This window comes from Triticum aestivum, chromosome 4A (assembly GCF_018294505.1).
Source record: "Triticum aestivum cultivar Chinese Spring chromosome 4A, IWGSC CS RefSeq v2.1, whole genome shotgun sequence".
Lineage (NCBI taxonomy): Eukaryota > Viridiplantae > Streptophyta > Magnoliopsida > Poales > Poaceae > Triticum > Triticum aestivum.
Window position 1 is genome coordinate 615866894 of NC_057803.1, and position 72089 is coordinate 615938982.

Consider the following 72089-nt stretch of genomic DNA (forward strand, 5'->3'; position numbering starts at 1 on the left):
AGGAGTTCATTGAATAATTTGATTAGATGAACTTAATTATCATGAACTTAGTCTAAATATTTTACAATATGTCTTGTAGATCAAATGGCCAACGTAGTCCTCAACTTCAACGCGTTCCTAGAGAAAACCAAGCTGAAAGACGATGGTAGCAACTACACGGACTGGGTCCGGAACCTGAGGATCATCCTCATAGCTGCCAAGAAAGATTATGTCCTACAAGCACCGCTAGGTGACGCACCTGTTCTCCCTGCAAAACAAGACGTTATGAATGCTTGGCAGGCACGTACCGATGACTACTCCCTCGTTCAGTGCGGCATGCTTTACAGCTTAGAGCCAGGGCTCCAAAAGCGTTTTGAGAGACACGGAGCATATGATGTTCGAAGAGCTGAAAATGGTTTTCCAAGCTCATGCCCGGGTCGAGAGATATCAAGTCTCCGACAAGTTCTTCAGCTATAAGATGGAGGAAAACAGTTCTGTCAGTGAGCACATACTCACTATGTCTGGGTTGCATAACCGCTTGATTCAGCTGGGAGTTAATCTCCCGGATAACGCGGTCATTGACAGAATCCTTCAGTCGCTTCCACCGAGCTACAAGAGCTTTGTGATGAACTTCAATATGCGGGGGATGGAAAAGACCATTCCTGAAGTATTTGCAATGCTGAAATCAGCAGAGGTAAAACTCAAAAAGGAACATCAAGTGTTGATGGTGAATAAAACCACTTAGTTCAAGAAGGGTAAGGGTAAGAAAGCCTTCAAGAAGGACGGCAAGGGAGTTGCCGCGCCCGGCAAGCAAGCTGCCGGGAAGAAGCCAAAGAATGGACCCAAGCCCGAGACTGAGTGCTTTTATTGTAAGGGATGTGGTCACTGGAAGCGGAACTGCCCCAAATACTAAGCGGACAAGAAGGCCGGCATCACGAAAGGTATATGTGATATACATGTAATTGATGTGTACCTTACCAGTACTCGTAGTAGCTCCTGAGTATTTGATACCGGTGCGGTTGCTCACATTCGTAACTCAAAACAGGAGCTGTGGAATAAGTGGAGACTGGCGAAGGACGAGGTGACGATGCGCGTCAGGAATGGTTCCAAGGTCAATGTGATCGCCGTCGGCACGCTACCTCTACATTTACCTTCGGAATTAGTTTTAAACCTTAATAATTGTTATTTAGTGCCAGCTTTGAGCATGAACATTGTATCAGGATCTCGTTTAATTCGAGATGGCTACTCATTTAAATCCGAGAATAATGGTTGTTCTATTTATATGAGAGATATATTTTATGGTCATGCTCCGATGGTGAATGGTTTATTCTTAATGAATCTCGAGCGTAATGCTACACATGTTCATAGTGTGAGTACCAAAAGATGTAAAATTGATAATGATAGTCCCACATACTTGTGGCACTGCCGCCTTGGTCACATAGGTGTCAAACGCATAAAGAAGCTCCATGCTGATGGACTTTTAGAGTCTCTTGATTACGAATCGTTTGACACGTGCGAACCATGCCTCATGGGAAAAATGACCAAAACTCCGTTCTCAGGAACAATGGAGCGAGCAACCAACTTATTGGAAATCATACATACTGATGTATGCGGTCCAATGAGTGTTGAGGCTCGCGGTGGCTATCGTTATGTTCTCACCCTCACTGATGACTTAAGTAGATATGGGTATGTCTACTTAATGAAACACAAGTCTGAGACCTTTGAAAAGTTCAAGGAATTTCAGAGTGAGGTTGAAAATCAACATGACAGGAAAATCAAGTTCCTGCGATCAGATCGTGGAGGAGAATACTTGAGTCACGAGTTTGGCACACACATAAGAAATTGTGGAATAGTTTCACAACTCACGCCGCCTGGAACACCCCAGCGTAATGATGTGTCCGAACGTCGTAATCGCACTCTATTAGATATGGTGTGATCTATGATGTCTCTTACCGATTTACCACTATCTTTTTGGGGCTATGCTTTAGAGACTGCCGCATTCACTTTAAATAGGGCTCCGTCGAAATCCATTGAGACGACACCGTATGAATTATGGTTTGGAAAGAAACCTAAGCTGTCGTTTCTAAAAGTTTGGGGATGCGATGCTTATGTCAAGAAACTTCAACCTGAAAAGCTCGAACCCAAGTCGAAAAAATGCGTCTTCATAGGATACCCTAAAGAAACTATTGGGTATACCTTCTACCTCAGATCCGAAGGCAAGATATTTGTTGCTAAGAATGGATCCTTTCTAGAGAAGGAGTTTCTCTCGAAAGAAGTAAGTGGGAGGAAAGTAGAACTTGATGAAGTATTACCTCTTGAACCGGAAAATGGCGCAACTCAAGAAAATGTTCCTGAGGTGCCTGCACCGACTAGAGAGGAAGTCAATGATGATGATCAAGATACTTTTGATCAAGCTCCTACTGAAATTCGAAGGTCCACAAGGACACGTTCCGCACCAGAGTGGTACGGCAACCCTGTCTTGGAAATCATGTTGTTAGACAACGGTGAACCCTCGAACTATGAAGAAGCGATGGCGGGCCCGGATTCCAACAAATGGCTAGAAGCCATGAAATCCGAGATAGGATCAATGTATGAAAACGATGTATGGACTTTGACTGACTTGCCTGTTGAGCGGCGAGCCATAGAAAATAAATGGATCTTTAAGAAGAAGACAGACGCGGATGGTAATGTGACCATCTATAAAGCTCGGCTTGTCGCTAAGGGTTATCGACATGTTCAAGGGGTTGACTACGATGAGACTTTCTCACCGGTAGCGAGGCTGAAGTCCGTCCGAATCATGTTAGCAATTGCCGCATTCTATGATTATGAAATATGGCAAATGGACGTCAAAACAGCATTCCTTAATGGTTTCCTTAAGGAAGAATTGTATATGATGCAGCCGGAAGGTTTTGTCGATCCTAAGTGTGCTGACAAGGTGTGCAAGCTCCAACGCTCGATTTATGGGCTGGTGCAAGCATCTCGGAGTTGGAACATTCGCTTTGATGAGATGATCAAAGCGTTTGGGTTTACGCAGACTTATGGAGAAGCATGTGTTTACAAGAAAGTGAGTGGGAGCTCTGTAGCATTTCTCATATTATATGTAGATGACATACTTTTGATGGGAAATGATATAGAACTCTTGGACAGCATTAAGGCCTACTTGAATAAGAGTTTTTCAATGAAGGACCTTGGAGAAGCTGCATATATATTAGGCATCAAGATCTATAGAGATAGATCAAGACGCCTCATAGGTCTTTCACAAAGCACATACCTTGATAAGATATTGAAGAAATTCAATATGGATCAGTCTAAGAAGGGGTTCTTGCCTGTGTTACAAGGTATGAAATTGAGCTCAGCTCAATGTCCGACCACGACAGAAGATATAGAAGAGATGAGTGTCATCCCCTATGCCTCAACCATAGGTTCTATTATGTATGCCATGCTGTGTACCAGACCTGATGTAAACCTTGCCGTAAGTTTGGTAGGTAGGTACCAAAGTAATCCCGGCAAGGAACACTGGACAGCGGTCAAGAATATCCTGAAGTACCTGAAAAGGACTAAGGAAATGTTTCTCATTTATGGAGGTGACGAAGAGCTCGTCCTAAAGGGTTACGTCGATGCTAGCTTCGACACAGATCTGGATGACTCTAAGTCACAAACCGGATACGTGTATATTTTGAATGGTGGGGCAGTAAGCTGGTGCAGTTGCAAGCAGAGCGTCGTGGCGGGATCTACATGTGAAGCGGAGTACATGGCAGCCTCGGAGGCAGTGCATGAAGCAATTTGGGTGAAGGAGTTCATCACCGACCTAGGAGTCATACCCAATGCGTCGGGGCCGATCAAGCTCTTCTGTGACAACACTGGGGCTATTGCTCTTGCCAAGGAGCCCAGGTTTCACAAGAAAACAAGGCACATCAAGCGTCGCTTCAACTCCATTCGTGAAAATGTTCAAGATGGAGACATAGATATTTGTAAAGTACATACGTATCTGAATGTAGCAGATCCGTTGACTGAACCTCTCCCTAGAGCAAAACATGATTAACACCAGAATTTCATGGGTGTTCGATTCATCACAATGTAACTAGATTATTGACTCTAGTGCAAGTGGGAGACTGTTGGAAATATGCCCTAGAGGCAATAATAAAAGGATTATTATTTTATTTCCTTGTTCATGATAATTGTCTTTTATTCATGCTATAATTGTGTTATTCGGAAATCGTAATACATGTGTGAATACTTAGACACCAACATGTCCCTAGTAAGCCTCTAGTTGACTAGCTCGTTGATCAACAGATAGTCATGGTTTCCTGACTATGGATATTGGATGTCATTGATAACGAGATCACATCATTAGGAGAATGATGTGATGGACAAGACCCAATCCTAAACATAGCACAAGATCATATAGTTCGTTTGCTAGAGTTTTCCAATGTCAAGTATCTTTTCCTTAGACCATGAGATCGTGTAACTCCCGGATACCGTAGGAGTGCTTTGGGTGTACCAAACGTCACAACGTAACTGGGTGACTATAAAGGTATACTACGGGTATCTCCGAAAGTGTCTGTTGGGTTGACACGGATCAAGACTGGGATTTGTCACTCCATATGACGGAGAGGTATCACTGGGCCCACTCGGTAATGCATCATCATAATGAGCTCAAAGTGACCAAGTGTCTGGTCACGGGATCATACATTACGGTACGAGTAAAGTGACTTGCCGGTAACGAGATTGAACGAGGTATTGGGATACCGACGATCGAATCTCGGGCAAGTAACATACCGATTAACGAAGGGAATTGTATACGGGGTTGCTTGAATTCTCGACATCGTGGTTCATCCGATGAGATCATCGAGGAGCATGTGGGAGCCAACATGGGTATCCAGATCCCGCTGTTGGTTATTGACTGGAGAGCCATCTCGGTCATGTCAACATGTCTCCCGAACCCATAGGGTCTACACACTTAAGGTTCGGTGACGCTAGGGTTGTATAGATATGAATATGCAGTAACCCGAAAGTTGTTCGGAGTCTCGGACGAGATCCTGGACGTCACGAGGAGTTCCGGAATGGTCCAGAGGTGAAGAATTATATATAGGAAGTGCAGTTTCGGCCATCGGGAGAGTTTCGAGGTCACCGGTATTGTACCGGGACCACCGGAAGGGTCCCGGGGGTCCACCGGGTGGGGCCACCCATCCCGGAGGGCCCCATGGGCCAAAGTGGGGAGGGAAACCAGCCCATAGTGGGCTGGTGCGCCCCCCTAGGCCCACCCATGCGCCTAGGGTTGGAACCCTAGGGGTGGGGGGGCGCCCCACCTTGCCTTGGGGGCTACTCCACCCTTGGCCGCCGTCCCCCTAGGAGATCCCATCTCCTAGGGCTGGCGCCCCCCCTGGGGGAGCCTATATAAAGGGGGGGGGAGGGAGGGGGCAGCCATACCTTGAGTCTTGGCGCCTCTTTCTCCCCTGCTACACCTCTCTCTCGCAGTATACGGCGAAGCCCTGTTGCTGTGACGCCCTGCATCCACCACCACACCGTCGTGCTGCTGGATGTTCATCAACCTCTCCTTCCCCCTTGCTGGATCAAGAAGGAGGAGACGTCACGCTGACCATACGTTTGTTGAACGCCGAGGTGCTGTCCGTTCGGCGCTAGGATCTCCGGTGATTTGGATCACGTCGAGTACGACTTCCTCATCCCCGTTCTTTGAACGCTTCCGCGCGTGATCTACAAAGGTATGTAGATGCAATCCAATCACTCGTTGCTAGATGAACTCCTAGATGGATCTTGGTGAAACCGTATGAAAATTTTGTTTTCTGCAACGTTCCCCAACATCTCCTCCCACTAAAACGCATCGCCGGAAATCCTGAAATAAATCCAGGAATAATGCGAGCACCAGGATTTGAACCCTGATGGGTTGGGGATACCACTGTCCACCTTACCAACTCAACCCCAGGTTGATTCGCCGTTAATATGGGCCTTATACATGGCCTTCGAAGTAAGGGCAAATTTACGATATGTACCGGGATGGTCATAGGGGGAAGTACCCTGCTCTCACCTGTTGTGTCACAGCGCCGTCATCTTTCCTATCGGTGGCGCCCTAACTTCATGGGTGCCCAATCGCATTCACCATGGTAACTAGAAGATACCCCGTATGCTACAACGAAAAATCATTAGAAAGTATTTGAATTCATATTGATAATGGTGTATGGTCTATGTTGAGAACTATCCAAGAGATAAGAATCCTCTATATCTAAATAACTAGCCCCCACTAACTATTTCTCACAACATGCAAGCATGCCAAATCATCCCACAAGATGCATGAGAAAAGCGAACCAACCTGTGGTTGGATGGTTAAAGGAATTGTGGTATTCCCAGCCCACCAGGGTTCAAATCCTGGTGCTCGTATTTTTTCCTGGATTTATTTCAGGATTTCCGGCGATGCGCATTCAGTGGGAGGAGACGTTCCCGTCGACGACAAGGTGTCTACGCTGACTTCGTAAATTTGAAGATGATATGCCGGCTCAGTCTTTCGGAGGTGCTCATAGGGGTAGGGTGTGCAGGTGTGCGTTCATAGGGCTGAGTGTATGCGCATGTATATGAGCGCTTGTGTCTGTACTGATGTTCAGAAAAAACATGCATGAGAAAAGGCTCATCCCTGATATCATATGTGTCTCAACATGCAAGCACGCCACTTCATCATTAAACATGCATGAAAAAAAAGACTCATCTCAACATGCAAACATAGTACATAAGAATTTTCATTCTTCTACTCCCTCCTTCCATCTATATAGGGCCTAATGCGTTTTTTAAGACCGCCTTTGACTATTGACAAGATTAATAGTACATGACATGCACAATGTGAAAATTATATCATTGAAAGCTCCTTTCACATACGAATTTAACGGTGTGCTTTGTGTAAGTTGCATGTCATATATTATTGCTCTAATATTTGATCAAAGTTAGCCTCAAAAAATGCATTAGGCCCTATATAGATGAAAGGAGGGAGTATGTTATTTATATTTAATAATTTTTTTACAACAATATAATAATTGAACATAATAAATTATATGTAGTTTCAGTTTTAGCTTTTTATATTATTACTTCAAATATTCATGTTTCAAACGACGAATCACATTAAAATATGTTGTAAAATATTTTCGCAACAATGTGCGGGGCATCATCTAGTTTTAAAGTTATTGGTGGATCATCCTTGTCAAAGAAAAGACATTATAAATGATTCTTGTGATACCTCATATGAAAGAGGTTTGAATGTTTTAATGATCCTATATTTGGTCCGATGATAGCAGAAGATACCAATATGACGTTAAACGAAAAGCTAGGTCAAGCGTGTGTTGAGTGTTGACTCAATCACCCAAATATAAGTGTGAAAGTGAACATGTCAATTTGCCGAAAGTTTAAATTCGTGGAACCTAATGACGACGCATAAGATGATGTATAAAAAGTTAAAAACTAGGCTGATCTGCCCTAGGTACTGCGTCAGCACGTGCTGCAATCTATCGGTTGGTGTTGGATTTGGAACTCCACAGCCTAATAGCGGACTTTGATGAGTTTGCAAACCACATGTCCAATGAATGGTAAGAGCAACTCCAATGGACCGACCCAAATGGACGGTGATTTCGTCCGTTTATTCTCCGTTTGGGTCGGCCGCCAGTTCGGCGTCCGCCCTGTTTTTCATATGGGTCAGCAGCGCGCCCAATGCGCTGACCCATATGTGCAGGTGAGGCCGGCTAACCATCCAATTGTGCATTGCATTCAGCATATTATGAAATGATAATTTAACAAACAAAATATTCCGCCCAAATAAATAGTATAGTTTACAGGCCAAATAAAAATAAAAATGTTTCACTTAGTTTTACAAACGAATAAAAGAAGATACATCTATTGGTTGCCAACATGAGTCCATATATGCTCAACCAAATTACATATTGGGAATCGTCGGAGTCGCAAATGAAATTGTGGAAAAAGTACTCGTCGGCAGAGTCCATTTTCGTACCTTGGCAAACTATCGAACAGTTTGCGGGAGTCGAAGAAGGAGACGGCCGGCGAGGGGAGACGCGGCGCCCACAGACCAGCTAGCTGCCCTGCCGGCGTGCGACGAGTGTGACGGCGTCCGACGAGCATGCCGGTCGTATGTAGCGGGGGCGGCCAGGCGTCTTCTTGGTCGCGGGCAGCTGTGCGGTTGGGGAAGCGGCGGCGGGAACTAGTTTGCTCCCCGGCGGCGGCGGGCGACTGGGGGCAAGGGCGGCGTTGCTGGGCGGATGTGGAGGCGGCGGCAGCTGGAAGAGTCGCTGCAAAAATGGGCGGTGGCGTCAGTGACGAAGGAGGCGGGGGGTGAGGGTTGCTTGTTGGCCAGAGGAGGGAGGCCGATGTGCCACAGACCAGCGGGCCCGGGGACAGGAGTAGGCGAACGCACATACGTCCGTTGTGTGTCCACGCCGACGCAAATCAGGCTAAAAAATGGGCCGGAAATGGGTCCGCGCGTCCGTTTGGGTCGGCGCGTTGGGCCGCCTTTTCTGTCCGTGCCGATCTAAACGAACGGCCGCGGACGAAATGGGTCGTTCTATTAAAGTTGCTCTAACAGCCTAATTGCAAAGGAGGCAGAGGAATTATTCCGAATAAAAGAGGAGGCAGAGGAATTAAGCGACGGCATGCATGAATGAAATCTGTCTGTCTGCCTGTGTGTCAGCGGCGGATCCAATTAATGGTGATTGCGAAACGAACGAGCTTCACGAGGAAACGATGGCGATCTCGCCGCCGTTGGGCGTTGGCCCATAACCCACTCACTCACTCTGCCAGACACCAAGCGAGGACGTGTGTACGTTCTCGGCAGTATAGCAGTTTACTTAACACTGTTGTGGTGTGGTGCTCGTGTCGTGTGTACCCGACCATTAATTAATCGCAAATAAACGTGAGGACGATCGACCGGACGCAAAGTTTCTTCGGAAGTACTAAGCAGACGATACACAGCAGCCGAACACTGGACGATGCTTGATCTAGCCGCTGGATTCCACTTTGTCCAACGCATGCACGGTTGGATGAGTGCGATCGTGCACAAACCGGCTGAACAACGTCGTGTGTATAGCAGCACTCAAGTTTCTTTCTCTCAAGTCTCAAGCGTGAGGTCCCACCGACCCCGTCCCAGCGGTTTTGGGTGTACGTGTCTGTCTGCCATGAACTCATTACCGTTCACTGTTGATAGCTAACCAATTCCCAAGTTCCAGCGAAGAAGAGAAGTGGATGTCCGTGTAACCAACGCAACCTGCGAGAGATGGATGTTACGTAACGTAGTACGTATGAATACGATGTTAGTGTGGCAGACGGACGTACCAATCTTGTTCTTAGATGGAGTAGGCAGCTAGTAGTGCAGAAAGTACTGCCAATCTTTTAGATTGCAGAGGAGATTTGGGTCCTAATTACTGAGCTCTAAATACTATAGGAGAAACGTGTGGCTATGTGGGCGTCCAGTGCGTCTCGTCCATTTCCGTTCCTGCCGACGGACAGGGACGGAACACTTCACTCGCTCACGCTCACGCTCGAGCCTATGATTTAGAGGTCACATGCAGCTTTAATTCGCTCAGACACGCAGCAGCAACCCAGCTCATCCCAAGCCTTCTACGGCTATAAGAACCAGCCAGCCCTCTACCGGCCAACACAGACCAGAGCAGAGCAGATCGAGCGCCTCCATTGCAGCAGGAATGGACTTCGGTACTGATGAGGGCCAGCACGGCCATGGCGACGGAGGCGATGCGGCGGAGTGGAAGAAGGTGGCGGAGCTGAGGGCCGTCGCCGAGGCCCAGGACCCCGCGGCCAAGGTACCCTACCCTACCGCATCCATCCATCGTCTCCTTGATTCCTCGTCAGCTCGTCGCGTGAGTACAAGCCAGAATCTAACACGACACTAAACACCCGACATGACACAATGATACGGCTAGAGTAGAAACACTGTTGTCCAAAGTACTGACCCCTGTCACTGTCCTCGACTCCCTAAACCCATGACCACTTCATTTCCCAATCAGCACGGTTAAATTAGGTTGCTGTGCTAGCTTAATTAGCTGATAGTGGTTGGCTGGCCAACCACTCTTCTCATTTGCGAGGAGAGGAGATACATCCAATCAGCACTCCAATCTTGATGGTCAATCATCCTTATAGAATTGGCCATCCAACCATGCATCGTACATATCGGCTTTTTTACTTGGTCTATTCTATGAGATTTTTTTTTTCATGACTACCCGACAGAAGCTTATGGCAAGGGAGGTTTTTGTTCAACCATGGATGGTGATGTAATCTTAAGATTGGGCCTCCATCTTAGGTTGTTGCTCTATTCTTACTTTTTTTGCAAGATAAATTATTTCATATTTCGACGTGTTGGCTGTCCATCTTGTTATGCAGAGGCCTGACATTTGCTCAATGTGGTTGTATCAACTCAATATAACGATTGAATGGAAATGTCTTTGTAAAGAAAACATGTATCGTATGTGTGGGCAACAACAATCCACCTGTTGATCTACGCTATCGTGCACGTGTAGGAGGAGGACGATTTCGTGCTGCGCCGGTTCCTGTGTGCTCGGGACTACAACATTGGCAAGGCGTCGACGATGCTCCTCCAGTACCTCGCCTGGAAGCGTGTCACCAAGCCCCATGGCTCCATCTCCGGCGAGGAGGTGCGCGACGAGATCGTAAAGAAGAGGGTCGACATGCAGGGCTTCGATCGTCTTGGTCGCCCCATGGCATATATCTATGGCGCACGCCACTTTCCCGCCCGGCGAGACCTTGACGGATTCAAGCGCTATGTAGCCTATGTCCTCGACAAAATATGCACCAGGTACATCCATATATTGATTTTTCATACTAGCTAGCTACGTTTCATCAGCGAAACTGCTCTATGAACGACAAAACATGGACGATGTGTGGACGACAACAAATCCAACGGCCGTTGCACCGCTGTGGGCATGCATGTGTGCGGCCACATTATCACTGCCGTTCATGAGTCGTCTGATTTTGCCGTCCGTATAGCAATCTCCTTTCATCAGTCGAGTTATTAATTGATGGGTTTGTCTTTTTTTTTGACATTCAACACCTCCTTTATTAATTAGCTACAATAGTAGCATCAGAAACAATCAGGGGGATAACCGCCCCCGGGGCTGTATCCAGCCAAACACCGGGAGGATTGAATTTAACTACTCTAGCTAACTCATGAGCTACTTTATTGTTATCTCTATAGCAGTGTTCAAAGATGATATGAGTAAAATCTAAGGACATAAAAAAACAGTCATCAAGGATGGCACTGGCAACCGAAGAAGAACTCCCTTCTTTAAGCGCGTTGATGACCTCAAGACTATCCGAATTTAACTCGATCTTGTTGCATCCAGCGGCACGGGCTAGATTCAAGCCAAACCTTACTGCAATTGCTTCTGCGGTAATTGCATCATAGCATATGTTCAGTTTTTCATTGGCTGCTACCACGAAATTACCATTGTGGTCTCTAATGATAGCCCCCACAGATCCCTCCAGCGAATCATGGTCGAACCCCGCATCCACATTCAGCTTGACGTACCCATTCCTCGGCCTCATCTAGCCAGCCTGTCGGATCTTTGGTTTTGGAGAATAAGCATTAATATAGTTAGCAGCAAGTGATCTCACCGCTACACTGATCTGTGAAGCATTAAGCTTTACTCCTCCATGTGTTAGCTTTCTTCTTTCCCACCACAAAAACCAGCAGCAAGTGGCAATTGTTTCTCTGAATTTGGGGAGTCCCAACACATGGATATGATTATCTGGAAGATTGAGAAGGAATTCTAAAGTTACTTCCCCAGATATGTCCAAAACCAGGGCTTTAGTGGTTACCTCATGCAATCCAAGCAGCTTTCAAACCTCGGTGGCGACTGGGCACTCAAACAACAAGTGTCGAATGGTCTCAGGGCCTAGGTTGCAAGAAGGACAATGGGCTTTTATCTTGATATGTCTATCCGCCAATAACGCCCGGCATGGAATAGCGCTGTGGATCACTCTCCAAACAAAAATTTTAATTTTTGCAGGACAATTCAGCCCCCAAAGAGATTTCCACGTGGGTTTAGGCGCTGATGAGCTACAGCCAGCCTGCATATGGTGACCAAACTGGGCCTCCCAAACAGCATGATATGCAGATCTTACCGAGAAACCCCCTGTCTTTGTCAAGCTCCATGCCAAGAAGTCTGACATTTCATATATAGGCAGTGGGATAGCAAGTATTCTCTGGGCATCAACATGACAAAAAGTTTGGTACACAAGCTGCCTATCCCACTCCCCCGATGCAGGATCAATTAGCTCAGATACACGGGATAACAAGTGGTTACCTCTAGTGGAGATAACTTTTTTAGATGGTGATTGTGGGATCCAGCAATCTTCCCAAATTTTAATTTTTTGTCCATCGCCCACTCTCCATATTATGCCGTGCTTCAAGGTGTTCACTCCTTCCATTATACTTTGCCATGTGTAGGAGGCCTTCTTCCTCAACCCCACATTCATAAGATCGTCATTTGGGTAATACTTTGCTTTGAGAATCTTTGCACATAGTGACTCAGGATCATCAATAAGCATCCATGCTTGTTTTTCCAATAGAGCCAGATTGAAGCAGTGAATGTCTCGAAAACCCATACCTCCTCTGCTCTTCGGTATGCACATCTTCCACCAAGCAAACCAGTGCATTCTCTTGTGTGACGCATCATCACCCCACCAAAAACGTGATATCGCATCTGTGATTCCTTTGCAAATGTTTTTAGGAATTTTGAAGATCGACATCGCATAAGATGGTATGGCTTGTGCAACAGACTTAATAAGCACTTCCTTACCTCCAGAAGACAGGCACTTTTCTTTCCATCCAGTAAGTCTCAAGATTAAACGATCAATCAAATATTGGAAGCTGTCGCTTTTATCCAAACCCAGGGTAGCAGGCAAACCCAAATACTTATCATTGATGGCCTCTGTCATTATATTAAGTGTGCCACAAACCTGAGCCTTCATGTTAACATCTGTGCTAGGACTGAAGAAAATGCTTGATTTATCCACACTTACTAGCTGACCTGAGGCACCATAGTATAAATCTAGTAGTGATTTCAAACAAGTGGCATTTTGTACATTAGCTTTCATGAGAATTAATGAATCATCAGCAAATAAGAGGTTGGTGACCAACGGTGCATCACGACAAACCTTAACTCCCACTAACTCTCCTGACTGCTCTGCATGATTTAACAAGGCTGTAAGTCCCTCTGTACATAGCAGGAATAAATATGGTGACAAGGGATCTCCCTGTCGAAGTCCACGAGAAGGTTTGATTGTTTCCGATTCAACTGAATTATATGTCACTTTGTACTCCACCGAAGACACACATGCCATTATCATTCTGACCCAATCAGGTTTGAAACCCAGTTTCAGCAATATTGCTTCCAAGAACACCCACTCAACACGGTCATAGGCTTTGTGCATATCTAGTTTTACCACACACCAGCCCTCCTTGCCCGCTCTTCTCTGTTTAATAGCATGGAGACTTTCATATGCAATCAGAACATTATCGGTAATAAGCCTCCCTGGGACAAAGGCACTTTGTGTAGGACTTATAATTTCTGGAAGTACATTTTTTAGCCTAGCAGCAATCATCTTAGAGATAGTTTTGTAGACCACATTGCATAAGCTTATAGGTCTAAACTGTGAGACTTTCTCGGGTGTATTTACCTTAGGAATCATTACAATGATAGTGTCATTCCAACCACGTGGCACCTCATGAGAGTTGACTGCATTTAACACCTCCATGACTAGATCGTCCCCAAGCATTGGCTAGAATCTTTTGTAAAAGACTGCATGTAAACCATCCGGCCCTGGTGCTTTAAAATCACCAATGGAGAAAAGTGCCTTCCTAACCTCCTCAGCCGTGTAAGGTGCCATAAGAGCATCATTCATAGGATCTGTTACTCTTCGTTCCACTAGAGACAACACATTATGGTCTGGATTTTGAACCTGCGAAGTGAATAGATCAGTGAAGTATCCGGATATAATGGTCTTTATATCATCATCATTTTCTTTACACACTCCTGTATCGTCTAGTAGTTTTTTAATGCAGTTCCTTTTCTTCCGCGCTGCTGCTGCTCTGTGAAAGAAAGTTGTGTTCCGGTCGCCATGCAGTAGACAGTTAGCGCGCCCACGCTGGAGCCATGTCATCTCCTCCTGATCCAACAAGTTCTCAACAAGAACCTGAAGCTCTTTCATCTTTTGCCGCGCTTCAAAAGTATTAGGATCACGCCTTAGTTTCTCTATTTCCTTCTTGGTCGTTATAGGTTGTCGGTGGGGCAGGAGAAGTTTGCGGCAGTGATAGACTTGAGAGGGTGGGGTATGCAAACTGCGACATCCGAGGCTATGTGGCAACGCTCGACATCATGCAGAGCTATTACCCTGAGCGATTGGGGCATGTGTTCCTGATTCATGTGCCCTACATGTTCATGGCCGCATGGAAGATGGTTTACCCCTTCATCGATGACAAGACAAAAAAGAAGTTTGTGTTTGTCGTTGATAGGGACCTCGATGCCACTCTTCGGGACGCCATTGACGACTCCCAACTACCTGAGGAATACGGCGGCAAGCTCAAGCTATAGGGCCACAGTAGTTCAATGTCGTGCAAGTCCATCTGACTATCGAACAATTAACATATGCATTAAGGGTGCCCCGAAATAGCCATCGATGGAGCCTAGATGAGAGAAGCGACAATCCGTTCAATGGCAGGAGATCGACTCACCGTAGTCTAGACATAAATGCCATATGAGGCTATGCAACCACCCTTTATGTATGTTTAGCTATGAGTGAATCCTACATAAATAATTCAGATGAATTTGATATGGGAATTGACTAACTTGTGTAATAGTATGAGAGGGACTGGTGAGTCTAATTAAGTTAACAATAATGTACATACACATCAAACATTTTGCTTGGATAAACATGTATCCCCCCATTCTGAAATCTAAGGCCTACAGATTTAATATGAAAGCCGAGAATATTTATTTTAAAATAGTGGAAGAAAGGCAACCGCACACCTGAACTTTTCATCCAAGCTCAAAAGATGTTGTGCCTTATTGGGCCCCTCCATCCAAGTTCAGGTGTAGTATTCATGTATACTACCTCTGTTCGGGTTTATTGAGCCTCTTTGTATTTTGGGCCTGACTTTGATCATCTATAGACTACTAAACTATGAAGTATATGCTAACAAAATTATGCTGTTCGATTTGTATTTGAAAAAGCTTTCCAACAATATAATTTTTGTGACATATAGTTTACATTTCATTAGTTAAAATTTTAAGTCAAAGTTTAGCCCAAAATAAGAGGGGCCTAATAAACCCAGAAGCTGGCCCAAAATTACACTCGGAAGCCGGCCCAAAATTACACGCAGCCTGCCCCTCCCACACGCTCTCTGCCCTCGCTCCCCTTCCATCCTCGTCTTCCCCACCGCCGCCCAGATCCGGCGTCCCCGGTCCCGGTGGCCCGCAGCTCACGGCAGGCCGCCCAGCCTGTCTCTCCTCCCAATCGAAGCTCGGCCCCGCCCCGCCGGGCAGCTCCTCCACGACGCCCTCCTGCAGGTAGGCGCCCGCCCACATTCCACCTGATTGATTGTGCTAGCGATGCCACTTCCGGCGCATAGTGGCCACTGGAAACTGCCATTGCCAAGCGGAGTAGGGCCTCTTACCTTAGTCTCCATGGTTGCTACCGCCTACCGGTGAATCGCTAACCGTGGGTCAGAGATGAATACTGCATCGAAAGATTGTATTGATGTATGTGTGCCTAGTTAGTTATTTTTGTAGTACTACTCAGTGTGGTAAAATGTACAGCCCACTTTTGTTGAAAGACAACATGAATTGCAGTGGTGCACACATTTCTTACCTCACTCGTTTATCTTTCTCTGAAACATGTATTATTTCTGGATATCAGTTTGTAGCGCATCACTGTAGTTCAAATCGATTAGCTGCCGCTGAAGCTGAATCCTCTCAGTTTTAGATGATTACCAAATATAGACGCGTAACCATTGATCGCTGAGAAACCAGAGCACGTACGAGTCTATCAGAACTTACCCTGTAAAACATTAAATTTCTGCCAGTAGGGAGTAGATTTAACTAGCTAACTGGAAACAATTTCAGGAAGTGCTGCAAAAAACAAAAGGAAGACAAGGATCACGATGGCGTTATGTCAGAGCATCTCCAACAGGTGCGGCAAAAGGCGTGGCCGCGCGGTAAAATTTGGTTTTAGCGCGCGCCGACTGGTTCCGCGCTCCAGCGGTGGCGGGAACTTACCGCGGGCGGGAAGCGTTTGCGCGCGCGCAGGAGAAAGCGGCACGCGGCGCGGTAGATTTGGCGCGCCGCTTCGCGCGCGCCTATAAAACCACGCGCCCTCCCCTCACAACCTCGCCACCTCGCCGCTCCACCGCTTTCCGCGCCACCATCGCGCCACCATGCCGCCGCGTCGCCGTGGTTCTTCAGGCTACCGCGGCGTCCGCGAGCGCCCCAACGGCTGGTACTCCGCCGAGATCCGGTCCGGCGACGTCCGGCTCGGCCTCGGGTCGTTCCGGAGCGCGTACGACGCGGCGGCGTGGCGCTTGGATAGGCCCCGGTCGCAGATGAACTTCCGGGACGTCTTCACGCGCGAGCAGGCGCAGCGCGTCGCCCCTCCGCCGCGTCTCATCACCAACATGGACCGTGCCGACCACGCTCGGCGCTGCCGCCGCCTCCTCATCGCCGAGGAGGACGAGCGAGCCATGGCGGAGTGGCGCCGTCGCCACCTGGAGGACGTCGCCGACGAGCGTGCCTACTGGGCGGAGAGGACGGCAAGGCGCCGCGCGGAGTGGGCGGACCGGCGTCGGCGGAAGGCATTGGCGAATGCGCAGTGCGATATCGTTGAAGCATGTGGGAGGTCGATCTTCACGTCAAACGATGAACGTTGGGACGACATATGGCTCGATACCTCGGACAACACCGACGAGGATGATGATGGTGATGATGGTAGCGACTTGGAGTAGTTTCTATCTATGTATGCCGTAGTAGTTTCTATCTAGTTGCACCGTAGGTCTATCTATCTATGCTTTCGAACTATCTATCTAGTTGCACCCATGTAAAATACCTTTGTATCGTTTTTTTATCTATGCAATTTATCGTTTTTTATTATCTTATTATCTATGCTTCCGAAAATGTTAAATGAGCGCGCGTGCTGCATTTTTGCGCGCTGTTGGAACGGCGCGCGCGCGCTGCATCTTGCGCGGCTGCTGGAGCCAGTGCTGCGCGCCACGCCAAACCAGACGATAGACGCACGGCAAAGCTGTCTTTTGCGCGCGGCGCGTTCGGCGCCTGTTGAAGATGCTCTCAGGCACTGGGATGGTCAGACGGGGAGGTGATGCGGCCGGAGTCGAAGCCCTGCTCCCTCCTGATGCGTCACACCGCGGGCATCTTCTCTGTCGGTGGCGCCCTCGCTTCCTGGGTGCTCTGTCGCCTTCACTACGGTAGTATTTCTTTCTTCCGCCAAATACTTTAACTTATACTCTACTTACTCATCTTCAGGCATGCATACGCGTATTTGTTTGTTGATATTGATACTATCGTCCGTGCTCTTTCTGTATCTGTCTCTGTATACATGCTTTATATGAGCACTGTTTTGAGTGTTACTAGTCGTCAAAATCAAGCAACTTAAACCTTAAAAGTATTTGTGTTTACTAACCCAGCAGTGTATGCATCGGTCATATATATATGCAGGTCCGAGGATAACAGTCCCGAGGAGCCTGAAGTGGGCGTCCTGTGGAGCGATCTGCACAAGCTCGGCATCGGCCTCGCTGGTGCGGCTCTTGAGCCCGGAGTGCGAGCCGCAGAACATAGCGGCTTACGACAGGCCCGAACACAAGCCTGCATAGTGGTAGTATACCTTGGAGGCGAGGTTCTTGATGATCTATCCCAGGAGATGGAGACACATTTATCAGCACTTGTCGAGTGAGAGAGGTTCATCTACCCATATCGTAGCTGCCGATGGTGTGCGGTGAAAGGTCCAGGAGTTCAATGTGTCCTTTTTTTCCTGGTTGTTGCTGCTGGTGTTTTTTCTTCTGAAACTAGTGCATTCGGTACTTCCTCTGTAACTTAACATGACAGTGTTAAAAAAGTCTTATAGTACTCCCTCCGTCCGGAAATACTTGTCGGGAAGATGGATGTATCTAGATGTATTTTTGTTTTAGATGCATCCATTTTCATCAATTTCTACGATAAGTATTTCCGGACGAAGAAAGTATTAAGTTATAGAGGGAGTACCCGCAAAAAAAAAGTTACACAGTACTTGCGTACCAGTACCTCTGGTCTCAAGCAGAGTGCTTGTTCTTCCTTTGTTGGAAGTGAGCCGGCAACTCAACAGTCTGACTGAAAGAAAAGCCTAGTTGAGCAAAGGCAGACGAACGCCAGCGTCTGCTGGCCGGCGGCCGGCGTTCCTTGCGGCGGAACAGCAGCGTCGGAGAGGGTTGAGCGCACGCAAGCGAAGGGGCACGAGGGAACCAGCGGCTTGTTCATTACTACTCGTGATGGATCAACTCCAACCGCTGAGTGATACTACCTCCGTCTGAGATTATTAGTCCCAAAGACCAAAACAGCAGAACCATGAAACAGTAATAATTAGATTTATTGATTCACCTACTTATCTGCATGCACAAAGCAAAAGTCCACATGCAGCGGCTTACACGCGCATCAAGGCAAAAGTAAAACAGCATGCACGCAGCGGCCTTATAAATCCGGACGTCCTCGCGTGGCTCACGGCCTAATAAACTCAGACAAAGGTAGTAAGTAAGCTCTTCAGTTAATCCATGCCGTTTGTCTCAAAAAAGAAAGTTAATCCATGCCGTACTCCCTCGATTGTTCTGGCGACTGTTCGGTCACTCGCCTGCCCTGCACTTTAGTCCAGCCGAGAAGAGGACTGACACTACAGCTTAGGCCTCAGGACAGTGGCCAGTCAGATTACTATAGCTTACATTTTGTATGTGTATTTCTTTTCAATATCAGGACCGATTGATATTGCTTCGATGCTAACAGACTAATTGGGTTTGTCTTCATCTGCCATTAACATTTTGTACCTCATGATGCGGGAATCTATGAGTTTTCTGTTGGCCCATCCGTAAGGGCATCTCCCACACTTACTTTTAAACTGTCTGCATATGTTTGCCCTATCGGTCCAAGGACTAGTTAGACGTCCGTTATTTCATAAACCAAAGGGGCTTTGCAGGCATCCCGACCGCTGCCACACACGTGCTAGCCACTCGGATCCACCCCAAAATCTCTCCTGTGGGAAGCAGTTGTCGTGCATTCAAGTCGGCTTGCGCCTTCCAGAGTGCCAGCATCACATTCATGTCGTCCCAGAAGCAAATTTGACTTTTCATTAAAGTCGGCATTCAAGCGCGGCGCTGTCCCAAAGCGACGCCCGATCTCCGCACATATTCCATTGCCGGGTAAGCATGACCGGATGCGACAGTTATCCTTAATAGAATAAATAATGCAATCATGTACCATACACGTAGTCGATGATTCACTCATTTATTTATTGTCATCATATATTTACAGGAGGAACATAATGCTTTTTAATAATACTGGTTACTGAAATACATATTATGTTTTTAAGAGTATCACACATTGATTAATAATATCGTAATGTTAAAAAAATTTATAGATTAGATATAAATTACCATTCAAATATATAACTTTCACTATACTTGTTTTCTTAACTTCAAATTGTAATATGTACAATTTTACATAAGGAAAGACTGGAGTTCCGAATTTCATTTTTCTGTGTACTAAGACATTTTATATTGTCCTAATTTCTTTGTATTTTAATACAAATAACTATGCCGAAACATGCCAGTAATATATTTGAGGGGGAAAACAAAATAAATATTTGTACTAAACTTTTATATTTATACATAACACATTTTTATACATCACATGCATAGTAAATAGATTTTTAATATTTTTTATGATAATTAATTAAATGTCAATGTTACTAAATATTAATAATAGTGTTAATTATGTTATAATTGTAATGTATATGATTGAGAATATGCATGCATCATGTTAAATTTAAACTATGTTTATAATAAGAGTTATATTGGTTTTGAGTTTTTCCATATGCCAAGCCTAAAAACATATTTAAACCAAATCTCCACCAATATGACAAAGTAATAAACCAACAATATCACATGTCTTCATGGTTTAATTTGTTATACTTGCATTAGAATAGCGCGTATGTGTGTGACGCGCTATTCGTCACCCTGGGTGAGGAATTCGAAACGCTACAGTCGAGATGTCGCATGCGCCGTAAATTTACCTCAGAAGAACAAGCGCACACGCATGCATCCCACGCACTGCATGAAACTTAAATTCCTGTTGTAAAGTTACAGAACAACTAACGCTCCGTCACAGCTACATGCAACGTATGAAAATGGATTGCATGCCATAAATTTACTTCACGGATCGTCTCCCGGAGAGGGACTGCTGCCATATGAGAGCCTCGCGCAGGGATGCGCCGTGGCCGCTGTGCCCTGTCCGGAGAGTAGTCGCCGCGGCCGGTGGTGAGACAGCTCGTTTCTGCGTGGAGATGCCTTCACTGGAGCAACCGTCCCACGCGAGAAGGCCGCAGTGGGATGGCTTCGTCTCGGCGAGCAGTCATGGTTCTGCTTCGAGGTGCTTCAGAACGCAGCTGATTCATATATCTTTTCCCCTGTATTTAGGTAGACTTGCTCCGTCCATAACGCTCCAGGGAGAGGATGTAGTGGGTGCTCTTGCTGCATTTTTTGTTGTTTGACGATTGTTGGATGTAGTACTGGCTTTCTTTGGAATCTTTGGCACATGAATGACATGCCCGCTGGTGATTATGTGGTCTGCATTGCTGCTTCATATTCATGCATCACAATTATACTGAGACATTTTCTTTTTTGCACCGTTGGTTTAGCAAGTGTATGGTGTAAGGTCATGTCAGAGTATGATACATACTGTTACTTCTTGACTGTTACATATAAGCTCATTTCCTAATACTATTGGTGATTCTGAGTGCTTGCACGTCAAAGTTACACCCCTAGCCTTTTATCAACTCCCTGGTGGACTGGTTGTCAATATCTGAACATGGTAGATATTGCCTTAAAGGAAATGAATGGTTGGCCATCACTCTCCCAGTTACCATAATATGATAACTTTAACAGATAACAACATCATCAAACCACCAAAAATACATTAAAACCCAACTTAAATTGTATAAAATAGATCAGAGCAGCAAAGTAATAGGCAAACCTTTTAAAATTTCGAGTGACAACTTAAATGTGTTGGATGATGCAAATAAAATGAACCGCTCTGGCAGTCGTAAGAAATTACGTTACAGCAACTAGGCACAATAAAGAACATCTACAAATATATAAATAGGAGCAGCTTTGTAATTTACATCTGGTTTCTCACAGGTCTGAACTTCTCCTAAAAATAAGCAACATGATTGGTTATATTCAACCCATGGAACATGTAGCAGAGATCTTTAGCCCAGCATTGATTACCCTTTGTATGCAATACAGAAACTATCGATTAGAACTTCCAGAACAAAGCTTTGATCCAACATTCTTGGTCACACTTGCTGGAGGATCAACAAAATTATGTTCACTGGGTGTCGCTGCCCTCTCCCATCTCTTTGCAGGAAACTTCTTGTTCGGAAAGCATCTGGTGGCCTTTGACGGACTAGCCAAGGAGGAGAGAATGAAACGACAGGTTGATGAGCAGCAGAAGGAGTTGCATCTGCAAGAGCCCGCTCATCTGCCGGTCCAGTATTGTCCCTTTGGACATGGAACCACAGTCCATCCTTTGGTGCGCCTGACCCTGACAGTCATCAAAATGAAATTCTAAAGAATATTGACTCCATTGAAAATGGATTTTCTTAACCCTGCTGGGAGTAGTGCCTGTAAACTTTATGGCTCTGTGAATAAAATAATTGTAAATTAGTCACTCTGAAAAATACAAAAAAGTTCGTTCAAAATAGACTAGAAAAACATAGGTTTTACACACCGTAATTTCTGAATTTGACTGAAGTAGTAAACAAAAGAGAACAAAAAATAATAGAATTATACAAGAACAAAAGGAACCTTAGAACCTCTTATTTCTCCTCCTAAACAAGAAGTAAACATATATCTCTAAAATTGTGAGCTTAAAGGCTTGACATGATAATTGACATCCTTGACAAAAATTTCTACAGGGAATATTTTTTTGATGGAACATAATAAATAATATTGTACAAGCCAACAGTCTACATTCAACACACTAGTAGTAACCAAAAATCGACCATAGCAAGAAGCCACAAGTTAACAAAGATTCAGAGTTATGGGCAGAAAACTAAATATTTTCTGTTTCGTAAATGAAGAGCTTCATTTATAGAGGAAAAAAACTTTTAGGCAACATTTACATGGTATATGACAGTACTAAACCCTCCTTCATCAACCATGGAATCTACACGACGAGTAGAAGTGAACTAATAATGACATGGTCTATCAACAAAAACAAAGAAGGGTTCTGCTCCAACACATAGGAACTGGGCAAAAAGATATTAAATCTGAGTATTAACCTTGAAGGACAGCTACAACCAAACCAAATAAATTGGAGGAGGAGATCAAAACTGCAACAGCAATGCCTAGCCTATGCCTATTGGGACATGATCTTCATTCAAATAACTAAATTACTTTCACTAACTGTAGCCATACTGGGAATAAATGGACACATACTCCTGCAAATTTATGTAGAGGGGGCGATACTGAAGAGCTCCAGCAGTGAAGGCCTGGTTGCCGACCATCGTGGTGGGAGGAGATGCAGACCACATCAACAAGCAAGTCAATAGTCAACGTAGCCTGACACCGAGGACCACCAACAACGCTGCACAACGACCGCCCGCGACGCTGCACAACTGCTCTGGTGCTGCGAATCGACGACCACCCGCGACCCTGCACAACTGCTCCGGTGCTGCGAATCGACCACCACCCACCACAGTGCAAACACTAGAGAGTGATCCAAAGAAGCAGTTACAGAGTGTTACATGCAAGAACACAAACACCGGCACATAAGGTGGTATCTAAGTTACTTCTTTAGACAAAATTGTCACACCCCGCTTTACAAGAAGCAAAAACAGTTTGCTGAGGATACCAGCTCTGACAGGCAGTCATGAACACATGACAAGCCAAGTGCAATCCATAAATATCATCCACTTGTATCTCACGAACCTATCCAAAAAAACACCATGTACGTAGGAGAGGCACACAAGCATATATACCAGAAAAGAACTGAGAACACATCCAGATAGTACTCAAAACTCCCACTGTTGCATATCCCTGTGGTGGTTCTTTACCTTTTCTATTGTTTATTTCCGCAGCTTACTAAGTTCAGGCTAGAAGAGGCATGAATCCTATAGTCGGTTATCAAGCAATCTACTTGGATCTTGTTGCCACATGCAGAGGCATTGCTCTTGCTGAGAAGTACTTCCTGGACCTCCCATCGCACGCACCAAGTAACAGCCATTAGACCAAAAAAAAAATCCAGGAGCACAAGGGCCTAATAAGAAACAAAAGGAAACACGGTATGGGTTCAGCTTTCATCTGTGGGCGCTCGATCCTATCCCCTCCCTTCTCTGTTTTCTACCTGTCCCCAAAAACTGATGTAAAACTCTGTCATTGGCCCTCCCCAAGATTATTCAGAAAGGAAGAAGCACGACAGTGACTAACAACTGATCTCCCGGTTCTTCCATGAGCTCTTGCAAAATAAAACACATCATCACCTCCCAGATAACAATGACAACACAGCAAATCTAGTACTGAACCCTTCATAATGAAAATTTGTAAAAGAGAGCATTAGAATTGAAGATGCTCACCTCCTCCCATGGACTTACACACACGGAGCAGATCAGGCACAACCACCCACTGCAGTTTCATGACATCGCCATCACAACCCAAAGCTGCGCCGCGATCACCAATCATGGCGCCTCCCAAGACCTAGGCAGCCGCCAAACATCACGCCAGATCACCTGCCCAGCGACGAACACAACCTCGAGCCAACCGTCCTCTAACCACACCGCCGAGCAGCACACCGCCATGCACCGACGGCTTCCCTTCGAGCCAACCCGTGGAGCACATCGCCGCCGTTCGCCGTCAATACTCTCAAAACCGTTCGCGGCCTCTTATTTTTAGAAAATACTAAAAACAACTGTTCGCGGCGGACTAGAAAAGGACGTGGAGGTGGGCTAGTTTGAGTCAACCTCCAAAACGTAAGATTAGCTCAACCATGCTGTAATTTTACAGTCACGGGACGGTGGTTTTTTTTTTCCATCTCACGACCGTGGCGTGGTTGGACCGAAAGTATGGCTGGCTTGGTCGATCGACCAGGGTGAAGAATTACTTATTCTTCACCCTGGGTTACTAATAGACTTTATATATATATATACATAAGACCAGGGTCGCGCTATTCGTTACCCTAGGTGAGGAATAGTTATTCTTCATCCCTCTCTATTTTACCATCAATGCACCGTAATTTTACGTTCCGTAAGTTTTGTCTTATTTCCGAAGCAAAACGGGACCGTAAGAAAATATATAATCGCCGTAAAAAATATTTTATGTTATGTACAATTACAAACGTAAAAACATAGTCTAAAATACACATAAACTGTAATTTTTTTTGTCTTATGACCTATATTTTTATTTTCTTATGTCAAATTTTACGTAGTGAATCAATACGAATGTAATTATTTGAATTCGAAACGTAATTTAATTATGAAGTGATCGTAAGATTACCTCGGGTGAAGAATAACTTATTCTGCACCCTGGGTGATGAATAGTAACACTATATATATATATATATATATATATATATATATATATATATATATATATATATATACCGAACGCGAATTTTTGGGACATGGTGGCACGCGAGGATGTTATCCTGATCTATGATTGCTGCTAGACGATTCGTACTTAATATAGCGATTGATTGCATATTGCGGCAATACACATGGATAAGTGAGCGAATGCACATTGTTAATAAAGTAGACGTGGCCAGCTATAACTGAATTTGATGCAGAAAGACTGGTGTGTTTATGATCAAGGTGCAGGGTGGCAGGCTACCCATCAGTGCAATTAACATTTGTGACCTGGGCGGTAGTAAATGAGGCATGTTCCTAGTTAAAATTACTCACCCAGCCTGCGGTACGGAGTAGTGCAGTTAGTTCTTCTTCTTTTTATTATGCTAGTAGATTGTTTAGTGCACTCGTAGTATGGATTAGTGGAGTATTTATGTCACTCATCAAAGAAGCCTAGCTGCAATACTACTGGCACATTGATTAAACATACATTTATCGACTAATACAGTACTACTAGTACATAGATCATCGGCCAAGCACACGAACTTAGCTGCAACCATGATAAACTTGCTCATATATATTTTGGTAATTAAATACAGCTTGTAGATATTTTCATATTGTAAAGTTCAGTTAAAAATTCGTGAGTGTATTTTGATGTCCCTAATTTGTTCACAAATGTGTATTGTAATTTTTGGTTAACATCCAAAGTATGATTGTAAAGCTGAGATCAAAACCAAAGTCATATTGGTGATGTCTCAGTATTCTCTATTAAGCCGTGTAAAAATATATCTTTATTGTCCTATTAAATTTTGCCTGATGTTCTGTTAATTGATGTACTTTCTTTATTAAGGTTGCATTTAAAATACAAATTGTATTTTTCATAATTCGAGTTAACTATGAAGAATGAACCAACTAATTTTTTTGGGTAAGAAAGTGATACATCTAAGGAATTCGGTTGTGTGTCATAGTTCAATACAGCTTACTGCAGATAGCCCTTACGCGGCATGGAGCTGCGTCCCCTACCTGAACGCCATGGTATTTGGCTTATGGAAGGGATCAGCGTGGTGGATAGAAAAGGGAAGAAAATGTGGTCCGTCATTGGCCAACTGCTCCACATAAATGGAGAGTAACTCTCCTATTTAAAATTGTGGGTTCGGTATAGTTATTGGTGTCTGGCATACGTAAGTTAATACTATCATTATGAAATGCTGAAGCATTTTATACATGATTATTGGTATGTATACTGCACGCATCTTGGAGGAATGTGTGGTTAAGATTACAGCCTCGCGTGGCACTGTGTCCACTGGTGATTTATCGTATATATATCCCCATATATGTTCTTGTAGAGATCTCAAAGGTGTATTGTGTTAGAAATATCTAGTGGTTTCTAATTCTAGAGTACAGAAAATCATTAGGAGGTGCTTGTGGTGTAAACTTACTTTGACAAATTGAGCTTATTGTTTTTCTAGGTATTTAGTAGGGTCTTGGGTGTAATAACTATTACTAATCATGTAGTGGTATTTTTTTACCACAGTTCACTAGGTTTGTTGATTAGACTGGTCATAGTGGGAGTAACTTCAAGAGTAATATCGGGTCCAACTTAGCAAAATTGCATGTGTGGCAATGAGTTAACACTAGTAGAAAAAGGACCTAATGTGAAACACATTAGTCCCGATTTGTAACTGAACCGGCACTAATGTGACCATTAGTGCCGGTTTCAACGGTTACGCGAATGACGCTCATTAGTACCGCTTCATGGCGAACCTTTAGTACTGGTTCATGCCACAAACCGGTACTAAAGAGGTGGTGGCAAGTTGTTGTCAGGATGGGCCCCCACCAGCACCTTTAGTACCTGTTCATGCCAGAAACCGGTAGTAGAGTTTTTTAGTTGATTTGTTTTGCAGCGGTTTTTTAGTCCCACCTCGTCAAGCGAGAGGGACTCACAGCAGCTTATAAGTCCTGAGTGCATAGACGAGGAACGACGATGAAGGAGAGCCATAATGCTCACTTGCACATTGCTTAACTTCAGGCCTTGAGAAAATGGTGTAGACTGCACGGAGCTATATGTCCTTTATCAAGGCCTGAAGCTAAGCAACGTGCGGGTGAGCATTGCGCCTCTCTTTCATTTTTTAAAACTTATTACAACTCCATAGCATGTGCTAAAAAGTTGAGAAGGTTACGGCAAAAACTAGATGCACTTTGTGTACAAACTAGACAATCACTTTCGAAGTATCAGGGTTTCGGACGAAAACTCATCTGTTACAAAGACATTTCATTTTTTAAAACTTATTACAACTTCAATCTTTTTGTGCGTTCAGTATGCACCATTCAAATCTAGACTTCTCACGGCGCCCCCCACTAGTGCACGTGTCACTCTTTTTCTCTACTCCATCTCACATACACTGGTATATAATTTTATGTGTTCATTATGCACCATTTAAAGCCACGTCATCAACTTTCATACATTTCTGCCTTCATTTGCTTTTTTTCATGCATTTAATGATTTGGTTTGAGCTAAATGATCATGAAATTGAAAAGCACTACAAATGAACTCTGAAAAAGTTGAAACTTGGCATGGTATCATCATTTCACCCACATAGCATGTGCTAAAAAGTTGAGAGGGTTACGACAAAAACCAGATGCACTTCGTGTATAAACTGGATAATCTCTTTTGAAGTATTAGGGTTTTGGATGAAAACTCATCTATTACAAAGGCATTTCATTTTTTTAAACTTATTACAACTCTAGACTTTTTGTGCGTTTATTATGCACCATTCAAAGCTCGACTTCTCACGGCGACACCCACTAGTGCACGTGTCACTCTTTTTCTCGGCTCCATCTCACCTACACTAGTCTATAATTTTGTGCGTTATTATGCACCATTTAAAACTACATCGTCAACTTTCAACCATTTCTGTCTTCATTTGCTATTTTTCATGCGTTTAATGATTTGTTTTGAGCTAAATGACCCCGAAATTAAAAAGCACAACAAATTAACTCTGAAAAAATTGAAACTTGGCATTGTATCATTATTTCACCCACATAGCATGTGCTAAAAAGTTGAGAGGGTTACGACAAAAACTGGATGCAGTTTATGTACAAACTGGACAATCTCTTTCAAAGTATCAGGGTTTCATCTAGTGATTTAATAACTTGATCACTTAGGATCATATTAGTTGATCACTTAGGATTCATCCACTTGAAACTAACTCGTTGTTCTTTCACCTAGTAATTTAATAACTCATTATAATGTAAAAACAATCTCGAAATTGCTACTGTACGTAAATATACCTCGTGGTCTTTGTATATACCAATTGTGTATATATATATATATACCAGCAAATATGGTAGTATCGTAAAATATACATTTATACCAATATGTATATGTGTGTGAATGTATGTGTGAATGGTGGTGCGAGACATTCGATGATATATATATATATGATCGGTTCTACGAGAAATTCTATTTATATGTATGCATAACGTGTATAATATGTAGTATTGTAAAATACCAGCAAATGTAAAAAATTAAATGGAAAACACAAAATTAAAGGAAAAATAAATAATAAAACCAAAACCCCCAAACCTTTTAGTACCGGTTGGTGTTACCAACCGGTACTAAAGGTCTCCCCGCCCCCAGCGCTAGCTCGTGCCACGTGATGGCCCTTTAGTGGCGGTTCGTGTTGAACCGGTACTAAAGGGGGGACCTTTAGTCCCCACCATTTAGTGCTGGTTACAGAACCGACACTAAAAGGCCTTACGAACCGGTGATAAAGCCCGGTTCTGCACTAGTGTAATGAGAAGAGAGGTAAATTGAGTAACTTAGCTAGTTACCATAACATCACATATCCCAAGACAATATGAGTCTATAACCTAATAAATGAAGATTTGCATGACACCACGCCTATGTTACTATCCACTATGGAGGTAGTAACATAGCCTAGGGTAGCATGTATGTTAGTAGTGTATGTTACTACTCTCCACGATGGCTAATCTTAGGCTAGTCATAGTGGGAGTAACTTAGGTAGTAACATAGCGCACTTCGAGAAATTTTTGCTTATGTGGCAAGTAGTTAATAAGAAGTGGTAACATAATATGTTACTGTAACATAGCGTTTCCCAAGACAACATGAGTCTAAAAGCTATTAAATGAAGCCACATATGACACTACTCACGAGTAGAAAAGGGGCTTTCGTTCGGGCCTGGCCAGCCCATTAGTCCTGGTTCTGCCATGACCCGGGACCAATGGATGCATTCGCCCCGGTTCTTTAGCCCAGGGGGGCGGCCGGGGCCTCGTGGGCATTGGTCCCGGTTCGTATGGACCCATTTGTCCCGGTTCTAGGCATGAACTGGGACCAATGAGCCTCGCTCCTGGCCCTCAAATATTGGTCCCGGTTCTTGGCTCGAACCGGGACAGAAGGCTGGGCTTTAGTCCCGGTTCCAGCCACGAACCAGGACAAATGAGTTGCCTATATATACCCCATCGCCGGCGAGCAGAGCACTCCACAGTGCTCTATTTTTTGCTGGCCGGCGAGGAAGGGCATTTGGGTGCTCTAGCTCACCTCTTATGCATGTGAGGTGTTCGATGAAATGCCCGAGCCACATAAGTTAAGCTTTCTCCTCTCGAAGCTCGACCTCCGAGCTCCATTTTTTTCTGAGATTTGTCTAGGTTTAGCGGTCCGTCACGCCCCATCCTCGTCTTCACCGCCGTCGATCACTTGCGCCGATCTCGTCGTCGGCACCATCGTGGTGAGCCTCTTGTTCTTATTTTCTTTCTGAAATAAAAAAATCTTACTTTAGATAGACACTTGTCTAATTTTCTTACTTTTGACACACATAATTATATATAATGCATGCAGATGAACCGGCAATGGATGTACGGTGACAGACACACCTCCGAGTACATTAAGGGTGTGCGTAAATTTCTCGAAGTGGCTGAGGCAAACAAGCAGAATGGTTTTATGTGTTGTCCATGCCCTAATTGTGGGAATACGAGGTCTTACTCTGACAAGAAAATCCTTCACACCCACCTGCTTTATAAGGGTTTCATGCCACACTATAATGTTTGGACGAAGCATGGAGAAATAGGGGTTATGATGGAAGACAACAAAGAAGAAGAGGACGATGACAACTATGTGCCCCCTAAATACAGTGATGCTGCAATGGGGGAAGCTAAAGATCAAGAGGAACCAGACGATGTGCCCGATGATGATCTCCGCCGATTTATTGTTGATGCAAGGGAAAAGTGTGAAAGTGAAAACGAGAAGCTGATGTTCGATCGCATGTTAGAGGATCACAAAAAAGGGTTGTACCCCAATTGCGAAGATGGCAATACAAAGCTCGGTACCGTATTGGAATTGCTGCAGTGGAAGGCAGAGAATGTTGTGCCTGACAAAGGATTTGAGAAGCTACTGAAAATATTGAAGAAGAAGCTTCCAAAGGATAACGAATTGCCCGACAGTACGTACGCAACAAAGAAGGTCGTATGCCCTCTAGGATTGGAGGTGGAGAAGATACATGCATGCCCTAATGACTGCATCCTCTACCGCGGTGCGTGCAAGGATTTGAACGCATGCCCGGTATGTGGTGCATTGCGGTATAAGATCAGACAAGATGACCCTGGTGATGTTGAGGGCGAGCTCCGCAGGAAGAGGGTTCCTGCAAAGGTGATGTGGTATGCTCCTATAATACCACGGTTGAAACGACTGTTCAGAAATGAAGAGCATGCCAAGTTGATGCGATGGCATAGTGAGGACCATAAGAAAGATGGGAAGTTGAGAGCACCCGTTGATGGGTCACAGTGGAGAAAAATCGAGAGAAAGTATTGGGCTCAGTTTGCAAGTGACCCAAGGAACGTATGGTTTGCTTTAAGCGCGGATGGCATTAATCCTTTCGGGGAGCAGAGCAGCAATCACGGCACCTGGCCCGTGACTCTATGTATGTATAACCTTCCTCCTTGGATGTGCATGAAGCAGAAGTTCATTATGATGCCAATTCTCATCTAAGGCCCTAAGCAACCCGGCAACGACATTGATGTGTACCTAAGGCCATTAGTTGAAGAACTTTTACAGCCGTGGAATGAAAATGGTGTATGTGCGTGGGATGAGCACAAACAGTAGGAATTTAACCTGCATGCGTTGCTGTTTGTAACCATCAACGATTAACCCGCTCTCAGTAACCTTTCAGGACAGACAAACAAGGGATACCACGCATGCACGCACTGTTTAGCTGACACCGAAAGTATATACCTGGACAGATGCAGGAAGAATGTGTACCTGGACCATCATCGATTTCTCCTGACCAACCATCAATTTCGAAAGAAAGGCAAGCATTTCAAAGGCGAGGCTGATCACCGGAAGAAGCCCGACATGCATACCGGTGATCATGTACTTGATATGGTCTTTGATTTACACGTAATATTTGGAAAGGGTCCCGGCGGACTAGCTGTTCCGAATGACGCTGAGGGCCGCGCACCCATGAGGAAGAAGAAATCTATATTTTGGGACCTACCCTACTGGAAAGAGCTAGATGTACGCTCTTCAATCGACGTGATGCACGTGACGAAGAAGCTTTGCGTGAACCTGTTAGGCTTCTTGGCCGTGTATGGGAAGACAAAAGATACACCTAAGGCACGGGAGGACCTGCAAGGTTTGCACGAAAAAGACGGCATGCTTCCAAAGCAGTATGAAGGTCCTGCCAGCTACGCTCTTACCAAAGAAGAGAAGTAAATCTTTTTGAGTGCCTGCTCAGTATGAAGGTCTCGACTGGCTTCTCGTCGAATATAAAGGGAATAATAAATATTCCAGAGAAAAAGTTCCAGAACCTAAAGTCTCATGACTGCCACGTGATTATGACGCAACTACTTCCGGTTGCATTAAGGGGGCTTCTACCGAAAAACGTCCGTTTAGCCATTGCGTAGCTATGTGCATTCCTCAATGCAATCTCTCAGAAGGTGATCGATCCAGAAATCTTTCCAAGGCTAAGGAGTGATGTGGCGCAATGTCTTGTCAGTTTCGAGCTAGTGTTCCCACCATCCTTCTTCAATATCATGACGCACGTCCTAGTTCATCTAGTCGACGAGATTGTCATTCTGGGCCCCGTATTTCTACACAATATGTTCCCCTTTGAGAGGTTCATGGGAGTCCTAAAGAAATATGTCCATAACCGTGCTAGGACAGAAGGAAGCATCTCCATGGGCCATCAAACAGAGAATGTCATCGGGCTTTGTGTTGACTTCATTCCTGGCCTTAAGAAGATAGGTCTCCCTAAATCGCGGTATGATGGGAGACTGACTGGAAAAGGCACGCTAGGAGCGGACTCAATAATATGCAGGGACGGGCATTCTTGGTCTCAAGCACACTACACAATTCTACAGAACTCTACCTTGGTGACCCCGTATGTCGATGAACACAAGAATAGTCTGCGCTCCAAACATCCGAAGCAGTGTGATGAGTGGATTACATGTGAACACATCAGGACTTTCAGCAGTTGGTTGGAAACACGTCTTAGAGGTGACAACACTGTTTGTGATGAGTTGCACTCGTTGTCCAGGGGACCATCTTCGACTGTATTGACCTACAAAGGATACGAGATAAATGGGAATACATTTTACACGATCGCCCAAGATCAAAAGAGCACCAACCAAAACAGTGGTGTCCGCTTTGATGCAGTAACCAAGAGGGGAAAGGACACATATTATGGTTACATAGTGAACATATGGGAACTTGACTACGGACATGATTTTAAGGTCCCTTTGTTTAAGTGCAAATGGGTCAATCTGTCAGGAAGCGGGCTACAGGTAGCCCACAGTATGGAATGACAACACTGGATCTGAACAATCTTGGGTACATTGATGAACCGTTTGTCCTAGCCAATGATGTGGCACAGGTTATCTATGTGAAGGACATGTCTACCAAACCGAGAAAAAGAAAAGATAAGGAAGTGAATACATCATACGATGAGCCAAAGCGCCACATAGTTCTTTCAGGAAAAAGGGACATCGTGGGAGTGGAGGGCAAGATAGACATGTTCGAAGATTATGAAAAGTTTCATGAAATTCCTCCCTTCAAAGTCAAGACTGACCCAAGCATCCTGATAAATGATGAAGATTGTCCATGGTTTCGACGCAATAAGCAAATGACACAACCGAAGAAAAAGTGAAGACTTTCTCTCCACAACTATTATGATTATACCATGCCAACTTTCAACCTTTTCCTAGTTCATTTGAACTGCATGTTGTAACAGACAAGTTTCCGTATGAAACCCTGATATTTCAAAACAGATTATCCGTTTTGTTGAAATGCTTTGAATGTTTTGTTGAAATGCTTTGAATGTTGCATCTTATAAACCTCTAGTATTATTGAAACTAAAATTATATAGAATTTATGCAACTAAAATTATCACAGTATTTTCTGTTCAAAACATTAAAGCAAAAAGAATTTTATTGATGATGTGGCTTATAGCTCAATAATAATCAGTAAATGCTTTTCAATTTCAGGGTCTTATAGTTCAAAATAATCAGTACATGCATGAAAAATAACAAATGAAGTCAGAAAGGGTTGAAAATTGATGATGTGACTTTGAATGGTGCATTTTAAACACACAAAAAGTCAGGAGTTCACAGAATTTTCATAAAGAACTTTTTTGTTACAAACTTTAATAGCAAAAAGAATTATCATAAAATAAATTAAATAAGTAATTAGAAACAAAAAAACTTTAATGAAATATATAAGTAGAAACAAAATAAAATAAACTTTAATAACATAAATAAAATTTATAAAACTAAAATTATCAAACTATTTTCTGTTCAAAACATTATAAGCAACCTCTAGTATTATTGATACTAAAATTATAGGGAAAAATAAAATAAATAAAGCAAAAAAAATAGGGAAATAAAAAAATATGCCACCTACTTGGCCTCCACGGCCTGAATACGACTAGAAACCCATCCATGGGCCAGGATTCAGGCCCGCAGAAGACCCAGTAGGCCAATCGGGCATACCAGTGACAATTAGGCCCGAAAGCCTGCAATGAAGAGGAGCTCGAGAGGGGTGCGGTGGTGGGGCTTATAAACCACTGCGCGCCCCTCTCGACTAGCGAGGTGGGACTAAACATTTGGGCACAGGCAGCACGAGGCCTTTAGTCTCGGTTGGTGCCACCAATCGGGACTAAAGGGGGGCATTGGAACCGGTTCGTGGCACCAACCGGTACGAATGCCCCCCCCCCTTTGGTACCGGTTGGTGCCACCAACCGGAACCAGAGGCCACCGTTTCCCGCCCTTTAGGCTGCCAAAAACTGACCTTTGGTCTCGGTTCGTGGCACCAACCGGTACTAAAGGGGGGCATTGGTCCCGGTTGTTGCCATGAACCGGAGCCAATGCTCTAGGTATATATAAGCTGGACTTGTGAAAAATTCACAATCAGTTGCCCCCCGCCCTCCGCCGCCCCCGAGCCGCCCCCCGCCACCGTCGCCCTCCGCCGCCCCCCGTCGCCGTCGCCGTCGCCCTCCGCCCCCCGACGCTGTCGCCGTCGCCCTCCGCCGCCCCCGTCGTCGCCTGCCGCCCCCGCCATCGCCCTACGCCCCCCGCCGTCGCCCTCCGCCCCCCGCCGTCACCCTCCACCGCCCCCGCCGTCGCCCTCCGCCCCCGCCGCCGTCGCCCTCGCCAGCCGCCCCGGATATGAGCCCCTTTTTTCATATATGTATTAATTTTTTTATTTAGATTGTTAGTAGATATCGATTTTAGTTTAGTGCATTTTAGTTAGTGTAGAGGAAAAAGTAGGAAAAGGAAGAAAAGATGAAGAAGGAAAGAAGGAAGAAGAGAGAAAAGACAGCAGGAGAGGAAGAAGGAGAAGGAAGAAGGAGAAGAGAGGGAGAGGAAGAAAGAGGAAGAAGAAGAAAGGAATAGAGGAGAAGTAGAAAAAATAGACTATTTTTCTTCTTTCTCCTCTATTCCTTTCTTCTTCTCCTTTTTGTTCTTTTTTCTTCGATCATCTCCTCTATTAATCCTTTCTTCGTTCTCCTCTTTTTTTTCTTCCGGATCACTGGGGAGGGTGTAATTGTAGTCTGAACTTAGTTTAAACTAGTTATTTTATAGTAAATGCTTAATTAGTAGTTGAACTAGTGATTTATAAAACTACTTTATTTATAGTAAGTGCTTAATTAATTAGTAGTTGAACTAGTTGATTTAAGGCTGGTCGTAATGGTAGTATCATAACTAGTATCATGCATGCCAACTAGACTATTTTGCTGAGGTGGCATAGAATTAAATGAAGAAAGAGAGTGTTGAATATCATATCATGATACGGTATCATATTTAATGATATGCTACTATGTGTCATGCATGTCAATAAATAAGGTTAGCTATGATACTAGTATACGATACTGTGCATTATGAAGGTAGTATCATAGCTTAGTATCATGTGCATGATACTAAGGTATGATACTACCCATTACAAGCAGCCTAATAAAACTACTTTATTTTACTATATATAGAAGTAGTTTATTTTTAGTAAGTACTATTTTATTCTATTTATAGTAAGTGCTTAGTATTTGAACTACTTGATTTAATAAAACTAGTTTATTTTACTATAGAAGTAGTTTATTTTTAGCAAGAAAATTAATAGAACTAGTTTATTTTTTTAGTTAAAGAAATTATTCCCGCATCGACATCGACGATGCCTATCCCGCATCCTCGTCGTCGACTCGGCGGAGGAGGCCGGCTTGATCAGAGGGGCCATGTCCGGGACTGGGCTCCACCGAGATGGTTTTGCGATGTGCTACCTTCCGGGGGGCGTAGGTTGGTGAGGAGCCAGCCCATCGTTGACCCGATCCTTGTTTGGTGGCGGTCGCGTGGGCCAGTGACGGTGCCGAGGCTTCCGGACACCGCGGAGGTGGTATGTCACCGTGTCAGCGAGGAGAACGAGCACGTCTGTCGCTACATGGTTGCGTTGGAGGGCAGGTTCAAAAATTCCTGCCAGGTTCTTCAGGGATCTCACTGGAGCGATCCTGTGATGGTTCCTTCTCTTTGGGTGTCCACCGCCCGTGCTGATACTCGTCGGGCGCTACGGTTCTAGCTGTACTAGTGATGTTATATGTATGATACTATTCGAGGTGTATTAGTGATAATATTCGACGATGTACGGACGCAAGAGATGATGTAGTTTTGCTTATAATTGAATGCATCCTAATTTCAATACTACTTTATTTTGCGATTTGATTTTGCTTATTGAATGCTCAAATTGGAAAACTACTCCTACTTTGAATTCTAAAATTGGAGAGCATTATGCAAGGCGTATGCATATGATTAGTTGATAGCTTATAGGATTTTTGTTTTCGTAGAAATCTAGGAGCCCCCGTCCATCATCCCTGCCATCGTCCCCGTCACCAACCCCCTCCGACCTCGAGGTGAGACCAGCCAAACAATTTTTTAGAAATATAATTAAATGATATTTCGGGTTGACTTTAAGTCTGTCGAGTCTCCATCATATATGAGAGGACGAAGAAGCCCGACTGTTGTCGTGGGGGTCGTTTCTCCTTCTTCTCCGGGTGCTAGACCTTTGTTATGCAATAGGGGAAGAAGGAGTAACGACCATCACCGACGGTCGCAAATGTCAGAGAGGAATCAGTGAAGGAGAGTTCCACCATATATATATGAGAGGACGAAGAATCCCGACTGTTGTCGTGGGGGTCGTTTCTCCTTCTTCTGCGGGTGCTAGACCTTTGTTATGCACTAGGGGAAGGAGTAACGACCATCACCGACGGTCGCAAATGTCAGAGAGGAATCAGTGAGGGAGAGTTCCACCATATATATATGAGAGGACGAAGAATCCCGACTATTGTCGTGGGGATCGCTTCTCCTTCGTTCTCGTGTGCTGGACATTTTGGTGTAATGCACTCGAGGATGAAGTGAGGAGCGACCATCACCGAGAGTCGAATATATACACCACGTGAGCTGAGAGTTTTCAAGAAAAGACTCGATAGACCGATAGTCAACCCGTGATGAATAATAATGATCTAATTTAGTTTTTGTAGTACATATATTTAATTGTACAAGTTTAATCTTTGAATTATGAACGTAGGAAATGTCGTCATCAAACGACGAAAGTCTCCCGGGGAAGTGCAGCTGGTGCCACGACGATCGAGGTCTGTGCGACAGGCCTCACCTAGACGATGATCGGCGCTTCAGCATTAAGCTCGAGGAGACCTTCGATGTTGAAATGGTATGTGACGCCCCCAATTCAATCGTACACTAATCATACACGCGCACGTGTACGATCAAGATCAGGGACTCACGGGAAGATATCGCAACACAACTCTACAAATAAAATAAGTCATACAAGCATCATATTACAAGCCAGGGGCCTCAAAGGCTCGAATACAAGAGCTCGATCATAGACGAGTCAGCGGAAGCAACAATATCTGAGTACAGACATAAGTTAAACAAGTTTGCCTTAAGAAGGCTAGCACAAACTGGGATACAGATCGAAAGAGGAGCAGGCCTCCTGCCTGGGATCCTCCTAAACTACTCCTGGTCGTCGTCAGCGGGTTGCACGTAGTAGTAGGCACCTCCCGAGTAGTAGTAGTCGTCATCGACAGTGGTGTCTGGCTCCTGGGCTCCAATGTCTGGTCGCAGCAATCGAGTATAGAAAAGGGGAAAAGAGGGAGCAAAGCAACCGTGAGTACTCATCCAAAGTAATCGCAAGCAAGGAGCTACACTACATATGTATGCATTGGTATCAAATGGAAAAGACTATCATATGTGGACTGAACTGCAGAATGCCGGAATAAGAGGGGGATAGCTAGTCCTATTGAAGACTACGCTTCTGGTAACCTCCATCTTGCAGCAGAAGAAGAGAGTAGATGGTAAGTTTACCCAGTATCATCGCATAGCATAATCCTAACCGATGATCCTCCCCTCGTCGCCCTGTGAGAGAGCGATCACCGGTTGTATCTGGCACTTGGAAGGGTGTATTTTATTAAGTATCCGGTTCTAGTTGTCATAAGGTCAAGGTACAACTCCGGGTCGTCCTTTTACCGAGGGACACGGCTATTCGAATAGATTAACTTCCCTGCAGGGGTGCACCACATAACCCAACACGCTCAATCCCATTTGGCCGGACACACTTTCCTGGGTCATGCCCGGCCTCGGAAGATCAACACGTTGCAGCCCTACCTAGGCACAACAGAGAGGTCAGCACGCCGGTCTAAATCCTATGGCGCAGGGGTCTGGGCCCATCGCCCATTGCACACCTGCACATTGCGTACGCGGCCGGAGAGCAGACCTAGCAACCTCCATTACAAAGGAAGTTGCGTTACGCGGTCCAACCCGGCGCGCGCCGCTCAGTCACTGACATCACGAAGGCTTCGGCTGATACCACGACGTTGAGTGCGCATAATTGTCCCCGCGTAGATGGTTAGTGTGTATAGGCCAGTAGCCAGACTCAGCTCAAATACCAAGATCTCGTTAAGCGTGTTATTCTTAAATAACCATGGGCGCCGACCAGGGCCAGGCCCACCTCTCTCCTAGGTGGTCTCAACCTGCCCTGTCGCTCCGCCTCACAGTAACAGTCGGGGGCTGTTGGGAACTCAGGCCACCACTACCTGGATGGAGCCACCTGCCTCTTCAGCCCCCATCTCCAAACAGTAACATAAGTAATGTAATAGTATCAAGTATATAGCATATGCCCGTGATCACCTCCCGAAGTCATCACGGCCCAGTAGTATAGCATGGCAGACGGACAAGAGTGTAGGGCCACTGATGGAATACTAGCATCCTATACTAAGCATTTAGGATTGCAGGTAAAGGTAACAACAGTAGTGGCAAAGACAGGCTATGCAGTAGAATAGGATTAACGGAAAGCAGTAACATGCTACACTACTCTAATGCAAGCAGTAGAGAGAAGAGTAGGCGATATCTGGTGATCAAGGGGGGGCTTGCCTGGTTGCTCTAGCAAGAAGGGTTCATTGTCAATGTAGTCGTACTCAGTTGCATCAACGCCGGTCTAGGGGCCTTGTCGGTGTCAAAACCGGCGGATCTCGGGCAGGGGGTCCCAAACTGTGCGTCTAGGCCGGATGGTAACAGGAGGCAAGGAACACGATGTTTTACCCAGGTTCGGGCCCTCTTGATGGAGGTAAAACCCTACGTCCTGCTTGATTAATATTGATGATATGGGTAGTACAAGAGTAGATCTAGCACGAGATCAAGGAGGCTAAACCCTAGAAGCTAGCCTATGGTATGATTGTTGTATGATGAAGTTGTCCTACGGACTAAAACCCTCCGGTTTATATAGACACCGGAGAGGGTTAGGGCTACACAAACTCGGTTACAATGATAGGAGATCTTGAATATCCGCATCGCCAAGCTTGCCTTCCACGCCAAGGAAAGTCCCATCCGGACACGGGACGAAGTCTTCAATCTTGTATCTTCATAGTCCTGGAGTCCGGCTGAAGGTATAGTCCGGCTACCCAAACACCCCCTAATCCAGGACTCCCTCAGTAGCCCCTGAACCAGGCTTCTATGACGACGAGTCCGGCGCGTAGATTGTCTTCGGCATTGCAAGGCGGGTTCCTCCTCCAAATTCTTCATAAAAGTTTGTAAACACCAAGAGTAGTGTCCGGCTCTGCAAAATAAGTTTCGACGTATTGCCACAAAGAGAATAATATTAACACAAATCTAATCTGCTGACGTATTCCGCAGCGTGACATCACACTACGGCCAAGCCTTTATTCGAATCGTTTTCACTTTTCCACCTCAGCGTGTTTTGCGAGGCGGTTTCCTTGGCACGTCTTGTCAAAGCAGAGATCGTGTCCCCTTTATTTACGGGATTCTCATCAATACGGACGTGGGTAACCCAATCGTGCCCGTTAGCATGTCTTCTCGATTAAAGGCGAGTCCCAAACGGTTACGGGGAGGGCTCCTGGTATTCAACCTCTTATAAAGAGACCAGGGCCTTACTCCTTTTCTCCAATCTCAAAACAAGTTCGCCCGTCGCCTCGAGTTCCAACACCCTAGGCTCCAGATTCCAGGCGCTTCGGACCTTCGACAATGTCCGGTTCCGACCTTCAAGGCCGATGGATGCCCTCCTCCGTCACGGAGGAGGACGTGCTAAAGTTGAGAGAGACTAAGTTCTTGACCGCCAAAATTTCGCATAGGTTGCCTACTCAAAGGTAGGCTATTCCCAGTCCCCAGCCCGGTGAGAGCGTAGTGTTCATGTCTCACTTCCTTCGGGGGTTAGGCTTCCCGATGGATCCCTTCGTGAGGGGGCTGATGTTCTATTATGGGCTGGAATTTCATGACTTAGCTCCGGAGTCCATCCTCCACATTTCCTCATTCATCGTTGTGTGCGAAGCGTTCCTCCATGTTACTCCTCACTTCAGATTATGGCTCAAGACTTTTGGAGTGGAGCCGAAGACAATCGAGGGACGGCACGCAGAGTGCGGAGGCGCTGTCATAAGTAAGAATGTTGATGCTCCATGGCCCAAGGGCTCCTTTCAAGAGGAGCTCGGCTTGTGGCAACGAGAGTGGTTCTATATCACGCTCCCAGGAGCACCAAGTGGGTGGCGCCTCCTGCCTTTCGCTCGGGTCCCCCACCACGGCTAGCGTCATGGGTCAACAAAGGATTAGATTGGGGGTTATCCAAAGACGTGCCCTTGTTGCAGGGCTGCATTAGGGATCTCTTAGAAAGAGACCTCAACCCGGTCAAGGTGACGCAGGTCATGCTGATTCGCCGAATACTGCCCGGCAAACGTTGCTCCCTTCGTCTGTGGGAGTTTAATCCGGAGGGACCACGAGCTCTCCATCATTTTATGGGCACAACGCCCGTGGTGATGTATAAAATGTTCTTCGGATCACAAGCAATGTGTACGGATTTGACCGAGGACGCAGGTTTAAGCTGCAATCGCCCGGATACTCAAGTAAGTAACCTTGTGCCCAGACTCGCTATCCGTAAAATTGCCATAAATTCGCCCCTAAAAGAGTTGTCCTTTTAAATAGGAGTGGATAGCGAAGGCAAAGCTGATCAGGTGTCCGGCTCCCCTTCCTGAGACCAGGCCGGATCTCGTGCTAGTCAGGATGTTGAAGATCGTGCCTTTGGAGGGAAGTGAGGGAAGGACAAGGAAACTATGGCCTCCTCGAAGGAGGCTGCTCCGAAGGGAGGAACCGACAATTCCTCTCCTAAGGGGAAGAAGAGGGCCGCCTCTGACGACCCGGAGACCATGGCCTCAAAGCGGGGGGAAAAGTCCTCGTCAGAGGGTCCGACACCGGGGAGATCCTCGGCCGAACTACGCCCTCAAAGGGATCATCCCTCCAGCGAGCCGTAAGTAGAGAAAGATTTTCCTTTAGAGGGATGAGAGAAATCCTTGCTTTTTATCTGAGAAGATTAACCGAAATTTTACTTTGTAGCTCGGACCTCAGCCCTTCTCAGCAGAGCTCGTCTTCGGGGGATCTTCTTCCGGAGATGATGGAGAGTGGAACGCCTCCCCCTGCCGTACCGCCTGGCGAGGCGGGCGACCCTGAGGTGTCGTCGCGGAGGGTTTCTCCGAATCCGGCAGGGGTGGAAGGTAGCCATATGTCCCCCCAAGGTTCTCCGCGTCCGGCCTTCGATGGAGGTCATAGGACGAGTCCGGCACCGTCCGATGCGCGGTCGGAGGAGCTGATGATTCTGCTGGGGCGAGCTTCTATCTCAGAGGAGCACCGTGCATTGATGGGTACGGTGATTGGAAGGATTTCGTCCGCGGAAAGCGGATTGCATGAGGCCGTCAGAAGTTTGCTGACGGGTTTTGAGGTACGTTTGATAATGTACTTCTTTGTCAGTTGCGCATAAACAAGATGCGCCCTGTGTAGATAGTAGCCCCTGAGACTCTGTGCGTTGTCAAAATTGACGGCGCGCAGAGGATCATAATCCCAGGTCTAAAATGTCGCCTTTGTATACAGGTGGCGAAGTGTCCGGAATCGAGCCGAACTGATGATTTTGCCGAACTAAAGCGGCAACTTGACGTGGCAGATGCCGACATCGCGCTCGTCAACGAGCGGCTTGATGAGGCTCAAGGTATGCAATTCCTCGGGCGGCATCTGGTAAGAGGAGCTTTATGCCAGTATCTTACAATGTGTGTGCTTGACGCAGATGGTGCGGCCGCCGTGGAGAGTCTTCGGGCGGAACTTGCCCGAGCTAAGGAACAAGCCAGGAAAAGTGATGCGGCTGCCGAGAAGGCCCTTGAAGAGCTGAGAGCCGAACAGGCTGCTCACTGCCGAAGCAAGAAGGAGATGGCCGAGATGGCCGTGAAGTTAAAAAGTGCTGCTGACCGTTGCAAGTTTCTTGAGAAAGAAGACCGGGCAAGACAGACGGACTTAGAGAAGGCCGTTGCTAATGCCAAGGATGTTCGCTCTGCGATGAGAGCTGCGAAGGAGGAGCTGCGTCAGGCCGGACAGATTGCGGCTGGAAAGCCCTTTATGCTGCGGAGGAAGTTTTGCGATCCGAAGTTTGCTCCGTTGGACCGGATGTGGAGTGCGGAGGACACCTATCTGGATTTGGCAGCGAGTGCTGCTGATGCGACCGAATACTTTCGAGATCAAGAAGATCGCGAAGTGGAAAGGCTTTTGGTCGCAGTTCCAGAATCCAGAGCATCCACTGGCAGTGGATGATCGTTTGGTTCAATGGGCCGAACTGAATAGATTGTCCGGACTCGCCATGAAGTACGTCATGGGTCATCTGTGGCCGGGGAGATCAGAGCCGAAAAGTTATTTCAGCTTGGTGCAGCAATTCCTTGACGCGGTGCCACGTATCAATGCGATGAAGAGGTCAGCATGCATAGAGGGCGCACGGATGGCTCTTGCCCGTGTCAAGACATACTGGGCAGAGATGGAGACCACCGTTGTTGCATCCCGAGATTCGGACAAAAGCCGAGTACCCTCCGAGCACTATTTTCAGGAAGTCCTTGAAGGCGCTCGTGTAATAGAGATGCAGTGCTCGAAGGATGCTATGTTCTGATAGCATATGTAATTATAAAGAAATATTTTGATGAATTGTAGTAGCCTTTTATACTTGTGCCTTCAAGTATTTGGAACACCTCTTGTGCGGCCGTTTTAAGATATATATATACAAAATCTGAAAGATTGCAGTCGTTGGCTTCAGCCCCCACGCACATAGTGCGGGGGTGCTCGCAGAAGGCGCATTTTCACACTTAATCCAACGTCTTGGTCCTACAAAGGAGGTGATAGCGCAGCGAGCTAGGCAACCGGACTATAATGCTTTAACACTTTCACTTAGCCATAGGAGCTTGACAATGGGACTATTTAGGTAGCCCCTGGTGGCGACTGCGCTCGCCCGAATTCGGGGCGCGTATGTGCCTGGCCGGGAAACGGCCCTTCGTTAATGCGGAGGAATCCTAAAGATTCCGGAGAGTCATCGAGTGGTTGACCAGTCTCACGCCATATCATGACAGTGGGTTTTCGGCTTTCTTTACTGAGGTGCTCGCCTGGCCGAACCAAGGCACAATCGCAGTAGTTCTCCCGGTGCCGCCTTAGCCGATAGAGCGGAACATAAGGCGGCCGAACACAGGAGCCGGGCAACCCAACATTTGACCAAAATCATGACTCGGAGCTGATGCATATAAGGCCAAACTCGCGACGCCGAACACTCCCTAAGGTATTCGGTCTTTATGAGAGCGGGCAAGGTAACGCTCTAAGGTATAAGCCCCTAGTGTCCAGGTACGCGCAAAAATTCTGACGTGGCCACATGCCAAGACGCCAGCCTCCTCCTTGGTCAGAGAGCCAGGGGATGTGTATCAACAAGAGACAGTAAAAAAGGTTTACGCAGGGTCTTAAATTGAAAAGAACCCTTGGAACAGGTCCCTACTGCACGTCTGCGCCTGTGTCTCCGTTGTGCCGTATCCTGGACGGGCGCAGCACGACGTTCATCTGTAAAAAGAGAGCAACTAAGTTGAAAAAGGGGCGTGCCGAACAAAAGTTATATGAAATAAACAAAGTGTAAAGTAAAATATGAAAAATTGAGCTTTATTGTCTCTTTTTTATACGTGTGAAGCCCCTAGTGCAGGGGTATATGGCCACTAAGCCTTTATCAACGATACTTTTGTGCCGGACTCATCTATCCGTGTTTGTGGTCTTAATGACCTGTTCCGATGTTCTGGCTGGTGAAGCCATTGTATTGTGGGGCTGTTAAAGCGGCCGCACAATCCTCCGCTTGGGGGAGGTGTTCTCACTGCTTCCCCTTTAAGGAGATGATGCCGCGTGGACCGGGCATCTTAAGCGTAAGAGATGCATAATGCGGTATTGCGTTAAAGCGGGCGAAAGCTTCGCGTCCCAGTAGTGCTTGGTAGCGACTTGAGAATGGGACGATGTGGAAAGTCAGCTTTTCGCGACGGAAGTTATCGGCAGAGCCGAAAATAACCTCGAGCCGGAGAAAACCCATGCAATGGGTGTCCGGACCTGGCGTTACTCCTTGAAAGGAGGTTTTGCTGTGGCGAATTCTTTTTGGGTCGATCCCCATGTGGCGGATTGAGTCCTGATATATCAGGTTGAGTCCGCTGCCACCGTCCATAAGGACATTTGAAAACTGGAGTCCGCCAATTATTGGATCGAGTACCAGGGCAGTCCAGCCTGGGTTCCTGATACTTCTAGAATAATCCAGATGATCGAAGATGATTGGTTTTGACAACCAGTGGCGGGATTCCTTTGGGATAGGCCGTGGGGCGCGTACCTTTATGGGCGCCGCACGTTTTGTTATGTGGAGTAAGTTTACTGTTTTTACTTCTTGTGGGAAATTCTTTTGTTTCCTGGTACTCTGCTTTTGGGGTTCGTCCTCGTCTTCGCTTGGTGTGTCGAGCCCCTTGTGTTCGGCGTTGAGTCTGCCGGATTGTTTGAAAACCCAACAATCTCTGTGGGTATGGTTAGCAGGCTTTCCGGGAGTGCTGTGTATTTGACATATCCTATCCAAGATTTTGTTTAGGTTGGATAGGTCGTCCCTGTTATCTTGGAGGGGCGGCTTTTTCTGATTCTATCGTGAGCTTTTGAATCCGGCGTTGACTGCCGTGCTCTTCGGACTTTTTTCCTTAGTCCGGCGACGGTCCTTATTGCGTCACGGTTTTCCGTTTCCATCCCTAGTTTCGGATGTACTTGGGTCACTGGTGCTGCATCTTGCCAACCAGCTGTCCTCTCCTGCGCAAAAGCGGGTCATGAGGCTTGTTAGTGCGGCCATTGTTCTTGGCTTTTCTTGGCCGAGGTGTCTGGCGAGCCATTCGTCTCGGACATTATGCCTGAAAGCCGCTAAGGCTTCAGCGTCCGGACAGTCGACTATCTGATTCTTTTTAGTAAGAAATCTATTCCAGAATTGCCGAGCTGACTCTCCGGGCTGTTGAGTTATGTGACTAAGATCGTCTGCATCCGGAGGGCGGACATAAGTCCCTTGAAAATTTGCTCGGAAAGCGTCCTCGAGCTCTTCCCAACTTCCGATTGTGTTTTCAGGAAGGCTTTTGAGCCAATGCCGGGCTGGCCCTTTAAGCTTGAGGGGTAAGTATTTTATGGCGTGGAGGTCATCTCCTCTAGCCATATGTATGTGGAGGATATAATCCTCAATCCAGACTCCAGGGTCTGTTGTTCCATCATATGCCTCTATGTTTACGGGTTTGAATCCCGCTGGAAATTCACAATCCAGGACCTCATCGGTGAAACATAGGGGGTGTGCGACACCCCTGTATTTGGGTGTGCCGGATTTTGATAATGGCTTTATTGCATTGCTTACGAGAGCTTGCTTTCTTGGACCGTAAATGGACCTGGCTGGGCCATGATGCGAATCCTTAAGTGGGTCGCATGCCGGCTTAAGTGCGGCGCTGCTTGCCGCTTTATGCTGGCCATGGGGTCGTCTATCCGACCGTGTGGCTTTCTCACTTTTGGAATGCGAGGGCTATAAGGCCTCCTCGTCGAATTCAGGCAGTAGCTTTCTCTTCGGATAGCTTTTAGTGCGGCGACTGTCGCCGTATTTGTCTGCGATATTGATTACTTTACTCCATCTGATCCTGAGTGCATCTTCTGCAGTTTTTAGCTTCCGCTTCTGCTTTTTCAGGCTGCGTGCGGTTGCAACGAGCCGTTTGTGGAGGTTCTTCTGCTTCGTGGGCTTGTCTGGCGTAGGGTCGTCCGGAATGCCATTTTCGTTGGGGGAGGGATGTTCGGTTTCTCTATCCGGGTTGTCCTGTTGGGACGGTTGCTCTAAGGCATGCTCGTCGTCTACCGGCTCATCCTGCTCTATGGCTGGGTCTTTATCGAGGCGGGGCTTGGGTCGGCGTTTATGCCGACGCTTTGATTGTTTTTCGAGAGATCGATCCCTCTTTCCATCCCTGTTTTCCTCGTTGTTGCTTCCTTTAGGGGTATCCACCATGTACACATCGTGAGATGAGGTGGCTGTCCAATGCCCTATAGGTGTTGGTTCTTGGTTGTCTCCTGCATCGTCGTCCATACCGTCGATGTCTTCGGAGTCGAAGTCGAGCATGTCGGTTAAGTCGTCGACAGTGGCTACGAAGTGGGTGGTGGGTGGGTTTTGAATTTCTTCATCATCTGAATCCCATCCTTGCTGACCGTAGTCCAGCCAGGGCTCTCCTGATAAAGAGAGAGACTTTAGCGGATGTCGCCGAAGGGCGAGTGCTGAAAGATGTCTGCGGCGGTGAACTCCATTATCGGCGCCCAATCGGATTCGATCGGCAGGGGCGCGGGGGGCTCGGAGTTCGGAAAGGAATCCGGCTCCTCGGAGTCACGGGCCATGCGGAGTGCGGGGCTGGAGTTCGGCTCGATCGCCTCTGAGATCACAGCCCCTGAGGCAGCGTCCAACCGCTGATCCTCGATCGGCGCAGTAGGCTCCGAATCAATGGTCGAAACCGATGCGTGTGCGGCCTCCAAGGCACTGTTCGGCGACAGAGCTATATCATGCCCATCGAGACAGTGCGGCACGCTTGGCTGTGGCTCGAATCCGTCGAAGATCAAGTCCCCGCGGATGTCAGTCGTGTAGTTTAGGCTTCCAAACCTGACCTGACGGCCAGGGGCGTAGCTTTCGATCTGCTCAAGGTGGCCAAGCGAATTGGCCCGCAGTGCGAAGCCGCCGAAGACGAAGATCTGTCCGGGGAGGAAAGTCTCACCCTGGACTGCATCGTTGTTGATGATCGAAGGAGCCATCGAGCCTAAAAGCGACGACACAAAGGAACTCTCAATGAAAGCACCAATGTCGGTGTCAAAACCGGCGGATCTCGGGTAGGGGGTCCCGAACTGTGCGTCTAGGCCGGATGGTAACAGGAGGCAAGGAACATGATGTTTTACCCAGGTTCGGGCCCTCTTGATGGAGGTAAAACCCTACGTCCTGCTTGATTAATATTGATGATATGGGTAGTACAAGAGTAGATCTACCACAAGATCAAGGAGGCTAAACCCTAGAAGCTAGCCTATGGTATGATTGTTGTATAATGAAATTGTCCTACGGACTAAAACCCTTCGGTTTATATAGACACCGGAGAGGGTTAGGGTTACACAAAGTCGGTTACAATGGTAGGAGATCTTGAATATCCGCATCACCAAGCTTGCCTTCCACGCCAAGGAAAGTCCCATCCGGACACGGGACGAAGTCTTCAATCTTGTATCTTCATAGTCCTGGAGTCCGGCTGAAGGTATAGTCCGGCTACCCGAACACCCCCTAATCCAGGACTCCCTCAGGCCTACCGAAGAAGAAGAGGGAGAAGAAAACGTAAATACAGAGCAAACAAAGTATCACAAAAAATAACAAGGCAATACGTGGTGCTAGGGGTGATCTAACGCAGGGATAGGTGATACCGGCGAAGGGGGAAAACATCCGGAAATGTTTTCCCGACGTTTGATATTTTTTGGAATGATGAATCGAAGGGGACGGATCCATGTTCGCTATGCTAGAGGCATGTAACAGATGAACGGATGGCATATTCGGATTCTTCATATTTTTCTGATCAATTTTGATATATAAATTATTTACATCGTAGTTACGGTTTATTTTATATGAATTTTCGAAGTTTTAAACAATTTCTAGAGTTATTATTAATTTGAAATTAAATGGTAAACTGCTATGGGTACACAGAAGTGTACCCAGCAAAGGCTTACAGGTCGGTCCAGTGGGTAGTTGATTGTTTGACCAGTCAAAGTTTGACTGGTCAACAGGGTGTGTGGGACCCACATGTCATTGGCCCAGATCTTTCTTTTTTTATATATTTTTATATTACATTAGGTTTAGTTTATCTTTCTTCTATGGGGTTTTATGCTAACATGGGGTTAGGATATTTAACCCAGGGGGTTTTATTGCTAATGGGGGGGGGGGGGGGGGGGGGGGTTAGCCCACGATCTAACAGGGCCGGCCTATCTAGCAGAGAGCCCGCCGGCTGGGCTCGCAGAGACGGCGACCACGAGCGGCGCAACCGGCAGCAGGCGTGTGTGGGCGTGGCACGAGAGAGGGCCTCGCGGGCGGGGCGGCCAGGCTTCGGTGAGGGCAGCATCGACAGGGAAGCAACAGCAGAAGACAGGGCTGACAGCAGCAGTTCAGTAAGCAGCAGCAAGCAGCGCAGGAGAAGGAGCAGTACGCAGTTGGCGCTGGGAGGCTGCAATGGCGGCCGAAGGCGGAGGCGGCTCGAGCGTGGGCGGCGTGGGCACGCGGCAGGGAGGCCGGGGCGCAGCGTGTGCGCGCGTAGGCAGCGCAGGGATGCGGCCGGGAGCGCGGTGAGGGAGCCGAGATCCCGTCCATGGTGGCCGATGCATAGGGCGGGTACGGGCCTACGGCGACGGATCGAGGCCGTGGTGAAGGGGGTTCGGAGGAGGAGCTCACCGCGAGTCCGATGGCGTGCTCGAGGAGGATCAGGGTGGACCGGAACGATGGCAATTGATGATGGTCGCCGACGATGTACGCGCTGAAGATGACGGCGATGGCGAGCGTACGGGCCGTCCCAGCTCGATTCGGTGCTCGGGATGGACGAAGATGACAGATGCGGATCTACTGGACGTCTTCCCACGCGAAGACGACGATGGTGGGCGCGGGGACGGGGAGGTCCATGGCGGCGGCGGCTCTGTTGCACGCGGGAGAGAGGAGGGGGAGCAAAGGGGAGAGGAGAGGGGCAGCTAGGGTTCACAGGGGGGTTTTGAGGATGCCTTGTAGATGCAGGGGACGAGGGGGGCGCGGGATGGCCGACACGCGCCATGGCACGGCCATGGCCGGTTGGATGCCCTCCACGATCCCTTGTCTCCTGTAGGAGGAAGGAGAGGTGGAGGTGGGTTGGGCCTGGTGCTGTGTACTTGGGCCTCAAGTGCGCAGTGCCAGGTTTTGCCTCTTTTTGTTTATATTACTCTTGTTTCTTTTTATTTATTTAGTTATGTTTTCTAATTCTTTTCAAATGATTTTAGTTTTGTGAAATACAAAACTTGCACCACAATTTGTGATATATATTAAGCCGCTTCCACAATAAGTTTGGCACTCAAATAAAATATCTTAGAATTTCTTATAATTTAAAAAGCATTTAAAATATTGATTTGGTCCTAGTTTTAATTATTTTAGAGCACTTAAACATTTTATAAATTATTGGTTGCCGTCTTGTTAAATAGTTAGTGCATAATTTTAACCTTTTGAACATTTTTAATTCATTGATTTACCAAAACTTAATTTGACTTGTTATTTGAATTTGTAATTGGACTAAGTTTGAAGCAAGTAAGTTTAGCAAAATTTCAAATATGATGACTTGGCATCATTAACAGAGGTTTACTGTAGCTTAACTATCGTGTTGTCACACGGTACGCGACGACGACAAGTGTTTTTTCGTAATTAAGCATGACTACAACTATTTCGACGTGTAATTTTCATCTTTTACAATTTGAGTAGTTTATCCCATGTCATGCAAGACGATATGTCTTGGAGAGGATGAATTTTGAAGATCATGAAAGTTTTGAAACAAAGAAAATTCACCTAAGGACTCATCATGATGTGGATTTTGAAGTAAAGCTGTACAATTCTGAGAGCGTAACCTATTTTGGTTGCAAAAATGGGAAGCACTTTGCAAGATGTATGGTTTTGATGAGGGTATGCTTGTCATCATGGATCTTGGTGATCCTGAAATCGAGTAAGACAATATGAACATTTGGGTCCTTGTTGATACGCCTCCAATTCTACCGCTATGTGAGTTTCTCAAACATAGTTAGTAGCTAATTTATATTTTTTATTTCAAAATAGTTGACAGCTTATTTCCATTGACAGCTTATTTTCATTCTTCAAAGAATGTGCGGGAGATGGTAGACAAAACCCACTACACCGATGGCTCCGAATTAACTTATCAGGAGAAAAGTCATCTGGTCGGATTTTGTACTGATATTGAGAATTACATTATCTACAATCAAACTCCTCAACATTATGGTCAATACGTGCCACTAGTGCACGTGTTGAACTACAGTAACTACCATGGAGATACCCTGGTAAGATTTTTTACTATTACGTCATTCGTGCATCTTTTGCATACTTCTAAAACTAGTACATCATTGCTAACTATGAAGTTATTACTATGTTTTTCAACAGAGAACCCCAGAGGATTGTGTGCCTCATTTGATGTATCAGAATGGCAGCCTTCGTGTTTTGAACATATATCCAGGTCATCCTACGAATCTCAACTGTTCATACCGGATTTCTCAAAGAAGTGGAGACATGCTAATCAAAAAATGGAAAAAATGTATGGACAGTTGTAAGGAGGTTCTTGGAAGCAAAAAGAAGCGAAGCGCAAGAATTGGAGACAAGATGATCTCCATTCTCCATAATGGAGAGTTAGAGTCTATATTGTTTTATGCTATTTTACCTTAAAGAGGGTATTTAGGCCCTACCTAATACTGATGATCATGTGCTAAAAACAATTAAGTAGGGTTGGTTCGATGACTATCAGGATGATGATCGTATGACTTGTTATTAATAACGAGTAGAAGTTGTATGATGATGATTAGTAGGACTTGTTATTATGACGATGCATGATGCGAGCATGAAGAGTTATTATTTATCTGTGGGTGAAATGAACATGGATTGGATTAAAGTGAAGGCAACATGCATGTGGTGCATGTCGAAAATAGTACAATCCAAACTTGATCAAGTTAGGATTAGTATTACTTTCGACATGCACCACATGTTGCCTCACTTCAATCTAAGTCATGTTTAGGCATAGCAGTAGCAGTAGTACGGAGGTAAGAGAGGACACATCTCTATTAGCTACCTATACCAACCTAAATTAACCCCTAAGCCACTTTCTTTGAAAAAAAAACAACCCCTGAAATGCTGACGCATGGAAGCTTATTGGTCCAGGTTGGTGCTACCAACCGGGACCAAAGGCCCTCGTGCCTGGGCTCGCCGGAGCGGCCACGTGGAGCCCCATTTGTCCCGGTTAGTATAAGAACCGGGACTAAAAGCCTAGGACATTAGTAACGACCCTTTAGTCCCGGTTCCCCAACCAGGACAGATGGGCCTTATGAACCGGGACAAATGACCCTTTTTCTACTAGTGACTACTTATGTTACTTTGCACAATGAAGGTAGTAATTTAGACTAGTGTCATATGCATGACACTAGTATAAGTTACTCCCCACTATGACCAGCCTTAGACTACCTACGGTGGGAGTAACATAAGTGGTAACATCACACATCTCTAGGCAAAACAAAAGATGTGACGAGTAATTAATAATGAGAAAAAATGGGCATGTGATAACATAGCTACTTACTGTAACATCACACATACCAAGACAAGATGAATCTACAACCTAATAAATAAAGTGTTGCATGACACTACACATATGTTACTCCCCACTATAAAGATAGTAACATAGACTAGTAACATATGCATGTTACTAGTCTAAGTTACTACTCATTGTGACTAGTCTTAGGAATATAAAGAGTATCATGGAGTAGAGCAAGCCATGTGTGTCGACCCTGATCTAAAGAATAAGCAAACCTAGCTAGATTGTTTTTTTTTTTTGAAAGGACCAACCTAGCTAGATTGTTAGCTTCATAATTTGAGCCTCTTTTTCATGGAGGAAATTACACAAGGTGAAAGAAGATCGAGATGCTACAATATCCTTAACCAAAAAAGCTTCACATTTACCATCCTGCTTTGTAGACATATCCTTCATAATTCTTCTACCACATACTTTTTGTTATATTTGTCTCGTCATTTATCTTCAGACATCAATTGTTGATACTGCCGTCTGTGCTGTGAATCTTGCCCTTTTCGTATCTCTCTCTATATATGATTTATATGAGTACAGTTCCGAGTTTTGCTGGTCGTCGAACGCAAGCAACTCGAACCTTGAAAGTATTTGGATTTGCTAACGCTGCAGTGTATTCATCTCATCGGTCATATGTATGCAAGTCTGAGGATAACCGTCCCCAAGAGCCTGAGGGGCGCGTCCTGTGGGGCAATCTACGCGAGCTCGACATCGGCCTCGCTCGTGCGGCTCCTCAGCCCGAAGTGCGAGCTGCAAAACATGGCGTCCTATGACAGGCCTGAATACAGGCGGCCTGCATAGCAGTACATGTATCTTTGATCTCAAAAAAAGAGAGCAGTACATGTATCTTAGAGGCGAGGTTCTTTATGGTGTAGGAGAAGATGGAGAGACTTATTGTCGTGTGAGGGAGGTCATTTACGCATAACCTAGCTGTCGAGGAGTTCAATGTGTCATTTTATTTCCCGACTGTTGTTGCTGAGTTTCTTAAAAGTACTGTATTCAGTACTTTTTTGAAACGAAGGCTCAAGAAAAGCCCGGTTTTGAATTAATAAAGCCATCAACCGGCCAGGAGTATAAGACTGCAACTTACAGCAAGAAAGAGGAAAGCGGAAAGAAAAAGATACAATATGCTCAGCAGAACAACTCGAAGGCAAAAAGCACACACCACTCTTGCCATCGAACGACGCAAAGCCAAGAACTAGCTAACCTACGGAGACGCCAGGAGAAGGGCACCACCATCCATGATTTGTGTCGCTGGCTGCCACCAAAGGGATCAAACAGGGCAAACATGATCTGACTCCGCCGCCGCAAAGGGCCCCTGCCCTACCACCTGGGTTCGACGGGTGCCGCATCGGCGGCCGACAGAGTGATTCACCCTAGAATCCAAATCAGAGTACCCCGTCTGCCAAAGGAGAGACACAAGGGACAGACCCACATGAAACGGAGAACCGACCACCAAAACACCATCGTCGGCAGCAGCAAGGCAAAACACCGAACGAGAGTTATCGGACGCAGACGCTGAAACCTCAGAGAAGGCCAAAAGGATGCGACACCATGCCCCTGGTCAAGGATAGGAATCGCCACGCCGAAGGCCTACCGCCGGCATGGAGGCAGGGACCCCAATCCCCTCGAACCAGCGGCTGGAACCCTCCACACCTGGACCAGAGAAGGATGTCGTTGATGAAATCAGGCCACCACATGCCGCCCTCGAACCACACCCAACTCCACCACCAATCGAGCCATCCCCGGACGATACCCTCAGGAAGGAACACGCCACCAGAATGTCGTTGTCGCTAGGAAAAAGGGACCTAAGGCTTTCACCTGAGCTCTTGGACGGGATGTGAGGAGGAGGAGTCCCACCGAAGCCTCCAACAAGGTAAACGACGCACAAAGGCGCCGCCTTCGGTGTGGCCGCCGGGCCGGTCAGGGGTTTCCCCCGGATCCGCCCCCAAGCACCAGATCCGCGCACCCGACGCCGAGATCCAGCGACCATAGCCGCCAGAGGCCGAGATCCGCGCGAATCGGAGTAGATCAAGGTTGAAGACGCCACTTCTCCAGGGCGCAAATGACTGGCGAGGAGTCGCTGCGGCAGCCGACGCCCGCCGCCTCCGCGCCGCCCTCATGGCCAGGGAGGCGGCCCGCCTGCACCCGCCGACGCCACCCGCCGCACAGGCCACGTCGCGCGCCGCCGTCCGGGGCCGCTGCCCCGAAAGCCGAGGCCTTCCACATAGGGTGAAGCCGCCGAGATCCCCGCCGCCACCTTCATCAGAGCCGCGCGGGCTCGCCGGGGTGCTCCTCTGGCGGCGGCGGAGTGGGGGAGGGAGGGAGGGTGCTGAAGTGTGGCGGCTAGGGTTGGCCTCCGAGTCGCCTCGGAGAAGACGATGTGGGGGGAGGGGGGGGGGGGGGTTCTACCGTTTCTAGGTTGCGTATTTAGTACTTACGCACTACGTCCGGTCCCAAGCAGAGTGCTCGTACTTGCTCTGTTCGAAGTGGGCTCTCAACTCCACAGTCTGACTAAAAGAAAAGCCTAGTTGAGCAAATGCACTCGAGCGCCACCGTCTGCTGGCCGGCCGGCGTTCGGCGTCGGAGTTAGTGGCACGAGGGAAACGAGTACTCGTGATGGATCAACTCCACCACCTAGCTCGTTGTCGGCGTCAATGCATGACAACCGTTCATTAATGAGTGACCTCTTCAATCAATCCCTGCCGTGGAGTTTCTCAGCCCGAATTTTTTTGAATTGTTTTTTATTTTATTATTCACCCGAGCTCATTTGAACTCGGGCTGGGAAGGTTACTCTCCACTACTCAACCAATTCTTGTTGCGACTCATCGGTCACTGCCCTGCCCTGCACTCTAGTCCAGCTGACCGACACTGCAGCTCAGGCCAGTCAGATTACTGTACCTTACACTCTGTATGCCATGTTTCTTCTTCAGTGTGAGGACCGATCGATGTTGTTGCTTCTTTTTTCAAGAAGCCTCTCTGTACTCTACTACTCGATCCAATGACAGGTAACGGTCTCATTCGGGTGTGTCTCAATCTGTCATTAACGTTCTGTATCTCATAGTTTCATGACGAGGCAAGTCTAGCTAGGAGTATTCTGCTGGTCCGTCCGTGAACCGTAGCATAAGGAAAAGGAGATCCATGTCCAACCAATAGTGCCAACGCTACGATCTCCTACCTGTCCTTGCAAAGAAACAACAAGCAAGAGTCGATGCTATCTTTAGAAGCTTCCAAAGCATCTTTTATGGTTTTCTATTTCGGTTTTTTCCTTTTTCTTTTTTTGATTTGCCTTTGCTTTTCACATATTATTATTATTATATATTATTATTATTATATATTATTATTATTATTATTTATTAACTTTTTAAAATTAGCATCTTTTTAAATTCATATACATTTTTTGAATCCTTAGAATTTTTTAAACCAGACAAATATTTTTCGAATTTGTGAATGTTTTTTAAATTCATGATTTTTTTTAAAAAATGAACATTTTAAATTTTTACGAACTGTCCTCAAATTTGTGAAATTCTCAATTTTGTTAACTTTTCTCAAATTTGTGAGCTTTTTCAAATTTACGAGTTTTCTAAAAATTTAGAAAAAATTCAAATTTGTGATTTTGTTTTGAAATATTTGTTTTTTCCGTTCAAATTTATATATTATTCAAATTCATGAACTTTTTCCAAATTTTATGAAGTGTTTTCAAACACACGAACATTTTTGAGTTCAATTTTGTTTAGAATCTGGAAAACCGGGTTTTCTCGAAAATCAGCAGAGCAGCAGCAGGGGTGCGAGTGATCCAGCTAGTGTGGGTGATCGACTCGAGCGGGCGAGGGACGCGAGGCGAGGAATTCCAGGGTTGCGGCCCGCTAGGCTTGCTCGTGAGTGCTGGCGCATGAACTGGCGTTGTAGGCACTGGGTAGAGCTCTCGCACACTAGTGGCCCTACATTGGTTGCGAGGCCGACACATATGGGCCCTCGGTATTAGTGCACGCCTGACCGACAATGATGGATCAATGTCGATGAACGAAACACCACCATCTCCCTCATTCAGGGGCATTGTCAATGTGCATCCTATTTCACCTTGTGGGACACTCTTGATAAACCCCCGGTTAAGGTTCCTTATGGACGTCAATTCTTCAAGACCCCCTAACTAGGATGGAAATCCAATAAAATAAGCGAAAGAGAAGGGTCACTAGAGCCCAAGCGAACACAAACACCACACTCGATCATCCCTCCCTATTTGTGTTTTCGTGTGTTTTTCTCCAACGTCGGCTCTGCGCGATTCATTAACCTAACCCATGAACAATATAGGGCAGGCTTAGTTTTCCTCCGAAGTGTTGCATTGATGATGGGATCAACACGGCGTTGCAATAAGATGGCTCTGCTTCTTCCTCGCCCCGGTCATTTTTAATCAACAACAGCAGGAAGCAGGTAGCTCATGTATCTCGTCGGACTTTGGTTCTAGCAATGTTAGGTTGTGGTGGCTGGTGCTTGGCATCTTCTCAGGCGACAACATTTGCCAGTGCAGAGAGGTGACTTTGAGTGTTGTATGCGGATGATCGCTTGCGGCAGCACTCTTCTTCTCCGGTCACGTTGGATGAAGACGACGACATCGGGATCAGGAGAACTTGGAAATAATCCCCGGCCAATGTGCCACAAAGATTCGGTTCCGTCCCCTCCGACAGGCCGTTTAATCGGTTCACAAAGCTTCATTGTCCACAATGGATCTCTGCTAGATCTGGATGTGGAGGCTGCTCGCGTCTTTCTCCGACAATGCCATTGTTGGCGGCGGTGATCAGCGATGAGCGAAGATTAGGTTGGGCACATGGATCTCCAAGGATAAAGTTGTAAAATATATATTTTTTGGAGTCTTGTGTGTAAACGTCCAAGCTGGCCCTCTATTTGTCTCTTGGAGTGATTATATATGTACTTTTTGTAGTAATTTGTTTGTGTGGACATGTTGTAATTCGTGTCTCTCGAAAAAGTAGGCGTATACGGTCCCGTGGGCCCTGAAAATCCCCTCGAACCACCCGCAGAAAAATAATCCGCTCGAACGCTCGGCCACCGGTCTAGGGTTTCAAGATCTTCGACTCGGCGTGCGGCGCTTGTCATTCACTGTCGGCCACCATGGTGCACAGGCGGCAGCAGCAGCAACAGCCGTCGCCAGTGTTGAGCAGAGTCCCGTCGACTCTTATCGGCCAGGGCACCGCAGGCCGTGCATGTGCAGCCTCCTCGGAAGAGCCCACAAGGTGAGCTTCTCTCCAGCCGTGTCCATGTCCATTGCATTAGAACTTTTACAACTGAAATATGGAACGTACTGTGCAACCGATCAGTACGTACATGGGAACGAACTGTGCAACCGATCAGTACGTACATCGGTCCTGCTCATAATCCATCCATGAGTTATTTACCCAAAACCACCACACTCAGGGCTAGGATAACCACTTGATACCACATTGAAGACAGGGCACAAAAAATCATCAGAAATGTGTCTGCGTAACACGGAGCACTGATAGTCGGATAACCTCGCGAAAACAGTCAAACTGATTGGTTGGGCCCACCTGTATGGCTGACGTGGAATGCCTATGTGAAAATTTTACTGAGTTGGACCTAGGTCCCACCTGTCAATGACTAAAGTGTTTATTCTTTTTCACCTTTTCTTTTTTTATTTCTCTCTTTTTCTCTGTGGGCATTTGACCGAACAGGTTATGAGCGAGCACTGGACACGGACATCATCGGCACCGCCACCACAGAGGACATGTGCAGCGGTAATGCCTGGCCATCACCACTCCTGGCTGCTGCTGGTGAGCTCCTCCGGGAGACCAGCTCGCGTCCGCGGCCCGCGTCGTGGAAGTGGCTGCTCGTCCTCCGGTGGACGCGGACATGGCCGGGGCGGGATCTCGCCAAATCTCACCGTACGGCCCCGCTCGGCATGGACAGCAAGATGGAGACGCCGAAATTTCTTACTTCGCCGTCAATGACTGCGCGACAAGGAACGAAGGAAGGCGGCAGGGATGCATCGAGCGGGAGCAGCGTTGCCAGCAGGTCGTGCGACTCCGCGCCCGCATCGTGTGCTCCCCTGTCACGCGACCCCGCCTCCTTGCTCCCACTCAGGAGCGCCGCCGCCGCGGAGCTCCACGCCGCCAACTCCGACCGTTGCTGCCGTTCAGCAACCGGGTCGCCGCAGCCATGCACCTGCCCTCCCTTTTTTCTCTTCCGGCCGGGCGATGCGGACGAGCACCTCTCCACCACCGGAGCATGGTGGCATCCTTTTTCTCTTACGGGAGCATGGTGGCCTGCACCGCTCCTGGCCGCCGCCGGCGAGCTCGTCTGCAACTTACCTGCTGCTCCTGTCTGCGTGACCTGTCAAAGAGATGAGGAAGAAGGCAGTGGGTGGATGACAAGTGGGACCTAGGTCCATCTTAGCAAAACTTCCACATAGGCATGCCACGTCAGCCTTACAGGTGGGCCCAATCGGTCAGTTTGGCTGTTTTCGTGAGGTTATTTGACTATCAGTGCTCCGTGTTATTCGTTAGGCACAAAAACGGTGGTTTCTTGTGTCCTGCCCCAGATGTGGTATCAAGTTGTTACTTTATCCTCAACTGTGGTGGTTTTTAGTAAATAACTCTTCATCCATCGTCTCTGTCTGTGCTCCGTTTTGTGTAGCGAGAAAAGAGAAGAGTTCGTGTAGAAAAACTGTCGAAAATGACCACCGTCGTGTGCTGGGACTTGGCCCCTGACCTTGACTACAATCAAGTGTAAGAGTCTTCCATCTTAATTTACTCCCTCGCACGCGTGGAGTCGAGTGTTGAATTTCGACTGATAACATCTCCTGTCCGTTTGATTTATAGGAAGCAACTTATCCACGCGATTCAGGGTGTCGTTGACATCTCTTTCAGCAATACGAGATGACGTGCCGCTGTTGATATTGCGACAGCCAAGGATGCTCATATGGTAAATAGTACTAGTACATTCTTTGTCGATTCTTTGAGCCCCGGCTGATTTATGTTACAAATGTGATTCACGCAGGTGTTGTAGTTATATCATGCAAGTAAAACATTAAAAAAAATGTGGCGTAGGCAGTTTGCCAGCTTACCAGGCGGTGCCCGATGGGGCGGCCCCACAAATTTGCATGGTTTGCTCACAACAGCTGTGATATCGACAGGTAAACCCAATTCCCCTCTTATCCCAGTGTTATTTTTTTTTTAGAAAAGGAGGACGACCCCGGCCTCTGCATCTGGACGATGCATACGATCATTTTATTAATTATTGACATAAAACCGTACAGAGTCATACAATAATAAATCTAAAGCCACCAAAACAAGCAACAACTGTCGCTATCCCTATCCAGTTGATGTAGGGGCGCTGAAAGTCTGGGCCTAATACCAAACAGACCATGCAGCCAAACCTAAACATCTAAAGACTTGAGGTCCCACCCAGGACGCCTGCCTGGTATGGGCACCCACCAGTCCGGCGTGCTTCTCAACCAGGACCCCTGCCGGGTACGAGGCCGCCGCAGCCCCCTGCCATCAATCCATCTTTAGAGCTGTACTGCTGCACCAACCTTGCCAGGCCTATCTGCCATCAACGCCACCATGACGCCAGACAGCTTCCACCTCCTGCACGAGTCCATCCCCGCGCATCAGACGCCGAGTCTCCACAGCGCCACGCCGCCGAGATCCGCCACCATCAATGTGTAAGATGAAGCACCGCTCCACCAAAGTCGCCGTCCTCTAGTCCCTCGAGCCCGTGTGCACCTCCAAGAATGACGCCCCCAGGGGAGAAACGACACCAGAGAGCCGCCGTCATCCGATCTACTGATCTAGGGTTTCCCCCGGAGGTAGCAGAGAGTGGCCTTGAACTTCTCCACGACGATGCCTTCAGGAAGGGAACGACGCAGACAGCGTCGCCATTGCCGGCCTTGGCAATAGCCAATAGCAGATTTTCACCCGGATCTGATCGAAGACCTCCATCCCTCATGCACGGGTCGCCGCCATCCTTGCCGGGATCTGGATGATCCCGCTACCTCAGCAAGGAGAAGCCCCCCACAGAGACCCGCCGGCCGAGCAGGGGAAGCCGAGACCACACGCCCGCAGGATCAGATCCGCGATGGATCCATGCCCGCGCCGCCGCCCCGGAAGCAGCCCCGCGCGCAGCCGCCACCGCCTGCCGAGGCTCGCCGCCGCGTGCCCCGCGCCCCGCCACCGCTCGCCGAGGCCTGCCACCTCGCGCCAAACCGCGAGCGCCGCAGGACACCGCCGCCTGCCGCCTAGATCCGCCGCCCGCGGAGGAAGGGGAGTCGGGAGAGGGAGTCCCCCCGCCGCCGCCGTCTGCCACGCGGGTTTCACCCGGCGGCGGCGCGAGGAGGGGAGAAGGAGAGGACGGCGGCGGCCCTAGGGTTGGAGAGCCCCCGAGTCGCCCAGGGCGGGGGCGACGTGAGGGACGCGAGGTACTCGGTCTTTGAAAAATGTGCAGTTGAGCGGTGTGTGATAGGAAATCCCAGTGTTATTTGTTCATGCAGTTCTTTTTATTAGGTTATATCTTTTGAACCGCTCAGTGATAGACTTCCTCAGATGGAGTTACTTCCGGACCGACTGACTCGCATGGCATGTATCGAGGGAGGATCGCTCAGGTAAACCAAAGACGCGTCTCCTAGCTAAAATGTGGCCTACAATGGGAGCACAAAGGTACCGTCTTACAGCATTCCTATTATGTACCCTATACAACGGGAGCACACGTCAAAGTGTGGTCTACGCGACACCCGTTTCAGGGTTTATACCCTGTTTTATCTGGTGCTTTACTTGGACAGGGACCAGTTAGGATCGAACATGGTCTTTTTGCCAAAAACAAAATATGCTATACACCGTTTTGTGACCATAGCTTCTGGAGTATACCTGTATTTTCTGCAGATTGGGGATCCAACGACATGGGGTTCAAGAGAGCGGTTGCGCGTCCGTTTCGGCGCCAGTACACCGATCGTGCCCCATAAATATAGTCGGCGTGTTCCCTCAAAAAAAAATATATATAGTCGGCGTGGCGACGTGACGCGGCACTCTGCGCGCCTGGCGTCAATTTTGATGAGCTCCGCCTCCACCCCCAACCCCACCCCCACCCGGAGGAGGAGACAGCCCTTGCACAGCTAGCTCCCAACCCCCTCCCCACCCCGCACCCATCTCTTCTCACTTGTTCCAGCAGCTCTCGCACTCCTCTGCCGCTATAAAATCGAGGGCCTCCCGGACGAGCCGCTCTGTATCCAGCCGCAGCCGTTGCCAACTACTCCTCCTCTCGAATCGCGGCAAGGCAATCAACCGGGGCCGGCGGGTCGGTTGAGGAAGGAGGCCGGGGGCGCGGCATGGACTGCGGCGGTGAGGAGCAGGCGAGGCAGAACGGCCATGCCGGCGACGGCGGCGACCCGGCGGAGTGGAAGAAGGTGGCCGAGCTCCGGGCCGTGGTGGAGGCGCAGGACCCCGCAGCCAAGGTACTCATCCCCTTCACGTGATCGATCGTCTTGGTTCAGTTAATTGGTTGGTCTCCCGTCGTAGCAGCAAGCTCACATGCATATTCTGTGCTGAGTTCATTCATTCATTCATTTCCTCTCCTCTCTCATAGTAGTAGCTAGCTCACACTATCTCCGACTGTTGAAAAAGAAAAGGGTCACACCTTCTCTGCTCAGTTCTTTCATTTCCTCATCTCATAGTAATCAATCTGGCACAAACTGAGATCTCCCCGCAAAAAGAAGAAGGGAAAATAAAATGGAAGATCAGGACTCAACACCCTGCACTATATATGGAATATATTGGTAGTGCAGCTAACCAATATATGGAATATATTGGTAGTGCTTTCTAACAGCAAGCACTTAACTAAGCGATAAGTGCACGTGCTTAGTAGAATACCATAATTAGCGTGACCAAGATTGTCGTTCACGGTAAGTTTTTACTCCCTCTGTCCGTGAATAAGTGTACATTTAGCTTTTGTTCTAAGTCAAAGTTTTAAAATTTTAATCAATTTTATAAAAAATAATAGGGACATATATGACATTAGTTGATATATTATTTATGAAAGTACATTTCAAAACGATCTAGTGATACTAATTTGATGTCATAAATGCTTTTATTTTTTCTTATAAAGGTGATCAAAGTTTTAGGACTTTGACTTAAGACAAAAAGTTAGATGTACATTTATTCGCGGACGGAGGGAGTAACAGGGTGCTTAGATCCAAGGGAGTATTTTTAGTGTGACTAAAAATAGTCTCTTTTAGAGGCTAAAGTTCCAAGCACCCCTGACTAAAGAGAGGCTAGGACTAGTCTTGAGGCTAAAAAATTTTAGTCATAGGAAACCTACTAAAATATGTATTAGCCTTCTCTCTCCTCATTTAATTTCTCTCCTTTAACACATGCGAGTTCTGAATTGAAGGGTTTGGAGGATAATAAATGCTCAATAACTTGATTTTAGTCTCTTTAGTATTTGGATCCAAGCATGACTGAGGCTAGCAAGTTTTAGTCCCACTACTTTTTAGTCATGGGACTAAAACGTATCCAAGCACCCTCTAAGTAACTGTATATACCGAGCGAGGTTAGGAGACACGTAGCTAACCGTAGAGACCGGGTAAATAAAAGAGACCATGGACCAAATCAGAATTATAGCTGATCGCTGCGTGCGTCCGAGTGGTTACTGGTCGCTTTTGGCGTTGATGATGGATTGTGATAGTGATACGATCTCATTTAGGACGGGTGGTTCATCAGTCTCTTCTTTATAGGCAGTTAATGTTCAGGCCACGGGTTGTTGGCCGTTGGTTGGCCAGCAAAGCACAAGGTCGACGAGCAGCTGCCATCAGTCCTGAGCTAGCTAAGCTACACACCGACGACGACGTGCGATCACGCCGTCCGTACCCACTCTGCCTAATGGACTGCTGGTCTTCCTCCCTAGAAAGAGGAGGATAGCACGATGTCGGAAACGGGGGTGTCAACAGGAGTACGCAGAGCAAATCATGGAGCCAAAACAGAAAAACTTCTTGCACCGTACGTACGTGCACACATGCATGTTTTACTCGACACACCGGCCGGGCCATTTTTTGTGCATACGCATATTTCATGTATAGCAGGAGGCCGTAGTATAATCCTTTTTAGGGATAGGGATGGCAGTTTTGCCCATGGGTATGGGTATCTGCGGGTACCCTATCCGAAAACAACGGGAATGGGCAAGACTTGGAGAGATTTTGTACCCACGGGTAATGAGTATCCATACCCGCAAAACATATGGGTAAGGCATGAGTATGAATTAATGCTCATGGGTAACCCAATGGATACCCAGAATATGATAAAAAAAGTAAAAAAAAATCGTACGACATGTGGGTCAACATACAACTCCTATGGCCCAACCCTAAATCTCGTATTCCTTAAACCGTCCATATATCATAGGGCCCATAATCACCTATTTGACACTCCTCCTACGACCTTTGTGACTTCTGAAAAAGAAAATATCGACTCTTCTCTATTGGACTGTTGTCCAACGATCAAGCTATCCACGAACCGCTGCTCATACTTCATTTATTCCTCCAAGAGGCTTGCAACATGAGGAGGTTGTCCATACCCTATCCATTGTCATCCATATTTGGGGGTGGCAAACGTGTACTGCTATACATAAAATATGTGTATGCACAGAATTTATAGGTGCCACCATAGCTTTGATCGATCGAACCACCCACATATAGCTCGTCATGAGAAAATTCCGTCGTAAATGCTCACCAACACCTCGTGATCAATCCTTGTCGACTCCACCTCCACGCCACTTGGTCCTTCAAATTCTCTTTGTACTACAGTACAATCAACCATTCATTCAATCATGCACCGTCGTCGACGTGGACCTTCATCCCACCGTCGATCAACCACCGCTCACATGCATGCATGCGTGCAGGAGGAGGACGACTTCATGCTGCGCCGGTTCCTGCGCGCCCGAGACCACAACATCAGCAAGGCGTCGGCGATGTTCCTCAAGTACCTGAGTTGGAAGCGCGGCGCCAAGCCTCGCTGCTCCATCACCGAGGCCGAGGTGCGCGGCGAGCTCGTGCAGGACAAGCTCTACATTCAGGGCTTCGACAATACGGGCCGCCCCATGATCTACCTCTTCGGCAACCGCCACTTCGCCGCCAAGCGAGACCTTGAGGAGTTCAAGCGATACGTCATCTACATCCTTGACAACACCTGCACCAAGTATGTAAAGCTTTACTTAATGCGCAAGTAATTCTACTACTAGTCAATAGTGGATTATTGACATAGGTGTGTCCATCTATGTGTGTGTTCTTCAGGTTGCCGGCAGGGCAGGAGAAGTTTGCGTCGGTGGTGGATCTCAAGGGGTGGGGGTACGCGAATTGCGACATCCGGGCGAAGCTGGCGGCGTTGGAGATCATGCAGAACTACTACCCGGAGCGGCTGGGCCGGGTGTTCTTGATCCACGTGCCTTACGTGTTCATGGCGGCGTGGAAGATGGTCTACCCCTTCATCGACGACAACACCAAGAAGAAGTTTGTCTTTGTTGCAGACAAGGACCTTGACGGCACGCTTCGGGACGCCATCGACTTGTCCCAGCTGCCCGAGCAATACGGCGGCAAGCTCAGACTCGAGGGATACAAGAGCTCGTCGACAACGCTATAGTCAACGTGTGACTGATTTGGTTTATTAAGGGTGTCCAGTTGTGTGAAAGTATGCTACATTGCCCCGCTTGATAAGCAAGTAATACTCATCCTTTCATCTATGCAGGGCCGTTTAACTCTTGTCTTAAGTCAAGCTATTTTAAGTCTGATCGATTTCGTTGAGAAAATACTAACGTCTACACCAACAAATCGATGTCTCACCAGGTCGATAAAAATATGTTTTCACAATGTGCTTGTTAGGTACTGTGCATGTTGATACCCTTTTCTAACAAGTCAATCAAACGTAAAACCAGTGGTGAAATGGTCAATTTGACCACACAAGTTTTTGGCAAATCCTTTGTACACAAGTAGAAATCATGTACTTTTTTTGTAAAATGGTGTGTATTTGAAAATCACAGGTTTGAAATGACATCACATACTTCTAATCCTGACACTACCACTGCTTAAAACAGTTTGATGTATGATAAAGCTGAAAGTAAACTTGTGTGGAAGAAAGGAGGCAGGAGTACTACGGATCTTGAACAAAAATTCGATTGATCTGTTGGTCCCTGCCTGCTGCTGCACATGCACATGCAATGCATTGATCGATCGATCTATCGATCGGCCAGCAGCGATGAGTGGAGTGATGAGCCTAGCCTAGGTTCAGAAATTGAATGCACGTACGTGTAGGTAGGGCGAGATCGATCTGGCCGTGAAGTGTTCTGTGTTTCACTGCTGCGTGGTGCTGACTGTAAAGACAAAAGCCAATTAAGCCGGTGTACCGTGCACTCGCAGGCAGGTACGGTGCATGTGTCGTCGACATACCAACCACATTGATCATGATAGATCAGCCATTCGAGCGGGTCCGGTGCGTGTGCACTCAATCAGATGCAAAGCACGTACATAGCGTGCGTACCGTGCGTACGGCTGATAGTTACCACCTCCATTTTAAAATATATGACGTTTTGGTAGGTTAAACAAGCCTACCAAAACGTCATATATTTTAAAACAGATGTAGTACAAGCCAAGGATGCGTGTGCGTACTAGGGTGTCGAGCATGGTAGATCTGCTTACATCTTTTTGCTCCCATCTTCTGGTTTTGGGTGGAAACAACAACATGAAGATGATACATCGAGAATGTACACAGCCAACACAAACACCAACACAAAGGGTAAAAGATAAAAAGAAGAGCAAAACGTCTTCATGAAAACACCGCCTTGTGCCACTTAGCTCTGTGAAGAAACGACACGTTCCATAACTGTTTCATAACTGACAGGAGGAAGGGACACCAACGGCCAACTGATAACATGTTGTGAAATGAGGCATTTGACTCGACAACCAAGTTCCCAATTTAAGTTGTAACATGAACTGAACTACTGAATCGCAATGACCAAGCCCCCAGTTCAAGTTTTCAAGTGAAGGTAAAGGCATAGTTGGATACAGGTACCCCCCCACCCCCCTAATGTCCGCTGTTGATGCGGGCATCTGAAACTCTGAAGGAAAAAAATGTCACATGCATCGCCGACGCCGATTCATATGTTTACCTTGGAGAAGGAACTCAAGGTAGGTATTGTGCCCGAACCTTAAGACGGGGCCTTAAAAAAGATGAGTGACACCTATAGACACCATCGCTGTATCCTCAGGTTGGGATTTCCACCCATGGTTGGACACTGCATCACGCTCACTGAGTCCGCCGCGAGGAGCAAACTAGCCCACAGAATGACAGAATACACGACCGACTAGGGGTAGGCGCAGCCATACGTATGTACCAACGTACCCCGTGTTTTTCATTTTCTTGGAGCAATTCGTCTCCCCACAGTTTTAAATTGAGTAAGTAAGCGATACTGTTGACGTATAATGTGCTGCCTAATCTCTTTCATAAAATCGGTCTTTTGGTTGCATTGCCTAGAGCATGCACTTCTACATATACTACGGATTCGAGTACGGACACTCGGAACAGTAGTCCGGTTGGCCCCCTGCCTGCGTCACATGCATCGATCGATCGTGCATCCATGAACAGGTTAAAGGTGTGCTGCTTAGGTTGCAAGATTAAATGTGCGTGTACCCTACTGAGATCTGTGGATCCGAGCTACGCTAGTGGTCGATGGGAGAAGTGCTGAATCGCTTGCATACATAAACCGTGCTTTTTTTCAGCTTCATGCGTGCACCGTGCTGAATGTACAAACAGGGGCGCTGTACGTGCAATTTTTTTTTCTTTTTCAGCCGCCGGCCAGTGTAGTGTTGTGTTTGTTTTCTCTTTTTGAGAGGTGTTGTGTACTCTCTGTGTAAATTAGTATTCCCTACGTTTCTTTTTAGTTCACATATAAAATTTGATTAAAGTCAAGTTTTGTAGAGTTTGACTAACTTTATATTAAAAAATATAAATATTCACAATATGAATTCAGTATTATCAGATGTACCATAAAACGTATGTTCATACTATATAGTTTTAGTATTGTAGATGTTCGTATTCTTTTTTTTTTGAGATCTGGAGTAGATAACTACTCCGGTGGGACAGTACATTCAGAAAGCATCAAATGTTCTAGGCTCGTCGGAACCCCTGTGATCATAACTAGTTCGCCAGCTCTTCTTGTCTCTGCCGCAAGGCCATGGGCCAGCGAGTTGCATTGTCTCTTAACAACTCGGACGCATCACGCCTCAAAACCAGCCATGGCCTTCCTGATGTCCATGATTAGGCCGTAGTGGGGGGATCGAGTCTGGCCAGGAGTAGCCAGCTCATTTGCAATGGTCTGATTGTCCATATCCAGAACTACTTGGCCAGTGAACTCCTCTGCAGTTGACTGGAGACCAACAAGCGCAGCTCTAGCTTCTGCTTCCTCTACACTCTTGCAGCGAGGAAGGTTTCTGCAGACCGATTTCAGAACTTTGCCTTGAAAATCTCGTACGACAACCCGTCGTACCCCGGCTGCACTATCTCCATTCTCTGCCAGAAAAGCAGCATCAGTGTTTATTTTAACTGTACCTTGCATTGGCGGCGTCCACCGTTTATCTATGGATTCAGCGTTCTGGCCACTGCTCCCCACTAAAACTTCCTCGTTTTTCCTAACAGTCCCATCAGGAGGTTCTCCAGCGTATCTTAACTTCTCCTCATATCTTTGTAGGAAATGCACAGAACTAATGATTGTTTCCCGCCCTTTATCCTTAGGCAATCTTCTCTGATATGCCAACTTCGCCAGAGCATCAACAGGATTTTGGCTTTGTGCAGTTTGACTTTGACCAAATCTTATATGCGGAGTAAAAAGAAACTGAGCGAATACTTGCTACAATACATTTTAGGTCACTACTCGCGGCACTGGAAGTCGATACAGGGCGCTGCTATTTCACGCCCGTTGCGAGCTGAAGAAGGAAGTGCTCGCCTACAGAGCACCAGCACATGGGCCAGCTCCGTAGGCCAGGCGTTCAGGATATGGTTTTCTTCCTATATCACTTTGTTGTTACGTTTTCCCCTCTATTATTTGAAATAAAATACAAGGCTACATATTACATGATTCTTAATTGAGAGAATATATTAGATATGCATGAGGACTTTTTAGAACACTTGTGCTTTAAAAATGTGTCTACATTGTTTTTAAACCCATGTATTTTAAAGGTGTTTCACACATTTCTATAAAATGTTTGCCTATTTAAAAAAGTATCATGTATTAACAATGGTTTCAATTTTCTGAAAAATGCTCATGGCGCATTTAAAAATGTTCATAGCATATTAAAAAAGTGTTCACCTATATTTATAAAAGGTTCTCGTGTATGTAAAAAATAATTATAGTGTAGTTGAAAAATGTTCGTTGCATATTGAAAAATGTTTGTCATCTATTAATAAATGTTCATATTATCATGCATTTAAAAGCTGTATATAATGTAGTTAACAAGATTTTGATCACATATTCAAAATTGTTCATGACATTTGTAAAATGTTTTTACCATTCAAAAAAATATGTTTACGGCATTTTAAGAAATTGTTCATGACAATTTAGAAAACGTTAATGAAATACACAACAAATCATGCAATTTTTTAAAAAATATTCAGCATGTGTTTGAAAAATGTTCAATGTGTATTTGAAAAATGTTCAACGTGTCTTTAAAAAGATAATAAATAAATAAATAAAAATAAAACAGTAAAACATAAAAATAAGTAAAGTAAATATATAAATATGATAAAATAAATAAAAATGTGGGAAGTTTCCAAAATCGGTCCTAAAACTACTACACTGCATACACCTTGTCTGTTATTGGGCCACGACCCGCATTAAATCGCCAGAGGCAGAGCTGCATCCATCTCGCATGAGGTGATATATAGCATCTGTGGTCGATACACCTCGATCATCAAAGTGATAGAAGCAAGAAAGGGCAGGTCCTGCATGCATGGGCATATGCACCCATTTTTCCAAAAAATGCATTTTAAGCAGGCTTTTAAATGTCAAAAAATTCTAAAGAAAATTTCCAACATACATGTTCGCAAACGTGTGTGCGCGGCACAAAGTTTTATGAAAAAAATGTCTTTTCATTTTGTCTACGCAAAAGAGACAAATTTCAGTGCTTCTAAATAGCATTCCACAACATAATTTTGTCTTTCTTTGCACAGGACACAAAAAAGTTATTTTTCTGTGAAACTTTATGCACACAAATAGAACATGGAGACGTAACCATGCAACCTTTTTCAGATTTTTTTAGCATTTAGAAATATGTTTTCCGAAGTGTATTCATATGTAGGAGTACCTGGGTTCATCCATGCACTTCCCATAGAAGCAAGGCAAATCCTACTTTGTTAATTGCAAATTTGTTTTCCAAAGGCATGCTTCCAACACTGAAGCTTTGGTTGTTGGGGCAACCTCATGATCTCATGTGTGTTGAACTTTGATATGCAAGGCTTGGTGGCACTCACTCACTCGCAAAAAGAAAAAGAAAATCATGGCTTGGTGGATTTTGCTAAAAATAACGTATACGTCTAAAACTAAATTTAAGAAAGCGTAAGCATGCAAACCTTCTCGGGAAAATCACCCGTGTATATGCATCTAAAAACCGTATGCACTTTAGTCAACATGACCAAAGCAAGATATTGCATGCATGACCAAAGCACTTTATTTGGTTCTTCACAGTGGATAGGTGTTAAGCATGCCACATAAGTAAAAAAATGACATAGCACAACAATTAAGGAGGAGAGAGAGAGCACTTTGGTGACCCCAGGAAGAACCAATGCCAAACACGTGAACCTAGACAAACCACTTAAATGAAACAACTTGACCAATGCATGAAAGACTTTAGGTGTTGACTTATTAAATAAAGTGAGCTTAGCAACAACAAGTTAAGCACCTATGCATTGGGGAGTTAAGTTGCTAAGGTATTTAATGCACTTAGCACATCATCTAAGCACTTTTGCATTGGAAGAGGCCTAAGTCGGGCGAAATCACTGTTCTGACCTTGTCATCGTTTATCATCGCAAACTGAACTCGACATGGAAGTATTTCACGATTTAACCCTTTTAGAAACGCCAGAGCCCGCGGCGTTGCTGCCCAACACCGAAACGCTGAACCATCTATCGTTTCTGTCCAACATGGAAACACCAAGGAAGCTTGCGCTTCTGTCCTGGCCCACAGTCAGTGCGAACCCGCTGTTTTCGCTGACGTGGCACGTCTGAAATGCCAATGTCCCTGGCGTTTCTGGCCTAGATTAAGTAATGCGCGCGGGGCCGCGGGGGCCACACCCAGCCCACTCGCAGCCCCGGTCGGGCAGTTCGTCCCGCGAGGAACTGGCGGCCGCTCCTCCCTCTTCTTCACCAAATCTGCTATTTTGACCATCAAGACGAGTAGATTGGAGCATCCCCGAGTTGCTTGAGGCATTCTCTTCCCAATCCTCCATTTATTTTCAGTCAAGATTGGCTATTGTAGATGCATTTTTTTCAAACATGGTGGAACCCTAAGATGAGTGATTAGTGATTTGTTTGATGAATATTTTGGTTAGATTATGTTTAGAAAGAAGACATGTACTCTTTGTGTTGAAGTATTCTTAGTTAACTTGTGTAGTATTGGATTTAGAGATAGACCATTTTTTATTAGGTTGAACCTACTATTTGTTCATAATTAGTTGTGATAGATTCTTTGGGATAAAATAGGTTGAAAAGAATTGGTGTTGGTAATGTGGTTCGTGATTTGTATCTTTTGGATAATTTGTAGCAGTTTCTCACACGATTTTGTATATGATGTGGTCATAATTTTAAGCATATATCATAACGAATTCATTGACCTTATTTTGTAGGATGTTTGAGCCAGATAAATATCCCGGCCTTGATGATTATTACGAGGAGAAGCATCGTGTTGTGCTAGTGGAAAGAGGGGGGGGGGTAATTATGTATCTACATTGTTGATTCTCATATTGGGAGTAGTTTAGATAAGTATATAAAATATGCGTGTGTTTTTGTAGGTTCCTCCAATACTTCGGTTGAGAGGCCACAACCCATGTGAGTCCCTGAAGTATGACTGTCGCTACGAGCCTTATTTTAGAAGAATGGATCTTCTCTAGTGTTTGTGCTCAACTTTAAAGGCACACCACCATGGCTGAACTCGACGACCATTACCGCCCTTACGGACCGTTGGAGCCCGGAGACGCACTCTTTTAACCTTGCTCTTGGTGAGATGACCGTCACTTTGGAGGATATTGCGATGATCTCCGGGCTGCCGATCGAGGGTAGGGCTCTTACCGGGGAGGTGAAGTCTGAGGGGTGGCGACAACGGGTTGCAGGATTGGTTGGTGTTGAACCTGTCCCATAGATTCATGAAACAAAGAAGGCTCCTAGGCCATCCAGTGTTTTGTTCTCGTGGCTACAAGATCATTTTTACGAGTGCCCAGAGAATGCCAATCCGGCTGTTGTGGAGAGGTAGCCAGGGCTTACTTATGGAATCTTTTGAACCAAGTGGTGTCCCCTGACGGCACGGGAGACACAGCCTCGTGGATGTTCTTGGACCCTCTTCGTAACTGGGATGTTAAGTGGAGTTGGGGGTCGGCGACACTAGCCTTCTTGTACCGTCAGGTAATGCTTACTATGATGCATTCTCATTATATGAAAGATATTTTTTCATTTGATCGTTTAACGTGTGTACAAATGTGCAGTTGAACGGAGCATGTATGAGGAGTAAGCCAAAATCTTGTCTTGGTGGTTTTGTTTGGGCCCTACAAATTTGGACGTGGGAGCGTATCCCTGTGGGCCGTAACGTCACCATTGCTCGGGAAGAACCTTGGGAGTGGCCTTATGACGAGGATGAGGAATGGTACCCCACTGTCGCATACACGTGGGCTAATGTCCAATTGATGAGTATCACCGCCATGGGGCGGTACAAGGCATACATAAGCGAGCTTGACATGCTTAGTTACAATCAGGTAATTATCAAATGCCTTGCCATCATTACAGATTTTTTTGTTGTGCATGAGCGAGTGACATGTTGTGATGTAGGTCAATTGGAGACCGTACATGGTACTTAGGCAGTTTCCTTTGAGAAATATGTGCCTTCATGACCAACATATTTGGTGTGTGCATTGCCCCATGATATGTTTTTTTGCGGTCGAGTGGCATCTTTCACATCGTGTTTCGAAACAATTTGGAGTACAACAACGCACCCTGCCAGATTATGTTGAGACAAGTGTGGTGCTACATAGGTGAGAGTTTTGTGTACCATATGTTGATCAATGTGTACCACGGAAAAATGAAATTGATACCGATTATTCTCATGCTTTGTAGGATGATCCAGCAAAACAACAAGAATGTCACTAATTGGGAGGATCACCATCTTATGTGGGTGGACATGTGGAACGCTCAG

General features: G+C 46.3%; 1 protein-coding gene, 1 long non-coding RNA gene and 1 pseudogene across 2 annotated transcripts; 2 read left to right on the forward strand and 1 right to left on the reverse strand.

Annotated features, from left to right (window-relative positions):
• The first annotated feature begins 9568 nt into the window (after window positions 1-9568).
• Window positions 9569-18313, forward strand: LOC123087606 (phosphatidylinositol transfer protein 3-like; annotated as a pseudogene).
• A 3068-nt stretch (window positions 18314-21381) lies between these two features.
• LOC123082633 (uncharacterized) lies at window positions 21382-24435 on the reverse strand. Its single transcript, XR_006439081.1, has 2 exons — window positions 22766-24435; window positions 21382-21966 (listed from the first exon to the last, which is right to left on the reverse strand). It is a non-coding gene; the product is annotated as an uncharacterized lncRNA (long non-coding RNA).
• A 36314-nt stretch (window positions 24436-60749) lies between these two features.
• Window positions 60750-64412, forward strand: LOC123087607 (phosphatidylinositol transfer protein 3). Its single transcript, XM_044509644.1, has 3 exons — window positions 60750-61113; window positions 63549-63844; window positions 63940-64412. Exons 1-3 carry the CDS (start codon window positions 60988-60990, stop codon window positions 64283-64285), a joined length of 768 nt encoding a protein of 255 aa, XP_044365579.1. The 5' UTR covers window positions 60750-60987; the 3' UTR covers window positions 64286-64412.
• The last annotated feature ends 7677 nt before the right edge of the window (window positions 64413-72089 follow it).

Bases quoted from the DNA above. Each gene is read 5' to 3' on its own strand.
- LOC123087607 (XM_044509644.1), top strand. From the start codon at position 60,988: ATGGACTGCGGCGGTGAGGAGCAGGCGAGGCAGAACGGCCATGCCGGC. The intron at 61,114-63,548 runs GTACTCATCCCC...GCATGCGTGCAG, and splicing joins CGCAGGACCCCGCAGCCAAG to GAGGAGGACGACTTCATGCT. The intron at 63,845-63,939 runs GTATGTAAAGCT...TGTGTTCTTCAG, and splicing joins CTTGACAACACCTGCACCAA to GTTGCCGGCAGGGCAGGAGA.